Genomic DNA, 72,089 nt, shown 5'->3' with positions numbered 1-72,089 from the left:
GCATTCAAGTCCTTTATTGATGATGCTGACTTCTCCAAATACAATCTTTCCAACATGATTGCTATGGATGAAACTTCAGTGTTTATGGGCCAATCATCTCAAACAACAATTGAATAGCGGGGTGCCTCCTTAGCATACATTCCCTCCACTGCTTACAAAAGTGCACGTGTTTCCTGAATTTTGGCAATTTGTCTGGATGGCACTAAAATCCCAACTTTAATCATTTCTAAGGGCAAGAAGGAAAAGATTGAACGTGTTTTGGGCGTTTTTATTCCTGAAACTTAAAAAGCCTGGGCCACACAAGCAGTTATAAGAAAGTGGGTCGATTTAATGCTGCTGCTTGTTATGCGAGGGAGCCAAAGAGGTCTGCTAGTCTGGGATGCAGCCAGCACTCACTGCGCTAAAGACATGAAGACATTTCTTCACAAAAGAAAAATAGATCAGATAATGATTCCAGCAGGAATGACGGCCTATCTCCAGACTCTTGATATTGCAATAAACAAGCCATTCAAAGACAATTTGCGCATGGAAATTAATGACTACATTGAAAATAGAGTGGAGAGAAATCAGCGTGGAAACTTTGTGAAACCTAAACTGCAAGAAGTTGTGACTTGGGTGAAGAATTCTTGGGAGAAAATTACTGACAGTTGCATTGCAAATGCACTGCGAGTAGGCTACCTTGACAAGAAGTACTCATTTAAAGACAGTGCTATTGCTAAACATGAGAGATTTGGTCCACTGATTCTGAAAGAAATGGAGTCACAAGAAATTCACCAGGAAATTCAGGAATTGGATTGTTATGATGATGTTCCAGAAGTTGATGACATGATTGTCATTGAATAATCGAGTAAATTCTTGATACTGTAGGATTCACAGTTTGTCTGGTTTGTGTTGACAACTACCATACTACCGTACTGTATACAGGTAATAAATTTCCTTTATTTTCATTTAACAATAAATGTGTACTGTATTCTTCTTCATGGAAAAATAAGACATCCCCTGAAAATAAGACCTAGCGTGTCTTTGGGGGCAAAAATTAATATAAGACACTGTCTTATTTTCGGGGAAACACGGTAGTTCACACAAACACTCCATCCATGCTTTTGTTCCCACCCTCCGGTCCAGTTTAAGAACCCATTGTGGCCCTCGAGTCAAAAAGTTTGCCCACCCCTGGTTTAGACAATTCTCTATGAAAAATTACAAAGGAAGCTAATATTTCCTGTGGTTTTAGAATCCATTACTTTAACATAAGGAAAGAGACATTATCATAATGATTTGAATTACTGTGTGACTGTAATTTGATATCTATCCAGAATTGATACAATAGTGAGTTGGCAGAATACTCAGTGAGTTTAGATGTCCTAGACAACCAAACCAATAATTTATCTAAAATCCTACTTGCTCTCAATTTCTTTAATTCATACAAAGCATATGGAATTGTGTGTATGTGTGTGTGTGTTTATGCATTCATCTGAATTCTCTTGATATTCTCAGAGGTTTGCAAGTCAGCCTCAAGGCTGTGATCCAGGTCTTAATCATTATGTCAGCAACAAGAAAAAATATGAACAAGTGCCCCGGCCCGCGGGGCAGCAACGAGGGCACGCAGGAACCACCTAAGAGAATGAAACAAACAAGGAACGCGAAGAACGGAGGCAAGACAAGGTTCTGATCAAGCCTTGTTTTTTTATTCGAGTGTTGCGGTATATAAGCACTCAAGAGGGGAGGGGTAGGATAAGGAGTTGCCATGGGATGATTGGTTGGGGACTGGGTATCTGTCCTAGCTGATCGGTTATTCTGATATGGGGGGTTCTTCTGGCCCTTGGGCGCGCTGGCTTTCTTTGTCCTTGCTCTTTGTCCTTGCTCAATCAGGAAGTAGGGCTGACCAGGAAGTAAGACCAAATTCCTCTTTTATGGCTCCCGGCAAACAAGTAGTCAGGTGGGAGGTAGGGAGCCATCTATGGCCAAAGCCAGGAGTCACTGAGTACTCAGAGCTGAAGTCTACCATACAACCTAAGAGACAGTGGGCTAAGAAGGTCCAAGGTCAGCTCAGCACAGCAATGCAGAAGATTGATGCCTATTTCTTTGTGAAAATTTAGGAGTATAACCAATCTTGGGGTGATGAAAAAGTGGTCAAAAGATGAGATGAATTATGTCTAGTAATGAAACCTTATTAGTTGATGCTTATTTTTGTGGTTATAGTTTTTAATTGTTCAACAAAAACAAAAACTTTTTATTTCTTTTTGTGTTATTCATTGAATTTTTAAGCCTAAGGCATTATCCAAGTAAAAATCAAAGATTGGCTTCTCCACCTTAACAGTGGGCTTAGAAAGAAGTAAAAATGAGCTAGAAAGATCCATATACCTTAATTCAAAGGCAAAAGATGGCTGTCTGTCACAACTTTAAGTAAACAGCTGTGTACTGCTTTGGGCTATTGCTGCTCCCTGGTGCTGGGTTTATGCAATTCAATCACCTACAAATGCTTTATACATTTCCCTCCAAGTTTTGTTTTGTTTTTTATAGATTTTCACAAATGCAGCACCTTAAGCATACATGGATTTTGCACATATTCATAGAAGGTCTGTTTCTATGCATTACTATAAAGAATAAGAAGGTTTTAGTACTTGCTCATTGATGAGTCCTTGGCAGACTGATCAATTGACTGACCTTTAAATAAGAGGATGGAGGTCCAAGAAGTCAAACTATTTTGTCCATTTTTTGTGAGCAATGGCCTCCTTATTTCAGGGAAGAAATGACCCGTCACATCCCCAATGAGTCAGGCAATGGCCGAGGGATGCAAAGATTATTTGGGTATTGGATAAACTGTTTTTTAAATGCTGGGGATAGCTTCCTGATTTGAGGAATCATGACCTCTGAGGAGAAGCTATAGACTATAATGTCTAATGTTGTGTGAATAAGACTGCTAAATAATAGCTAATATTTTTGAACACTTGTATTATTTAAATTGATCTTTGCAATATAGATTATTATTGTTTCCATTTTTCAAGCTAAGAAACTGAACCTTCAAATTTTTAAATAACATGTTCCCTTACAGAGACATTTAGTAACAAAGCCAGGTTTGTCAATTTGAGTTTGTACAACTCCAAATCCAGCATTATTACGTATTACACTGAAGTTATTCTTATGCACCACAAGAAGAATAAGGCCAAAGTTACCCTGATGTTTTAGAGGCGAGTTAGTTACCCTTCCATGGCTTTCTGGCATGCGTTGGTGGTTGGATAAAGCATGGGAAACAAATTTGGCAAAGACTTTCACACCAAGAACAAAGGGCTGTACCTTCAATGAGATTATTGCACCCTGAGTATTGCATGTGAATCTATTTGCTAAGCTATTGCTTATGTCCTGAACAGCAATGACTACTGGGAACTTTTTTTTTTTTTTTCACAATCTTCAGTATGTGGCTGTGCTGATGAATTAGTGTTGATGTATTTCCAAAAACTATCTGTGATAGACTTATGCAACTTTTTTTGTAGGCAGCCAGTATCTAATCAATCAGTGTTGAATCATGAAACACATTTGTTGACAAAATCTTGTGTTCAGTGCCAATCAATTCAACTGTGCCACCACTGTTCCAATTGCCAACCATGAAACGTTACTCTGAAACATGTAATTTATTGTTGGAAAGAGCCACTATCAATCTATTCTGCTGCCTTTCAGTAGGTGCATCTTGCTATTTAGCAAGCATATCCAAATATAGTGATTCCAACTGTATATCCATCTTAGCCCTAAACTCATTTATACTGCTTACTCTGACTGTGTATGTACAATGCTGTTCCCAGTTCCAATATCTTTCTTAGAGAAGGAAACTTTTCTAAATTGAAATATAACCTTTACTTCTCTTTTCATGACACCCAGACCTATCCTTTTCATATATTTATTTTTTAAAAAGAATATAAACTCAGGTTCAGGTACTAGATCTTTTTGTCAATTTAAACTTTGTAAAGGGAGAGATTTTAGCTAAAAGCATAAAAACATCATATGCTCAAAAAAAAGAACTCTTAATATAAGAACTATTTGAACTCAGGGCTTTGATGACAATAATTAAATTGAGAAAGAACTAATCAATTGTATATTTTCAACTGAACCAAATAAATGTTTTTCAAAAATAGTTGATTAGCCCTAACTGATTTGGCTCACTGGATAGAGCGTCGGCCTGCAGACTGAAGGGTCCCAGGTTTGATTCCGGTCAAGGGCATTTACCTTGGTTGTGGGCACATCCCCAGTGGGAGGTGTGCAGGAGGCAGCTGATCGATGTTTCTCTCTCATTGATGTTTCTGCTCTCTGTCCTTCTCCTTTCCTCTCTGTAAAAAACATCAATAAAATAGTTAAAAAAAAATAGTCGAGCCGAAACCGGTTTGGCTCAGTGGATAGAGCGTCGGCCTGCGGACTGAAGGGTCCCAGGTTCGATTCCGGTCAAGGGCATGTACCTTGGTTGCGGGCACATCCCCAGTAGGGGGTGTGCAGGAGGCAGCTGATCGATGTTTCTCTCTCATCGATGTTTCTGCTCTCTGTCCTTCTCCTTTCCTCTCTGTAAAAAACATCAATAAAATAGTTAAAAAAAAATAGTCGAGCCGAAACCGGTTTGGCTCAGTGGATAGAGCGTCGGCCTGCGGACTGAAGGGTCCCAGGTTCGATTCCGGTCAAGGGCATGTACCTTGGTTGCGGGCACATCCCCAGTAGGGGGTGTGCAGGAGGCAGCTGATCGATGTTTCTCTCTCATCGATGTTTCTAGCTCTCTATCCCTCTCCCTTCCTCTCTGTAAAAAATCAATAAAATATATATTTAAAAAAAAATAGTTGATTAGCTAGGAAAGTAAAAATATTACCCTGTATGTGAGAAAACTCATTGTGATTTTGCCTCCTTTGTAAAATATTAGTTCAATTAATAGTCATATCTGACATGGAGAGGAAGTGGATCAACCATTGGTGCTCTATAACTAAGAATATTTGAGTGCAATTTCAAGTGATAAAATGATGCTATCTAATAAAGAGGGAATATGCTAATTGACCCTCACACTGTCGCAAAGATGACAGTGCCCACAGCCAATAAGGAGAGAATATGATAACTGACTGCCCCATCCTCAAAGATGGTAGCGCCCACAGCCAATAAGGGGGGAATATGCTAATTAACTGCCCTGCCCTCAAAGATGGTGGCACCCACAGTCAATAAGGAGGGAATATGCTAATTGACAACCCTGCCATCAAAGATGGCGGCGCCCACAGCCAATAAGGAGGGAATATGCTAATTGACTGCCATGTCCTCAAAGATGGCGGCGCCCACAACCACAAGATGGCAGCACCCAGTTCCCCTCAGCCCCACCGTGGTGGCAGGCACGCCTGCCTCCAGAGTTCCCCAGTCCCCTCAGCCCCACAGCCACCCAGGGCTGGCCCGAGGTGCAGGCAAGCCTTGGATGGCGGCTGCCCAGCTGCCCAGGGCCCGCCCAAGGTGCAGGCAAGCCTTGGATGGCAGCTGCCCAGCCACCCAGGATTGGCCTGAGTTGCAGGCAAGCCTCGGATGGTGGCTGCCCAGCTACCCAGGGCCGCCGGAGGTGCAGATAACCAGGGCCAGCCGAGGCTTGCGCTGCCAGCAGTGGAAGCAGCAGAGGTGTGATGGGGGCATCACCTTCCCCTGATTGCCAGGTCACCTCCTGCCCCTGAGGGCTCCCGGAATGTGAGGGGGGCAGGCCGGGCTGAGGGACCCCCCCTCCAGTGCATGAATTTTCATGCACCAGGCCTCTAGTATCATATATAAGATTCATGAATATAACTCTCAGAATGGAACTATAAAGGAGTGCACAGAATGGAAATAGTGCTAATAATAATTTCATGTTTTTGTAGAAGCTGCAGAAAGCATGAAAGATCTTATAGTGACTCTGGAGCATTATTTTTCACTCCACTAATTATTGTGGCAGATAATTGAGAAGGTTTTAAAATCATTTTGATTCTGCTTTGCAGTTAATTTCACTAATTTTTGCTGACACTTTGTTTACAAAACCAATCCAGCATTACAATACGTAAAATACTTGATGAGTTAGTTTCCTTGAGACTCACAAGGGCAGAGACATTAATTTTTATGTTATCTGTCTCTCTTAGAGCTGTAGTGGATTGGTCCCGGAGACACAGCTTTGCCACACAGACTTACCTATTGATGAGAAATATTATTTTACATTACAAAATCAGCTTTGAGTGTTTTACAACTGGAGATAATATAAATAGCACGCAAATATTAGAGATGCAACTAAAGTGCTCCTTTTTAGCTATAATAATGTCAACAATAAAAGTGAAGTAAAAACAATTAAGTGCTCCTTTGTTGAAGTCATAAGTTTAACAAATATTAGTGAAATAATTTGGTGAATTGAAATAGCTGATTTGGTACACAAAGAGCATGAAGAGTTATTTATATGTGATTATATTTACACAACTTCCAAATCCAGACTTGATTGTCCACCTATGCTTCTTTACTGTATTTTCAGTTTTGAACAGAATTTTGCCATCACTTGAAATAAAGAAGACCCTACTAGGAGCCCATTCTTGTTTCCCAAGCAGCACCTATTAAAAATGTGCTAGTTCTGTCCTGGCAGGTGTGGCTCAGTTGGTTGAGCATTGTCCTGTGCACCAAAATGTCCCTGGTTCGATTCCTGGTTTAGGCACAGGCTTAGGTTTCAGGTTCAGTACCTAGTCAGGGTGCCTGTGGGAGGCAACCAATTCATGTCTCTCTCTCACATCGATGTTTCTCTATCCCTCTTCCTTTCCCTTCCTCTCACTCTGAAATCAATACAAATATATGTTTTAAATGTGCTAGTTCTGCTGATTACACAAATATCATGATCTTCTAGGTCAGTGGTCGGCAAACTGCGGCTCGCAAGCCACATGCGGCTCAAGAGCCGCGGTTTGCCGCTCTGTTGACTAATGAGTTTTCCGACCACTGACCTAGACTCTCAATTCCAATAATTACAGGCTGTTGTTGTTCCTTGTAATTAAGCCCCTATCCCAGTGGTCAGCAAACTCATTAGTCAACAGAGCGCCAAACCGCAGCTCGCGAGCCACAGTTTGCCGACCACTGTACTAGGTTGAAAATCTTGGAGTCATCATTTAACATTCAACTTTATTGTCCATTTCTATTCGCTGAGCCCACCTACCACTCCTCAACATGTATCCTATTCTATCCTTATTTGACAACTGAATCCCTAAATATTCTTCATTGCTCAGCTCAAACTTTACTTATCCTGAGCTTTTTTTGATGTTCTCCATGCCCATCTCTGTATGATGACTCTTCTTTGCCCTCCCATAGTACCTTCAGCATACCTGGATCATAGTACTGTAGTCACTCTGGTATCCCAGCAATGGGTCTGTTAAAAAAATTTGCTCAGAAGTGCTTGTTAAATGATGAAATGTGTTAGCCTTTGACATTTTATTACATTACTAGTGACCCGGTGCATGTAATTTGTGCACATTAAAAGGGAATTAAGTAGAGAAAATATTTTAATATTGTTATTTGCCCTTTCTCTATAACAGAAGTGTCAGAGATGAAAAAAAATTAGTAAAATGTATATGAAAATCTTCTTTCAGAGTCTGGGGCACACCACAGGAACCAGAGTCAAGTCCCTGCCCACCCACATGAGCCTCGAAATCACGCGAGACCCAGACCCGGCCAGCCCCACCCCCATTAAGTCCCGCTGGGCCTCACATCACTTGGCCTGGTGCCAGGGTGGGGGTGCAGCCTGAGGTCCCCAGACCTGGGCCAGGGGGCACAACTTGAGGTCTCCTGGCCCAGGCCAGGGGGGCATGGCCTGAGGCCTCCCGTCAAGCCCTGCCAGGAGGGGGTGCAGCCTCAGGTCCCCCGGCCCAGCCCAGGAGTGGGGGACGTGGCCTGAGGTCCCCCAGCCCGGGGCAAGGGTCATGCTTTGAGGTCCCTCGTCAACGCCCACAGGCGGGGGGAATGGCCTGAAGTCCCCCATCAAGCCCCACATAGTGGGGCGTGAAGTCTCAGTTCCCCTGGCCCTGTGCTGGGATGGGCGGTGCGCCCTGAGGTCCCCTGACAAGCCCTGTGTGCGGGGGGTGTGGCCTGAGGTCCCCTGTCAAGCCCTGCATGGCGGGGTGCGTGGACTCCAGCACACTCCCTGATGGTCAGGGGAGTGAACCCACAACCCAGGTAAATGCCCTTGACCAGGAATTTAACCCGCGACTCTTCTGTGCACTGGCAGACACTGACTCTTGAGTCACATCAGCCAGGGCTGTGGTGACATTTTTAACAGATAGTGCATAGAATGCCAGAAGGCAATTCATCCTGCATACCTTTAAACATCTGGCAATGTGTATATCCATTGAATCACGCTTAAGAATACTGTGGATAAAAATTTTCAGTTCATTGTCAGTATTATGGCTTTTGCACAACAGCTCTGTATATATTTTTCATCATTCAATCAAAGCCAATGAACATCTCAGATATTTTCAATCTTAGAACAAATGTGCTTGGTGTTGTCCAATACAGGATGGTTCTACATGACATTTTGTTTCCATTGCTTGTGAAGAAAGTGAATATCCATGCTATGTTTATTAAACTGACATTGATGGTATCCAGTCTAAACAAAGCAGTGAACCACTAGAAAGACCTTGTTAGGTTTATTAAGATAGTCTGACATGGCAGCCCAGAGGCTTATTATTGAATAAGTACCATAAAACAGGTCAATTTAATGATGTATGCTGTATTCCTTTATGTGAAAGGAAGTATTCAGGATAAAGTGATAAAAAGAAGTTATATTCGGTATCTCATAGTGGACATTGGTGAACTTCATAAACAATGGATTAGCAAATGGTCATGAAATGAAATATTTCCCTACCTGTTCTACCAATAGGAAAATATTCCTTTTAACCTAAACAAAAACAAATGCAATGAAGGAATTAGCTTCTTCTGGCTCCTAAGAGGAATCACAGCCTTATCATTTATTGTTGTGACATGGAATTAATGTGTTAAGCTTGCACATTTTTATAAGGCAAAGGCTACCTCAATAAATTGTACATGTTTCTTAAGCCTAAGTGCATGGGGACAGGATGGCTTTTATAATTCTAACTAGAGGCCCGGTGCACAAAATTCATGCACGGGGGTGTGTGTCCCTCAGCCCAGCCTGCACCCTCTCCAATCTGGGACCCCTCGAGGGATGTCCGACTGCCCGGTGGGATCGGGCCTAAACGGGCAGTCGGACATCCCTCTCACAATCCAGGACTGCTGGTTCCCAACTGCTTGCCTGCCTTCCTGATTGCCCCTAACCACTTCTGCCTGCCAGCCTGATCACCCCCTAACCACTCCCCTGCCAGCCTCATTGATGCCTAACTGCTCCTCTGCCAGCCTGTTTTCCCCTAACTACCCTCCCCGGCAGGCCTGGTCACCCCTAACTGCCCTCCCCTGCAGGTCTGGTTCCCCCTAACTGCCCTCCCCTGCAGGCCTGGCCCCTCCCAACCACCCTCCCCTGCAGGCCTGATCACCCACAACTGCCCTCCCTTTCAGGCCTGGTCCTTCCCAACTGCCCTGCCTTGCTGGCCATCTTGTGGCAGCCGTCTTGTTTCCACATGGGGGCAGGATCTTTGACCACATGGGGGCAGCCATCTTGTGTGTTGGAGTGATGGTCAATCTGCATATTAGTCTTTTATTAGATAGGATAGAGGCCTGGTGCACGGGTGTGGGCCAGCTGGTTTGCCCTGAAGGGTGTCCCGGATCAGGGTGGGGGTTCCCTTGTGGCGTGGGGCAGCCTGGGCGAGGGGCCTGTGGTGGTTTGCAGGCCGGCCACGCCCCCCGGTGACCCAAGGGGAGGCCCTGGTATCTGGGGTTTATTTAACTTCTACAATTGAAACTTTGTAGCCTGGAGCGGAGCCAAGCCTTCTGCTTGCTCCGTGGCGGCAGCCATTTTGGGGGGGATTTATGTATCTTCTATAATTGAAACTTTGTAGCCTTAAGCGGAGGCCTGGGCCAGCCAGGGTGTGCGGAAAGCTTGGCTTCCTCCATCGCCGGGGGCAACCCTAGCCTCCTGCTCTTTCCAGCTCCGTGGCTGCTGCCATTTCTGTTTGGTTTTATGTATCTTCTATCATTGAAACTTTGTAGCCTTGAGTGGAGGCCTAAGCCGGCAAGGGCAGGCGGAAAGCTTGGCTTCCTCCATTGCCGGGGAAACCCAAGCCTCCCTCCTGCTCTCTGTGGCAGTAGCCATCTTGGTTGGGTTTATTTGCATATTTGCTCCTGATTGGCTGGTTGGGCATGGCTTGTCGGTGTAGCGGAGTGATGGTTAATTTGCATATTACTCTTTTATTAGATAGGATGGTGGCATCACTTATTAGAACAATTACAGAGTTTTAACAGACACATTTCTCCAGTCCCAGTTATATGAATTTTGCCTTTAAAGACACACATTGGTGCACAAGTGTTTGTGTATACACACTCACATTATATGTGTTCTAAAGGGAGAAATATCTGGAAACTAACTTATGAAGACCCATTGCCTTGTGCAGGGACTTCAGTGTTGCATGTATCCTCCCACAAACACAAATGTACTGCATCACAGGGTACACAATGAATATAATAACAATGCATTTTGCAATGAAAATGGTACATATATGGGCACCTTCAATTATGAATAAATTTGATGCTATGAAGAATGGTTCCACTTTCACATTTTTCTCAGAAGTATAGTCCAATAAAATATAGTTTAGAACACTTTCTGGGTAAATAAAACTTTACATCAGGACACCATGTCCAGATCTGTGGAAAAAAGGTTAGTCTATAGCAGCCGTGGGCAAACTACGGCCCGCGGGCCAAATCCGGCCCGTTCGGCTGTTCTATCCAGCCCGCGGAGCCGAAAGAGCGGAGGGTTCTCTTGCTCTCCCCTCCGCTCCTTTACTTTGAATTTATATTAGTTCACACAAACACTCCATCCATGATTTTGTTCTGGCCCTCCGGTCCAGTTTAAGAACCCATTGTGGCCCTCGAGTCAAAAAGTTTGCCCACCCCTGGTCTATAGTGTGAATACTGTCCTTGTTCTAAATTATCATAGTTTTGATACATAGAACAATGATTATACACCAGTTTCTATGCTAGGTGCTTAATATGTGATATATAATTCAGTTCTTACCACACCCTGGTATTAGGAATGATTACTTCATTTCACATATGAATAAACTGTGCAAAATGTCAGGCTTTTAACTATTACACTATACTTCCCATTTTTTAGAAAATATATTGGAATAATTTCTATTTCTGTGTGTGTTTTTTTTTTGTTTTTAAATATATTTTTATTGATTTCAGAGAGAAAGGGGGAGGAAGAGAGAGATAGAGCCATCAATGATGAGGGAGGATTATTGATTGGCTTTCTCCTGCATGCCCCCCACTAGGGATCCAGCTCACAACCCAGGCATGTGCCCTGACCAGGAATTGAACCGTGACCTCCTGGTTCATAGGTCGAGCCATGCCGTCTGGGCAATTTCTATGTTCTGATATGTTCCCATCTTAAGTAACCATTTTCAAATTATTGAAAAAAACAACAACTAGGACTTTAATTTTTTCTTACTTCACTCTACTTTTATCCTATTTCTAAAGCCATGGTTTCTAGAGCCTGTATTTTCATGTACTCTCATAATAGGCTAATGCCACTGCCACTGTTGATAAATGAGTTGACCTTGTTGATGTTCTTTCCTGTTGCAAGGAATTGAAAGCCCAGCTGAGAGCAATTACAAGCAATATTACTACCTTGGCAGGAGCCATCAAGACTCACATTCCTGGTTGGATGCAGGATAAGTGTATGCTGAATGATAATCACAGAAACAGGACATTTCAGATCATTTTTAGAAATGAAAGGCATGAAATTCTAAAAGCTTTTGTTTTCATGAAATCTACACAGTGCAAATAAAATGTTTGTGTATGCATGTATATATGTATGTGTCTGTATATGTGTATAATCTTCCTAAATCCCTGAATAATGCTATCCTTAAGCTCCAAGAAAATATAATAGATCCATTAATTCTAAGCTTAATATAATAAAATTCCATTTATCCAGAATCTGAAATACCAAAATAATAAAATAGCCTGAATTTAGTTTATAAGCATGTTGATGAGTTTCTGCTATTTATGATATATTTTAGATATTCAGATACATTCTAAAATAAAACAACTATGCTCATTTTAGTTTTAGTGATAAGTATATTTTGTAATATTAAAATTATTATGTTTATATATTTCCTATGAATAAATGGTATTTTTAAAACTTGGTTAAACAAGAGACTTAACCACATTTGACCTTTCAACAATGCATTTGAATTTCACATTTCCACTTATATTCAGATGTTTTTCAATAAGTATACTCCCTATTTCTCTCTGAGTTATACATCCATGGATTCTACCAACCATGAATTGAAAACATTATTTTTGTTCCACAGTAGAGAATCTGTGGGTGAGGAGGGCTGACTGTACGCATTGTTCTATACCATTTTATATGCAGGTGCTTGAGCATCTATGGAATTTAGTATCCATGGGGGGCCTGAAACCAATCCTCCTCAGATACTGAGGGATGACTATAGTTAAGTTTTGAGGGAGTCAAAAATCATACTTGAAATTTTCAATTGTGCCCTTAACCCCCATGTTGTTCAAGGGTCAACTGTAATTATAATACCATATTAGTCCTTATTTTCTATAAATTCCATTTGTTGATTCCAAAGCAATAGATTTGCTTGATTTCTTTGAAACTGGCTTGGGTAATAAATCTCCAGAAAAAGAAGTGAATTTTTGGCAATTGTCTGGTGAATTAGAATTCTCTAGTGAATGAACAAATATAATAATGGCAATTAAAGCAAAATGAATGTTTTATTTTTATATAAGTATATCACAGACTGCAAAGTCAAATTTATCACCAAAAATAAGATGAAAGTACCTGAGAGTTTAGTGTTTTAGTCTGTGTGGTAAGCTTGGGTCACCAGGACAATCTGTTGGGAGTTGCAGGTAGACTAATAGTTTCAGGTAGGCTAATATAAAAGTATGAGTTACTTGAGTCCTTATTCCCAATTAGGAAGTGGGGATATGTAAGTCTTTCCAAAGAGGTGCTTGAGCTATTTCCTGATGGGATTTTCCTGTGAAGGGGCTATACTGCATGACCATAGCACATCTTTCAGACATATCATTGTGTGACCATTATGATGTAGAGGATGCATGGTAACCTCAACAACTTTGGGAAAGGATATAAGTAGAAGTGAGTCACATTGTATAAATCTAATTATAAAACAAAAATAATAATATAAAATTGTTTCCTCTAGAGCAGGGGTGGGCAAACTTTTTGACTCGAGGGCCACAATGGGTTCTTAAGCTGGACCGGAGGGCCGGAACAAAAGCATGGATGGAGTGTTTGTGTGAACTAATATAAATTCAAAGTAAAGGAGCGGAGGGGAGAGCAAGAGAACCCTCTGCTCTTTCGGCTCCACAGGCCGGATAGAACAGCCGAACGGGCCGGATCCGGCCTGCAGGCCGTAGTTTGCCCATGGCTGCTCTAGAGTCACATTTTTATTGCTGCTTCAGGAACATTGGTATTGCCCTCACCATAGAAGATACTTCTCACTTTCTTTTAAATGTCAGTAGACATCATACTCCTTGCCCAGTTAACTCTTCTCTTTTATAGGGTAAATGACCATATTTTCTTTCACAAGTCCTAATTTCTTTATTTTTAAACATCTACTTGGACTTCCTCTGGATTTTTTTAATAAATGGATGTTCAGATTTGTTCACAATTCTAATATATGATTTGATCAGATTATTGTAAACTGCATCACTTGATCCATAAACTATATGTTTGCCCAAATAAACAGGATATTTTATTAGCTATCTGGCCTCTATTAGTCTGTGGCTGGTTCAAAGGGGAAAACTTAACAGAGATTGTTTTAATCCCAATATTACAGCAACCTCTCTAGTTTCCATAAAAATTTACTCTGTCCAATCACCTAATAAAAAGGTAAAGGAAAGATTATCCACTCACTTGTTTCTTCCTTTAACGTTCCATGGTTTACAGCAACATAAAAGATAACAGATCTGGCAGTTAAAGATTACTAAAAATGTACCTGTTTTCAAACTAGGTCCTTATCTAACTGAAACAAAAAAAATAGCATAAATCTTCTTAATTAAATAATTGCATTAAAAAAGAAAAAATGGGAAACATTTTATGCAGATATTTAAGCAATCAACGGTATTCCACCTTGGAGTTAAATAGATCTCTGGTTTTCAACCCTATGTACATAGTAGAACCATCTGAGAAGCTGTGATAAATTAATGTAGAGGGAAGGGGACTGGGGGCTAGGGGCTGGGTGACAGTGGGCACAGGGTAGGAAAACAGGGGACATCTGTAATAGTATCAACAAGAAAAAATATACCTTTGTAAACTACAAAAAATAATGACTGTACTCTTTTAGAAATAATTAACAGCTTTATTGAGATGTAATTGGCATACAATAAATTACACGTTTAAAATATACAATTTGCCAGTCTTAACATATATTTACAATGGTGAAACCATCACCAAAATCAACATAAAGAATATATCTAACTTCCCCCCAAATTTTCCTAGTACCCCTTTGTAATCCTTACCCCCCAACCTTCACAGGCACCCACTGACCTGCTTTCTGCCATTGCAGAATGTTTTGCATTTTCTAGTTTTAAATAAGTGGAATCATTTAATATTTACTTTTTCTCACTTTTTTCACTAATCATAATTACTTGGAGATTCATCTATTTTGTAACCTGCATTGACATGTATATATCTAGAGGCCCAGTGCATGAAATTTGTGTACCAGTTGGGGTTCCTCGGCCTGGATTGCATCCTCTGGCAATCCAGGACCCCTGGAGGATGTAGCAGTGCCGAAGCGGCAGGCTGCCAGGGAGGAGCCAGAGCCAGGCTTGGCACTCGATGCTTGGTGCTCAGCACTGCTAACCACTTGCAGCTCCTAACCACTTGCTCCTTACTGCTCACTCCTTACCACTCCTTACTGCTCGCTCCTTAGCCCTGCTGCAAAGGCTGGAGAGGCTCCCACTGCCACTGCTCTCGCCAGCCATGAGCCCGGCTTCTGATTGAGCGGTGCTCCCGCTGAGGGATCACACTGACCTCCAGGGGGGGGGGGGGCAGCTCCTGTGTTGAGTGTCTGCCCCCTGGTGGTCAGTGTGCATCATAGCGACTGGTTGTTCTGCCATAATGGCTGCTTAGGCATATCTATATCTATATCTATATCTATATCTATATCTATCTATCTATCTATCTATCTATCTATCTATCTATCTATCTTCCATAGTTTGTTTACCCACTCACTGCACACCTGAGTTTTTTCTAGTTTTGGGGTTACAGATAAAGATATTTGAATTTTTGTGTACAAGTCTTTATGTGAACACATGATTTTATTACTCTTGGATAAAAACCTAGGAGTGGAGCCCAGGCTATATGCTTGGTTGGTTGCAGTGTCGTCCCATGCACTGAAAGGTTGCTGGTTCAATTCCCGGTCAAGGCAAATGTCTGAGTTGGGGATTTCATCCCTAGTTGGGGAGTGTATAGAGAAGCAACTGGTTTGAGTTTCTCTCTCACATCAATCTTTCTCTCTCCCTTCTTCTCACTCTAATATCAATAAAAATATCCTCAGGTGAGGATTAAAACAAAAGCAAGAACTTAGGAGTATAATGTCTGCATCATATAAATATTTAATTTTTAAGCTATGCATAGCTACTTAGTCCTGCACCATTTACTGAAAAAAGATTCTTTCTCCACTGAGTTGAGAAAGAGTGTCAAAATTAATTTGAGTGGGGTGGAGGTAGAGGAGGGTATATAAAAATCAATTATATATGAGAGAGAGAGAGAGAGAGAGAGAGAGAGAGAGAGAGAGAGAGAGAGATTTTATATCTAGACTCTGTATTCTGTTATTAGGTATATAGATGTTTAGAATTTTTATGTTCTCTTTATGGATTGATGACTTCAACATTATGAAATTACCACCTTTATGTTTAGTAATATCCTTTTCTCTGAAATCTAGTTTGGCTGATTTTAATGTAGCCACTTCAGTTTTCTTTTTATTATTGTTAGCATGGTATATCTACACTGAGTGGCCAGATTATTATGATCTCTGAACCCATAATAATCTGGCCACTCAGTGTATATCCTATATAATAAAAGGCTAATATTCAAATTGTCCCCTCAACCAGGAGTTCGACCAGCAGGCAGGCCAGCCAACTGCCCATGTCCCTTCCCTCTGGCCAGGCTGGCTGGACCCTGCCGGGGGCCATAAAAGAAGAATTTGGTCTTACTTCCTGGTCAGCCCTACTTCCTGATTGAGCAAGGACAAAGCAAGGACAAGGAAAGCCCGTGCGCCCAAGGGCCAGAAGAACCCCCCATATCAGAATAACCGATCAGCTAGGACAGATACCCAGTCCCCAACCAATCATCCCATGGCAACTCCCTATCCTACCCCTCCCCTCTTGAGTGCTTATATACTGCAACACTCGAATAAAAAAACGAGGCTTGATCAGGAACCTTGTCTTGCCTCCGTTCTTCGCGTTCCTTGTTTGTTTCATTCTCTTAGGTGGTTCCTGCGTGCCCTCGTTGCTGCCCCGCGGGCCGGGGCATCTGGCGCCCAACGTGGGGCAACCTGGGGACCCCCGACGAGAACGTCTACCGGAGAAGCCCTGGCCAGGCACGCCCCCAGAGTCGCCGCAAGGACCCGCGAGTGAAGACTCAGCATTAGATCGCCACGGTCCCACCCGCCGTGAGACAGATCAGAGGAAGGTAGGTAGACGATTTTTCAAACAAGATTTCAGAACATTTCACCCCTTTTTGCTCGACTGCTATTATTGGCTCTCTTGGTCTATTCTTTCCTGCCCACTAATAAGCACTCACTTGCCGATTTGGGGAAGAGTGAAGGGTACCCATCTCCGGCTGTGAGAACTCTGATTCACTTGAATTAGTACCGTCGCCCGGCTTTCTTGTCGCGAATTCTCTCCAATTAGATCTACTCTTAAAACCTTGAGCTTGCTTTGAACAAAAGGTCGTTCACCTCACAGACTCAACAAAGGGAATTCCTACTCCCTGAAAAGGGCAAAAGGGGTCTTCCCATCTGTGTGGATCCGTGTAGGCAGATTATACCTACCGACGGTTTCACGCAAGTGTTATGCCCAGATTTCGTGATTCCCAAAGACCACGAGGGAGCCGAGTCCGATGCAAAAGCAAAGAGCCTTTTAATCGAGCTAGCTCGAGCTCAGTCCCACACACACACACACCGGCGCAGCGGCGAGGTGGAGAGAGAGAGAGAGTCAGCCCCCAAACGCGCTGATTTATAGGGGGCCTGGGAGAGGTAGGAGGGGTGAGGTAGTGTGGTCTCTGCTGATTGGTCGGGATCAGGTTGCACATGGGGCAGGGTGCGGCTTACCTTCCCCTTGCATTTCTATTGGCTAATCCAAAAGTGTGGGTTGGGCTCTTGAAGAGGTTCTAGGGCAGGAACCTGACTCCACGAGGTGGAGGACATAGAACAAAAGGAACATGGAGTCTCCCCGCCCTTTCATTCCCCCCTTGTCTTGAAACTTACAGGTCCAATCATGGGTCGGTTTGTATTTCTACTGGACAACATTCCTGGGTCACGAGGGTACACCACCCCAAATTCCCTGTACTGATAAAATCGGAGTCCCCAAGTCTTCCTTCCCCCTCCAGCATCAGGCAGGTCGAGCACGCTGTAGCTTGAGCTTGAGCGGGTTGCATTGATCTCGATCGATGCTCCATTTGGTGACGAAGTCTTCCTGGATCACAGATGGGTCCGCTGACCGGACGTGAGTGTGATGGACCCAGGTTGCGACGCCGTCTACCTTGAGAGCGGTGGGGGTCGTCAGCACCACGACATAGGGACCCTTCCATCGTGGCTCAAGGGTCTCCCGGCGGTGTCTCTTGACATAGACCCAGTCCCCGGGCTTATGCTGATGAGGAGTCGGGGCTGGGCCGGTCTCGTAGATAGCGCGGAGGCGTGGCCAAATGTCTTCGTGCGCCCTCTGGAGCCCTCTCAAGGAAAGAAACAGTTCTTGACTTTCAAATTCTGTAAGAAATTCGGCTTTAAGGTTAGGGATAATAGGGGGTGGCCGACCAAACATGATCTCATAAGGAGTAAAACCCAGGGTGTAGGGAGAGTTCCTAACCCGGTAAAGGGCATATGGAAGGAGAGCCACCCAGTCCCCGCCAGTCTCCATGGTCAATTTGGTAAGGGTCTCTTTTAGAGTTCTATTCATCCTTTCTACTTGCCCTGAGCTTTGGGGCCTATAAGCACAATGCAATTTCCAATTTGCCCCAATGGCCTTGGCCACTGCCTGCGTTACCTGCGAGACAAAAGCTGGTCCATTGTCTGACCCTATCTCAGCGGGAAAACCATACCTGGGCAAGATGTCTTCTAGCAGCTTCTTAGCTACCGTCTGAGCTGTTTCATGCTTAGTTGGATATGCTTCTACCCATCCGGAGAAGGTATCTACAAATACTAAAAGATATTTATAGCCATACTTTCCTGGTTTAACCTCAGTGAAGTCGACCTCCCATTGTGCCCCAGGCTTGGTTCCTCGAACCCTGGTTCCTTTTTCACTCGGCCGGATTCTCGCATTTGTGAGTTGACAGGTCTTGCAAGCAGATACAACCTGCTCTATTTTAACGTCCTGCTGGTGGATCTTAATTCTGGCGTGTCAGATTAAGTCCTTTAATTTACGTGCCCCCAGGTGAGTGGACCGGTGCATGTGTTTTATCATGGAGACTCCAAGCTGGTCTGGCAGTATGAGCTCCCCTTGTGGTGTATACCACCACCCCTTCTCCTCCTTTGCTTGGGGAAGCTTCCTAATACGCTGTAACTCCTCCAGGGAATATCCTGGATGAACTGGCAGAACTGGGTCTCCTGGGTCTGGGAGCTGTAAGGCCATGGTGGGGATCGGAGAAATGGCTACTGCCTTGGCCTCCTGGTCAGCCCTGTGGTTTCCTCTTGCCACTGGGTTGTCAGCCTTCTGGTGTCCTTGGCAGTGTATGATGGCCAGTTTGGCAGGGAGCCATAAGGCTGAGAGTAAGTCGAGTATCTCCTGTTTATTCTTTATAGTCCGCCCCTCTGCTGTTAGTAGCCCTCTCTCTTGGTAGATTGCCCCATGAACATGAGCAGTGGCGAATGCATACCGGCTGTCTGTGTGGATGTTGAGCCGCTTTCCAGCTCCCGGTGTCAGGGCCTTGGTGAGGGCCACAAGCTCTGCTCTCTGGGCTGACGTCCCGGGGGGTAGAGCCTCTGCCCATACAGTGTCCGTTTCAGTGACTACAGCCGCACCCGCATACCTGCTCCCGTCCCGTACGAAGCTGCTTCCATCGGTGAACCAGGTGACGTCTGCATCTGGAAGGGGCTGGTCAGTCAGGTCCTTCTGGAGCCCATGCACTTGCTCTAGGATTCCTGCACAATCATGTAGGGGAGCATCTAGGTCTGGGTCGGGCAGCAAGGTGGCAGGGTTGAGGGCCGCACTGGGATGAAACCGTACTCTGGGAGGGTTGAGAAGGAGACTCCTTTCTTTGCATATCTGAGCCTTCTTTGCAGAAGCCCGGTATCCAAGGGCCCCCAAGGAGGCCAGCAGGTCTCTTGTCCCCTCCTTGCAGTCCTCAGCTGTGTCTGCTGCAATCAGGATATCGTCCACATACTGAAGGAGAGTGAGGTTGGGGTGTGCTCTCCGGTACTCACCCAGGTCCTCATGCAGGGCCTCATCGAAGATGGTGGGCGAGTTCTTGAACCCCTGAGGCAACCGAGTCCACATCAGTTGTCCACTGTAACCCTCTTCCGGGTCATGCCATTCGAAAGCAAACAGGAATTGACTACGGGGAGCGAGCGGCAAACTGAAAAAGGCATCCTTCAAATCTAACACAGTATACCAGACACGGGAGGGTGCCAGAGAGCTTAAGAGAGTGTATGGGTTGGGGACCGTTGGATGTATGTCCATAACTCTTTTATTTACTTCTCGGAGGTCCTGTACCGGCCGGTAGTCATTCGTGTGGGGCTTCTTGACTGGCAGGAGGGGGGTGTTCCAGGCAGACTGGCAGGGGACCAGCACCCCTAGGCCCCTCAGTCTCCGAATGTGTGGCTGAATTCCCTTCCGGGCTTCCTGAGGCATGGGGTACTGTTTGATTCTCACAGGGCCTTCCCCTGGTTTTAACTCTACCAGGATTGGGGCCCTGTGGGCGGCGAGCCCCACTCCCCCTGTCTCCGCCCAAGCCGTGGGGAACTCCTGCAGCCATTCGTGTGTGCTGCCCTCTATTGGAGAGGCTTTTTGGTGAAGCCGGTACTCATCCTCCAGCCTTATGGTCAGGACCTGAATGGGGTGTACCTTGCCATCAGTAACCTGAGGCCCCCCTTGTCTGAAAGTTATCTGAGCTCCAATCTTAGTGAGCAAGTCTCATCCTAACAGTGGGTAGGGGCATTCTGGAATTACCATAAAAGAGTGGGATACCCAGCCCGTCCCTAAATCCACCGTTCTTCGGGTAGTCCATGAATACTGGCTCATACCAGTTGCCCCTTGTACCCAAGACTTCTTATTTGTTAATTTTCCTTGAGGCGTACAGAGGACCGAGTGTTGCGCTCCGGTGTCAACAAGGAAGTCAATGGGGGTCCCCTCCACTTTAAGAGTTACCCTGGGCTCGGGGAGGGGATCCGAACCCCGACTCCCCTAGTCACTCAGTTCATCTAGCTCCAGGACCTTCACTCGATCTGCTTCGCCTCCCTTTTTGCTGGCCCTTCTCGGGCACTCTTGTTTCCAGTGCCCTATCTCCCTACAGTAAGCACACTGATCTTTCTGCAGCTTCCGCCTCCCGCCCCGGGCGGTCCCCTTACCGTCCTCCTGGTTGCCGGCGAGTTGGCGGAGACGGCGGTTCCGTTCCTCGGAAGAGTCCGCGGTGGTGGCGAGCAGGATCTTAGCTAGGTCTCGGGTTTGTTTGCTGCTCGCAGCCGCCGCAGCGTGAGCCTGCCTTTCTTCCGGGGGCTCCCTGTTATTATACACCTTCTCGGCTACCTCCAGTAGGTCCTTTAAACTCTTCTCCCCCAGCCTATCTACTTTTTGCAGTTTCTTTTTAATATCCGCAGCCGATTGGTTTACAAAGCTTATGATCATGTAAGGCCGTGAAGACCCCCGGGAGGTCCTTTGGCAGAGCGACGACCCCAAATCAAACGCAGAACACGAGTCTCGATGCAAAAGCAAGAGGTTTCTTTATTCAAGCGCGGCGCAGGGACTCACAGGCAACAGTTCAAACTGCTGACTGGAGCCCCGAGCTAGGGTGGGCTACAGACTTTTAAAGGCAAAAATCACACGCAGGTGGGGGGCAAGATAGGTTATTTACACAAGATAGTTACAGAAACCTTGACAGGGGCTATAACTTTAACAAAAACCAGAAGTTAGGAGGTTGTTTACTGATAAGTGCAGGGCGGGAAGGTCAGCATGCTCTTTCCTGGGAAGGGGCTGTTTGCTTACTCTTATCTATTCCTTACTCCCAGAACAGTCTCCGTGGCACCTGCTCTGGGAGTGCATTCTTTCATTCCCCCCTTTTCGTTTTTGGGGAGTTCCAATCCTGGGACTACAGACCCTCATTTTGAGAAAGCGGTTGGTATCTCTGTTGGAGTACCATTACCTGGACTGCACTTATTCTGTCCCGGATAAAAGCCACTAACCTGTTAAGGATGTAGGGGCCAAAAGTCAGGAGCATCAAAAGGATTATTAGGGGCCCCATCAAGGTAGATATCAGGGTGATGAACCAGGGGGAACGATTATACCAGCCTTCGAACCATCCCTGGTTAGTTTCCCGTTCTTGTCGCCGGGTCTCAAGTCTCTCTCTAAGTTTGGACATTGAGTCTTTTACAATCCCAGAATGGTCTGCATAGAAACAACACTGTTCCCTCAAAGCGGCACGGAGTCCCCCCTCCTGCAGGCGTCGAGTCTTCTCCTGGCCTGTGTGGAGCCCAGGCTAGGGATCTTATGGGTGAGGCTGCTGGTTGCCAGGATCCAGGCTGTTTCCTGCTGCAGGAGCTGGGAGTGGTGTAGCCAGGTCTGGATGCCGTCTACTGTAACAGCCGTGGGCATGCTCAGGATAACAGTGTAGCATCCCTTTCAGGTTGGGGTGAGTCCTTGGGCAGTGAACTTCTTTATCTACACCGAGTCCCCGGGCTGGAAGGGATGTACAGGGTCCGCGGTGAGCACTGGCAGTGCGTTTCAAACAAGCTTATGGGTGGCTCTCTGGGTATACTGCAGAGCCTGTAAGGACTTGAGCAAGGAATGGTTATGAATTCTAGTTTTTAGTTTCTCCCTGACCCTGGGAAGGATGCGGGGAGGTCTACTATACATGATTTCAAAAAGGGGGAGGAAACCCTTTCCAGTAGGGGGTACACCTGGCCCATAAGAGGGCGAAGGGCAGGAGGTTGGTCCAGTTTTCACCGGTTCCTAGGACAAATTTAATTCCTATGGCTTGCTTAGTGGGGTATGCTTCAACCCAACCCGAGAAGGTGTCTATAAGAACTACCAGGTACTTGTACCCTGACGCTGGTGGCTTAATTTCTGTGAAATCCACCTCCCAATGCTCTCCTAGGGAATTTCCCCCAGGCCTGAATTCCCAGGGGGACCCTCTTACCTTGCTTAGTATTTACCTGTGCACAGACAGTACTTCTAGTGATTATGCTTTTAATTATCTTATCTAAGCTTGGTATATAGTACCTGCCTCGCAGAAGTCCAGAAGTCTTGGTGTCGCCTAGGTGGGTAGCCTGGTGTAACTGGGCAACTAATGTCTGACCTAGAGCCTCTGGGACCAATAGTCTGTCATCTGGTAAGGTCCACCAACCATGTGGTCCTTTGATGGCTTGCTTCTGTTTTGCCAATTCCTCCTCTTGTTTGGTGTAGGATGGGTCTGCCGTAGGTCAAGGTCTGGCAGGGTTACTAAGACTTGTAAAGGCCCCACTGGTTTTAGGGCGGCTTCCTTGGCAGTTAGGTCTGCGGCTCTATTTCCTCTGGCTTCAATTGCCTCCCCTTTCTGATGTCCTGTGCAGTGCACTATTGCAACTGCCCTTGGGAGCCAGATGGCCTTTAATAAGGCTAAAATCTCTTCCCTATTTTTAATGTCCTTTCCGGCTGAAGTTGGTAACCCTCTTTCCCGGTGGATGACACTGTGTCCCCATCAAAGGGCCTGGATTAAGGCCAAAAGTTTAGCTTTTTGTACTGATGTCCCCTATTCAGGGACTGCACCCAAATGGTGCGGTCCAGGGTGACTACTGCTGCCCCTGCATATCAGATCCCATCTGAACATAACTGCTCCCATCCGTGAACAGTACCTCGTCTGGTGATGATAGAGGGACATCTGTCAGGTCTGGGCAAGCTGTTTGTACTGCGTCTGTTACCTCTGTGCAGTCATGAATTGTTTCCTCTGGATCATAATCTGGAAGCAGGCTGGCAGGGTTGATGGCCAGTGTCTTTTGGAACTGGATACAGGGCTGGTCCAGGAGAAGAGCTTGGCACTGGGTGATCCTGGTGTTTGACATCCATCTCTCCGGAGCAGCTCGAAGGAGGGCCTCCACAGCATGGAGTGTTGCCAGGGCTAGTTCCTGGCCCAGAGTCAGCTTATCTGCCTCCTTTACCAGCAATGCTGTGGCAGCCACTGCCCAGAGGCACGCTGGCCACCCTGCTGCTACGGGGTCTAGTCTCTTAGATAGGCCACAGGTCTCTTCCAGGGACCTAGAGTCTGAGTGAGAACCCCTTTGGCAATGCCCCTTACCTCACTCACGTAGAGGTGGAAGGGCTTCGTGACGTCTGGCAAGGCTAGGGCAGGTGCTTAGACGAGAGCCTTCTTTAGTTCCTCAAAGGCCCGTTGTTCTACTTCGGTCCAGTTTAGCGGTTGTGTTCCCCAGTACCCGGGCTGGAGTGGCGGTGGCTTGCAATTGGACTACTACAGGAGCTTGATGACTTGCCAACCCCGGGGGGGTTGTTTTCTGCCCAGACCATGGGATAGAGACGTTGTAACTCCTCCAGGTAGGTAGTGGGCTTATGCTTTTCCCCTGGTGTCGCTTTTTCCGTATCCTGCAAGATATATTCCTCTGACAGAGGACAGGTTAAAAGAATACAGGCGGGGGAGGATGTAACCGGACCTGGGTTCCTTGGATCCACGGTGAGGTGTGCTCTGTCCCCCTCAAAGGATATGGTGGCTTGTCACGTCCAAGCAGGGGGTATGGGCATTCTGGCATGACCAGAAATGAATGCATTACCGTGTTCCTTCTGAGGTCCACAGTCCTTTTTGATGTCCAAGGAAAACAGGCAGGCTCCCTGGACTGATGTCTTCTTAGAGGTAACGGGTCCCATCGGCTCTGTCAAGACTGAATAGACTGCCCCAGTGTCCACCAGGAAACTAACAGTTTTGCCCCCCACTTGTAAGGTTACCCTGGGCTCCTGGGGGCTTAATGGAAAGGAGCCCTGGCCCCGACAGTCCTCTTCCTCTAAGTTAAAGATCCTTGGAGTCTGAGTCTCCCCTTTTGCTTCCCTGGCTAACCTGCCAGGACATTCTCTCTTTCAGTGCCCCTGCTTCCTGCAATAGGCATACTAATTCCTTCCTATTTGCTACTGGCCTCTTTTTATATATATATATATATATATATATATATATATATATATATATATATATATATATATATATTTCCTTCTCACTACATACACAAACCTTCACAGATCTCACAATCTCAAATTAGCCTTTAAATCTTTTTTCTATGTCCTTCAAAAATGTATAACCATGCCTCAAACCTTCTATTCTTTTAAAATATTTAGAAAAGGTAGAGGGAGGAGGGAACAGGCCCAGCATGCGGTTCCCAGGCCTCCAGCCGCTTGAAATTCAAATGGCCACATTCTTCCTAAAGATAAAAGATCTCAGTTTCTGATAAGCCTGAAAAGGGGAATGGGGGAATTTCTAGCTGCCCTCTTTAAGCCCCCTAACAGAACACGGTGAAAAGTGTCCAAGGAGTCTCCGGGGGTTCTTGGGTCTCATTGGGGCGCAGGGGGTCACAAGGGAATTTCCCTCTTCGCCACCGCCTCCAGCTACTCAAAACAACCCCTGCAGGGGACGGGCGCCGGGTGGGCGGAGGCAGGGAGCGCGGCTCGGGTCCCAGGTGGCGAATGGAGGTGCTCCCACCGAGGCGTTTTCATCTGGCAGACCTCTCTCTGTTCCCACTGGGAAAAGCGCTTGCCTCCTGCCCGCGAAGGCAGCGTGTGAGGAACCGGTGACCCTTACACTGCAATCAGACTTTCTGACCTCTCTGAAAAGCCCCTCTGCTTGAGTGTGTTTCCATTAAAAAGTACTGATTTTAGAGCCAATAACTTGAGAGTTGCCACACACAAAAGGACCAAGTGGCCCACAAAATATTTTCCTTTTCTTCTAAAGGTTTTACAATGTAGTGTAATCATTAACTATATTAAACTCAAATGGCCAATTGCGACAAACAGTTCTGAGACCGTTCCTCCACCACTGATTAAGACCGGGTGGCGGCAGGTGTCTGAAATAAGATTCATTTAGTTTTTGAGCTTTCTGGGCAGACTTGGTGACTTTGCCAGCTCCGGCTTCCTTCTTATAAATAGTTAACTTTAGAATTTGGTCCCTGCTTTAAACCTCTTCGGACCACAACTGTTACAACTTCATACCTTCAGATTAATAAACATAGACAGAAATGTTATTAGTTAGGTGGGCCGATTCCCCCTCTGACAGAGAGCAAGCACCCCTGGGAAAAAGGAATCCCAGTGGCCACTCGGGGCGGTTTGCTATGTGTCAGAGCACTCAGCCTTAAATAAATTAAATGTTCTTTTTTTTTTTTTTTTTTTTCTCACAGACTTTCACACTTACATGAACAAATAATTATACCCAGGCAGACAAACAAAATATCAAACAAACATCTGTACTTATACCCTTTCAGTGAACAAGTACTCTTACAGTCTTAGGGTCTGAGCAGATAACAGGAACACTGCCCAAATCCCCTGATGGGGGCCTAACAAGAACAGACGTGGGGGCCTCCCTTTCCCACATCCCAGGACAGGATTCTCCACCCATGTTTCAGCAAAACAGAAATGGCACTCATGTTGGACAAGACTAACAGACGCAACAAGCAGATAAATGCCCCATCCTGCAACCTAGGGAGTTTCTCAGGAGCTCTTTCTGTCTCCCATAATGAGGGTGGGACCAGGAGGGAGGGGCGGCACAGGAAGACTGAGGGCTCAGGAAGCGAACACCCTGAAGGGGGGGAGGGTGTGCAAATGCCGCTGCCGCTTTTTCTGGCTCCGCTGCCACCGCCTCAGGCCAGTGGGCGGGACCAGTGTGTGTGGAGGAAAAAAAAAAGGTTAAAACCACTCCCAGAGTCTGCCAGGGACTGTGAGGGGAAAGTCATCCTGCACTCCGGCGTTGACCTGGAAAAAAAGAGTGCTTAGTCGGGAGAGACAGGGTACACATAGAGGGTCATTTCAGGAGAGGTAAAATCCTGCAAGGAACCTTGATAAAAAGATCAGTAATCCAGTCACACAGTCAAAGGTTAAACAGGAAGGGAAGAACCACTCAATGTCCTCCAAGAGGATTTCAACAACCTGACAAAACCTTTACAAATCAAAACTCAACAATTATTACACACAGGGCCCAGACACGAGACAAAGAAGCAAAACAAAACAAGAAGCCGACAAACAACACTTCCCTGTCCCATTCCGTCCGTGTCAGGATGAAAAGAGAGAAGCAAACAAAAAGAGACAACAATGAACAAGACACTTAGACAAAGGGCCCAACGAGACTGAAACAATAACCTGATATAACCAGATGGACGGACACCCGTCCTACAGATTGCCCGGCCGGACTTTGACTCGCCCGTCGCCTGACACCCGACGACGACCAATTTTACTTGGTCATCTCCTGAATCTGGGGCGTCCCCCAGTTTGACAGTTTTTCTGACCGAACCCTAATCGGCCAGAGGAGCCCTCTCCTCACGGAGAGAACAACCTGTCTTTACCAGAACCAGAAACCAGAACCAGAAATCCTGAAACAGTTAACAGACGAACCAGACAACAGACAACAAGACGAAATCTTTTCGGGGGCCCCCCTTACCTCCAAGGTCGGTTCTGACGCTTGAGGGGGGGTCGCTCCTTCCCGGCCAATGCACCAAATGTAAGGCCGTGAAGACCCCCGGGAGGTCCTTTGGCAGAGCGACGACCCCAAATCAAACGCAGAACACGAGTCTCGATGCAAAAGCAAGAGGTTTCTTTATTCAAGCGCGGCGCAGGGACTCACAGGCAACAGTTCAAACTGCTGACTGGAGCCCCGAGCTAGGGTGGGCTACAGACTTTTAAAGGCAAAAATCACACGCAGGTGGGGGGCAAGATAGGTTATTTACACAAGATAGTTACAGAAACCTTGACAGGGGCTATAACTTTAACAAAAACCAGAAGTTAGGAGGTTGTTTACTGATAAGTGCAGGGCGGGAAGGTCAGCATGCTCTTTCCTGGGAAGGGGCTGTTTGCTTACTCTTATCTATTCCTTACTCCCAGAACAGTCTCCGTGGCACCTGCTCTGGGAGTGCATTCTTTCAATCACAGCTGCCTTGTTTTCAGGAGCTTCTGGATTCATGGGGGTGTAGGTGCGGTATGCCTCCATGATCCGTTCTAAAAAGACAGCTGGAGACTCATCCCTTTCCTGCTGAACACTCCCTACCTTGGCCAAATTAGTTGGCTTTCTAGCAGCCATTCGGAGACCCCCCATTAGAGTCTGGCGGTAGACCCGGAGCCTCTCCTTACCTTCTGCCGTGTTGAAATCCCATTCAGGCCTAGTTAAGGGAAAAGAGACATCTATCTGGACCGGGTTGGTTGTTGGGTTCCCGTCCACGCCTGGAACCACTTTCCGGGCCTCATTGAGGATTCTTTCCCTCTCCTCAGTTGTGAACAGGACCTGTAAAAGCTGTTGGCAGTCATCCCACGTGGGCTGGTGGGTGAAAAGGACAGAATCTAACAGATCAATAAGCCCTGCTGGCTTCTCAGAGAACTTAGGATTCTGAGCCTTCCAGTTGTAAAGGTCACTAGTGGCAAAAGGCCAATAGTGATGGAGTTGATTGCCATCCGCATCTGGGGGCCCCGCGGCTCGTAAAGGTAGGGCTTTAATAGTGGAGTCAGGGGCTGTGACAGACAGTTCCCTCTGAGCCCTTTGTCTAGTAAGAGGCGGGCTTCCCACTGGAACCGCAGCTGCTCCCGGAACTCCGCCCCCAGACGCTCCCGGAACTCCGCCCCCAGACGCTCCCGGAACTCCGCCCCCAGACGCTCCCGGAACTCCGCCCCCAGACGCTCCCGGAACTCCGCCCCCAGACGCTCCCCTTTGCTTGGGAGCATCGCCCCCCTGTGAACTTCTAGGGGGCTGATCTGAGGGAGGAAAGATTAGTTCCTCTTCAGTTCCCCCCTGAAAGACAGGGTAGAGGGGAGCTGAAGGCGGGATGAGGTCCTTCTTCTTCACCTTCTCCGTTTCCTGCAAAGCAAGTATGGGTTTCAGCTCCAGGGAGCGCGGGGACAGAAAGGGCTTAAGCCAGGAGGGTGGATCTTCCACGAGGTCCTGCCAAGTAATAATGTAAGGGAGTTGATCAGGATGTCCCTTCTTGGGCTGAGAGATGATGTCCCTCACCCGGTGGATGGTGGGGAGGTCGAAGGTCCCCTCCGGCGGCCACCCAACACTAAAAGTCGGCCATTCCCTAGAACAAAAAGTTTGCCACCGGCCCTTCCGGACCTCTACACTGAGGTTGCTAGCTCTTCCCTTAACCTCTTTGAAATGATCAACCATAATGCTTAAAGGAGTGGTTTGAGTCTGTCCCATGATGTCCGTCAACAGAGTCCACAAAACAAAACAGAAAAACACAGACACAGACAAACAAAGGGCCCTTTAGACAAGCTTTCCAATGCGAATCGTTGGAACAAAAACTGACAAAACCGAAAGTGCGGACGACGGCCTCACGCCGATCGGTGGGAGCGACCCACCTCGTCCCAGAGGTTTGAGGGGAATACTCGTCCCTCCTGAAGGAGGATCAGGACGTCTCCCGATTCCTCCCGCCCGTGGTCCTCCGGTGCGTCCACCTAGACTGCTTCGGGCACTACCAGAGATTCAGAAATGAGCTCACACAAAAAAGAGACAAGGAACAGACAGACACCTACCGTGGCCAGTCAGACTCTCCAGATCGGGGGTCCCTTGAGGTTCTTGGGGATCCCGGGCGAGCCCCCAAATGTTATGCCCAGATTTCGTGATTCCCAAAGACCACGAGGGAGCCGAGTCCGATGCAAAAGCAAAGAGCCTTTTAATCGAGCTAGCTCGAGCTCAGTCCCACACACACACACACCAGCGCAGCGGCGAGGTGGAGAGAGAGAGAGAGTCAGCCCCCAAACGCGCTGATTTATAGGGGGCCTGGGAGAGGTAGGAGGGGTGAGGTAGTGTGGTCTCTGCTGATTGGTCGGGATCAGGTTGCACATGGGGCAGGGTGCGGCTTACCTTCCCCTTGCATTTCTATTGGCTAATCCAAAAGTGTGGGTTGGGCTCTTGAAGAGGTTCTAGGGCAGGAACCTGACTCCACGAGGTGGAGGACATAGAACAAAAGGAACATGGAGTCTCCCCGCCCTTTCAACACATGCAGCTATTTTTTCAGTGAAAAAATGCCCTTGCAAAAGTGGTGTTTTCAAGGTTGTTTTTTCCCAGATGTACCTAGGAAGAAAAAAGATCTATGCAAATCCATACTTGATGCTGCTGGAAAGTTTGTTGGAACAAAACTGATTGAGAACTGTGTCAGGAATGGTTCATCCTTACATAAAAATTCACCTTCTTCTGTTGCCAAAAATCACCCAGACATTTTGTTATCTGCCAAGAAAGTGCTCAGAGGCATCTTTAATTTGCATACCTGTTTCCAGCTCTAATTCTGAATTGACATTTGTTTTTTAATTGCCATAGATCTCTTCAGAACCCCATTTGCTTTGAAAGTTTCTTGGATATGTAACCTTTTTTTTTTTTTTTCAAAGTGAGGTTACTTTGTTATTACCTCAGCAAAAGCACACCCAAACTGCAACAGTCTTCTGTTATTGGTGGAGAGCTCTCCTCGTCCCCACCTGTTGCCAGTGCAATGTCATGAGAAAAGAAATTTTCTGAGACTCACATGGGAGGATGAGATATTTTAGAAAGCTTTATTTCTGTGGAATTAAACCACAGAGTTTTCAGGGTCCTATTTCTTGTCCCACCAAAGAAGAAGTCCCATTTTTCTTTAAGCAGAGCTAAGATTAAAGCAGTTGCTCAGAGTTTTGGTTCCAAATTGGGGCAGAGTTCAATTCAGTTTCAACCTAGCTTAGTTTGTGTTTCACACTGTAGTCCATCAGTCCATTGTGTGTGGGATCTGCAGGGTCACATGGCTGTGGAAGGAACATGGGTGAATGCAAGGGAACCACAAGAGAGCCAAGAGTGCCAAGAACCAAGAGAGAGACAATTCCTTCATTTTGGGATTATATATCCCCAAATTTTCATGGGGTTGCAATGGCCTTGCCCCTTCTGGCTAATGATCTCTGTTTCCAAATTTGACTGACAGGCATCTTCCCTACGTTACCCCAACTTTAATGTGCATGCATCCATCTTCTCTTTGTCTAGTCCCTTCCCCCAGTGACCTGCAGGAATAGATTGGTTCCCTGAGGAGTATAAAGTTGCAGTTACCTGGTGAAGCTGTTCAGATAACCTGCCTATAATGTCTGACCTTCCTTTTGCTCCTTTCCTATTATCAATAACTAGCTAATTACAATGGTATCACTTCCATGGCACAGAAATTATCTGAAAACTAGAGGCCCAGTGCACGAATTTGTACACAGGTGGGGTTTGGCCAGCCCACCCTGATGGGGGCCCATTGGGCCAGGCCAGTGGGACAGGAAGGGCTGTGGGTGGTTGGGCTGCCGGCCCTACCACTGATCTGGGTATTGGAGGTCAATCAGGGGCCAGGCCAGCTGGGGGCCGGGGGGACCAATTGGCTTGGATCAGGCAGGTTGGCTGCCACAGTGCACATCATAGCCACTGGTTGTTCTGGTCGTTTTGGTCGTTCTGCTGTTCCAGTCGCTGGGCTTTTATATGTATAGATACATTGCTAGGGATGCCCAAAGGGAAGAAGAAAGGGGGTGCAGAAAGCTCTAGAACAAGTGACACTTTGTGCCTCATCCTCCTTCCTGATTTTGGCCAACATTTTTAGGCAGATGAAATGAAGTCACCCTGAATGTTAAGAATAGTCTAAGGAAGATGAGGATACCAGTCATGGGGGAAAGGAGAAAGGGAAAGAGAAAAGAAAGAAGAATGAGAAAAATCATGCCTTTGTTGAAAAAGAGCCATATTTAAGCTCAAAATGGAGTCATTTGTGTTAAGCTCATGTCATCAAACCCAGACTTAATACTTAACCTCAGAGCAGTCTCAACCTTTCCCAGAAATGTACTTTTAACTAGTCAACTTGGAACTTCCTGGTCAGCACTAGTGAGGTAATCTTCCTGAGAGACTCTAGTCTTGCCCTAAGGGAAGATGATCTTGCCTGAAATAATCCTTTCTTTGTTAGTCCCTCTCCCATTTTTGTGTAGAAAAGTCTTCCATTTTGTTTAGCTCCTCAGAGCTCCTTACTAGCTTCTTTCACAGATAGGATGCTGCTTGATTCAAGAACCAGAGGATAAAGCCAATTAGATCTTCAAATTTAATCAGTTGAATTTGAAAGGAGTTTTTAGGGGTAAAACAGGCAGGTTTATGGAGTTTTAGGAATTAAGGGGTTCATGGGGGAGAACTGCAGGGCTGCAAAGTTAGGGGGCTGGGAGTTGCCAGAAGGCATACATTCACAGAATAAGGGGGCTGGGAGCTGCCAAAAGGTATACATTTACAGAATAAAGGGAGAGGAAGACAATCATTCACAGAATAAAGGGAGAGGAAGACAATCATTCACAGAATAAAGGGAGAAGAAGACTCTCATTCACAGAATAAAGGGAGAGGAATACACTCATTCACAAAATAAAGGGGGAAACCATAAGGAGTAGAAAAACAAAAGGGAGAAAAGGAAGGGGAACCCACGTTGGGTTTGAGCTCTGAAGCTGCTATAGTGACCAATCAGAGGGGGTATCAGGACACAAAGAAATGCAGCCTTTATAAACCTTAGAAAGAGGGACTTGATGGGTCTTTCTCCCCCACCCCACATTGGAGTCTGTGCTTGTTTCCCAAGAAATTTCCACCTTTGCCTATACCACCTTTTGTCTGTGGCTTCATTCTTCAAATTCACCTGAATAAGGACCTGGGAAATCACCTTTGCATCCTGTCCAGAGGAAAACATGTTTCAGTCTAATTTCCCCATTTCAAATGCAGTACAGGTTCACTCACCACCACATACAATTCAGGTCCTAGAGCAGGGGTGGGCAAACTTTTTGACTCGAGGGCCACAATGGGTTCTTAACCTGGACCGGAGGGCCGGAACAAAAGCATGGATGGAGTGTTTGTGTGAACTAATATAAATTCAAAGTAAAGGAGCGGAGGGGAGAGCAAGAGAACCCTCCGCTCTTTCGGCTCCGGGGGCCGGATAGAACAGCCGAACGGGCCGGATCCAGCCCGCGGGCCGTAGTTTGCCCACTGCTGTCCTAGAGAGAAGTGACTCCATTTTCTATACTTTGAAAATAGCTCTTGGCACATTTAAAATAAATGGGTAACTTTTAAAATAAAAGGTATTCCATAGATCACTCAATTCATCTTATGTACCACCTCCCCTTGTGAAACTTTTACACAGTTGAAACGCTATCAAGAGTTGAAATCAGACAAGTTTGATTTAGACAACTGGCTCTGTCCCTTCATAGGTGATTTTGGCAAGTTACCAATGCCTAGAACATAAGCTCTCAAGAGATTAATTGAGAAAATGTATGTTTAGGATTGGCACTCAATAAATGTTGGTTTTCCTAGGTACCTCAATTTTTATATCCATGAAAGCTTCCAAAGTATAAATGGAAGGAACATGGGCCTTGGAGCCTGCCCTATTGGATTAAAACCCCAAATCTAGTTACTTAACCTTTTTGAGCCCCAATTTTCTCTTTTGTAACTGGAGAATTAGTAACTAAATTGCATGGAGTTGTCATCAGGATCCTAGATAATATATGTAAAATTCTTAAAACATGAAGCATTGTATAAATGGTAACCATCAATATTATAAATACTAGAGGCCCAGTGTACAAATTCATGCATGGAGGGGTCCCTCAGCCTGGCTGGCAATCGAGGTCTATCGGGGAGCCAGCCAGCAAGTGGGAGGGAATGCGAGAGGTTGGCTGTGGGAGCACACTGACCACCATGGGGAGGCTCCTGTGTTGAGCGTCTGCCCCCTGGTGGTCAGTGTGCATCATAGTGACTGGTTGACCAGTTGTTCTGGTCATTCCGGTTGTTCAGTCATAATGGTCACTTAAGCTTTTATATATATAAATCGTCCTCATTAGTGCCTTATATACATCACAAGCAAAGTAGAGGTTGACAGGCCAGCAGAGGACATTTTACTAAGGCAGACTAGAAAGTCCCAAGCGAGAAAGTGACCCCAGCCTTTTTTTGTGGAACAGCCTGCCGTCACCCTCAACAGGAGGCAGCCACACCGTGGGCAACATAGCAGGCCAATGATAACAATGGCCACTTATAGCCTGCAGCCTCAACAGCCAGCACTAATCAGGTTGAAGGACAACAAACTCCATCTAATCAGACTAGAACACTTACATCCCCCGGCCTCTGCCCCTTGTGGTTTTTGCACATAACCTTCCCCGGTTGGTTCCATCCCCCCATTCCCTCTAATAAACTCCCCTCTTACTTGCTCACTGCATCTGCCTAATTCCTTGAGCAACTCCAGTCTTAGAGAGGTAGGTATTATTCATTGAACAACTAGAAAACACCCCTATTATTTTCTATCTTATATTCTGCTTCTCTTCTTTATGTACCTGATAATGTCCTTAGTAAACAAGGATCTATCACAGAAGTTATTGCTGGAACCACAGAGTGTCGGTACCATAATGAGAATGAGATGCTGTCAGGCAGGGTTGTTCAAAATAAGGCACAATGGTGAATATCTGTAAAGTGCTAAGAATAAAATCTGACAGAGCATGCACTTTGTAAGTGTTAAATGCACTATCTAAGGACTAAATAAACTAACCAAAAAAGAACTGTAGAAACATGAATGATAAAAAGAGAAAAATTATACAAGCAAAACCAAATTAAAATGAAATGGGGCCTCGCAAGGGGCTGTCTCTTCCTTCTCTGATGTGGGAGTGCAAGAACTCAGAGAGCTACAATAGATATAGTGATGAGCAGTAATGTCACCCTTTAATTGCTAAATCTTAGTAGCAGGCATTGATGGAAAAAAGCATTCTTTCTTTTTTCCTGAACCAGACATCTTCCTATTATGAGTTACTTCCTTTTTTGTCCAGTGTAATGTCAGTAGGCTTACTATAAAGAAATGATGAAAGCAAGTCTAGATAATTAAAGAGAATCTTCCAACCAAACTTAAATTAGAAAAGTATTTTCATTAATAATGAACTGATTCACTGTGTGATATAGGACAGCTTATTTGTGTAGGAAATTTTTCAAAAATTCATAAAAATATTTGTTTTGAGGTAAAAAAATACTTAAAAGGAATATCCTTTTGATTTTAGTGAGAAAATGTAGACATTATAAAATCATTAGTGAAAAAACATACTAATTAAAGTGTAGCTTCATGAAGAAATGAGTGAGTAGGCAGAAAATAGTTTACAGTAGTCTTTCAGAGTGCAAAATTACAATACTTTTGAGAAACAATTTGTATGAGGTCGTCATCACTAATCCTCACACATCAAATGGAATTTTGTTCCATTTGATGGAACAAAAATTTTGTTTAAGAAACAAATACTTCAAATATTATTTGGCAATAATGAGCTACCTAAATAATTATGCTAAAATGTTTGGTTTATTTCTCTGTTTTATGTCTTCCTTTTTCTGCTGTTATTTTTTTTTTTTATCTTATTGGCTCCCTACAAATTCTCTTTTCAGCTTTCTTTTAATTTTCCTCATTTAAAATCGACCACGTATGTTTTGGTTCCTTTCTGCTTGCTTCCTGATTTATAACTGCACCTGCACTTCCTCCACCTGTTTATATTCCCTACTCCTTCATTGAATGAAAGAGCAATACAATAAAGAAGGTATAAAACAAAGCTCAAACATCCAATTGGTCCATTCCAATTCTGTAACTTGCCCTGCGGGATAATATTGAAGCACAAAGCTGTAGGACAAACCCTAGAAAATCGGTTTAAAAATTAAAAGCTCCAATATAGCCCTGGCTGGGTGGCTCAGTTGGTTGGATAATCATCTCATACACTCAAAGGTTCTGGGTTTGATTCCTGGTCAGGTCACATACCTAGGTTGCAGGTTCAAACCCCAACCCAGAAGTGTAGAAGAGGCAACCAACCAATCTCTCTCTCTCTCTCTCTCTCTCTCTCTCTCTCTCTCTCTCTCTCTCTCCCCCTCTCCATATCCCTTCCTCTCTGAAAATCAGTAAAACTATATCATTAGGTGTGGATTAAAAACAAGCTTCAATATAATTAGACCATTGCCCTACAGATATGGATTTATAATACAAGCTTTGTTACACTGGTGGAATTTCTCAGATGCTAGTGGGAGTAGGGTTCTTATGATATCTAGAGAAAAATAATTTTCTAAGACTCGCATGGGAGAATGAGTGATTTTTATTTGCATGAATGTATTATCCCCCAGTTTCTAAAGTCCCATTTCCTTTAAACCAGTCCAGCAAAACGTGCAGCTGGAGCTTCAGTAGAGTTGGAAGCAAGGCCAGTGTTCAAAGTTTCTGTTTCATGGTGCAGTTGAGTCTGGCACAGATTCCGACTAGTTCCAGTCCATCAGTCCATTGTGTGTGGGGTACACATGGCTGTGGGCCATGTGGGTGAGTGCAGAGTGTGAGAGCCCCACAAACCAGGTGTCAGGCATGAGCAGCAAGAGAAAAGGCCAAGAGAGAGAACTCCCTTTATTCAGGAGCTTATAGATCTAAGATTTCAAGCCCTTGCAGTAGCCACACCTATTCTGGCCAATGACCTGCTCCCTGGTGTGACCATAGGTAATCACCTTTCCTTCATCATTCAGATCTTACTGGTCATGTGTCTATTCATTCTTTGTCCAGTCCTTTCCTCTCAGGATCTTCAGGGAACAGACAAGATGAGTGTTAAACCGCAGCTTCCTGACACAAATGGCATTTCTATAATCTCTGGCCTTCTCTTTGCGTCTTTCCTGTTAATGAATTAATAACTTGGTTCATTACAATGGTATCAGCTTCACAAAATAAATCTACACAATTAAAATAACAGGAATTTGTGAAAATTATTGTAGCAATGCCAGACAAAAATTTTGTCACCTCCTACTCCTTTTAACTGAAATTCTTCCCAAAGTCACTCTACCTAAGATTAGATATTAAATCACTAATATTTGAAAGCTTCAAACACTCATATTAAAGTGAGAATCAGCAAATAAAATTTTGCATGTTGTCTCATATACTTCAGTCTTTAATAAGATGAACATAAGTAATTTATATACATTATGTTGTAAAACTTTATGAAGCACTTGTCCATCATTTTATTTCAACAAGGTGTGGGAGAACCATGAGTTAAGCAGTAGCAATACCAATTCAACTTTTTTTCTAGATGAAATAAAAGCCCTGTGAAGACACATTATAAATAACACAGTGTTCATGATTCAATGAGCTCATACATGAAAATATATACTTATAGTTATAGTATAAATATATAAACATGCTTATGATATCTATCTATATAAAAGGCTAATACGCAAAGTGATTCTCTTACCGTCTGACTGGTTGCTATGATGCACACTGACCACCAGGGGCAGACACTCAATGCAGGAGCTGCCAAGCTGCAGTGACTTGGCAGCAGCGGTTCTCAGGTGATGCATCCCGAAACCAGAGAGGAGGGAGCCCATTTTCTCTTGGGGCCACGCGATTTCACCTTCGGCCGTGGGTTATGTTGTTGCTGGGACACTGTGGTCCCTGAATCTGGTTTACTGCACACTTGCGTTTACCTTCCACACCCTGTACCACAGCTAATTTGTAGAGTGCCCCCTCACACTCTGGGACCCCTCAGGGGATGTCAGAGAGCCAGTTTCGGCACAATCCCCACAGGCCAGGCTGAGGGACCCCACCTGGTGGAAGGACCCCACTCACTCTGCAGATGCTGGGGAGGGACAAAGGGAGGTTGGCTCCAGGGCATGTCAAGCCCGTCTTGCCCAGTCTCGCCCCGCCGGCCACCTTTTAATTAATTTCCTTTCAATGTGCATGAATGCATGCACCAGGTCACTAATATAAAGATAATGCCTGTCATTTACATATTGTGTGAGATTCTTAAACACAACCTTTTTTTTTTTTTTTTTTACCACAATTGTAACTTATTCAAATATCTGAAAGGTTTCAAGGAAGTTAAGATACCATACAACTATAGCTACACTACATTTGAAGATGATTATGTACAGGAGAAAATAATGGGAAATACTAATTGTGTTACAATTATAATTTATCTCTATTTTAAATTTTTATTTTTAATTTGTTTCATACAGTCTGTGAAGTGGTTAGATTCCATTTATAAATAATAAAGTGCATATCAAATGTTTGAATAATAGCATCTTGGCTACTACATAGTTATTTTACTCCTTGAAGTTTTAGAATTGTTCGATAAGTGGAACTAGTATAACTTAGGAGAAAAATTAATGATGAACAATTCACTCTAAACCTATTTGACCATCTGAACTGCTCCAAAAGGCACATGGCTTTTGTGACAATGAAAACTCATATGTTCCCAAAAGAAAAACATTTACTTTGAAAAATACTTTTTGAACCTAAAGGTTATAAATCTGAAATTTATAACAAATATTTTATTTAGAAAATTATTTTACTCTGTTGTACAACCTGTATTTATTTGTTTGAATATTTAGTTTATCTTAAAATAATGTATTTTAACTAGAGGTCTGATGCACGAAATTTGTGCAAGGGGCTTGGCCCCTGCCACTGCAGTGGCTGCCTCAGCCCCCGCCACTGCGGCTTCGTCTAGAGCAGTGGTTCTCAACCTTTCTAATGCCGCGACCCTTTAATACAGTTCCTCATGTTGTGGTGACCCCCCAACCATAAAATTATTTTCGTTGCTACTTCATAACTGTCATTTTGCTACTGTTATGGATCATAATGTAAATATCTGTGTTTTCCGATGGTCTTAGGCGACCCTGCTAGCGGTTCTCAAGTTGAGAAAGGCTGCTGTAGAGCCTAAGAAAATAGGAAAACACAGATATTTACATTACGATCCATAACAGTAGCAAAATGACAGTTATGAAGTAGCAACGAAAATAATTTTATGGTTGGGGGGTCACCACAACATGAGGAACTGTATTAAAGGGTCACGGCATTAGAAAGGTTGAGAACCACTGATCTAGAAGTTCATCCAGAAGTTCGTCTGGAAGGACTCTGGAAGGACGTCTGATCTAATTAGCATATTATGCTTTTATTATTATAGATTTCTTTATAATGTTTGTATTACCTAAACTAAGTCTACTTGAATTTACTAGAACAAGTACTATGCAAAAACTAAAGATAAGGCCACTGTGCCTTACAAATGTTAAATATGCTAAGAGATCAAGAGTTGCATACTCACCAGTTAGGCAAAATAAGTCTGACAATACAAAGTGTTGATGAGGTCTTAACCAGTTTGGCTCAGTGGATAGAGCGTCAGCCTGCGGATTGAAAGATCCCAGGTTCAATCCGGGTCAAGGGCATGTACCTTGGTTACAGGCACATCCCCAGAAGGGGATGTGCAGGAGGCAGCTGATTGATGTTTCTCTCTCATCGATGTTTCCAACTCTCTATCCCTCTCCCTTACTCTCTGTAAAAAATCAGTAAAAATATATTTAAACAAACAAACAAAAACAAACCAAGAAGTGTTGATGAGAATGTGAGCAATGAAACTCACATATACTGTGGGTGGGTGGGAACCTTCATTCACTGAAATTGGGAGGGTAAATGGATACAAACAGGAAAGCCGTTTCTGAGGTTAAAGATCTACATAGTTCAGCCCATCCGCCGTTCCTCTCCTAAGGGTATACAATTGTGTATCAAAGGATATGTGAAACATCCATAGTAACATCATTTACAATAGTCCCCAACTGAAAACAGCCCAATTTTCAAACAGCAGTAAAATGGGTAAAATAAAAATGTCTATTTATATAATGGAATACTGTTCAGTAATAATATGAAAAACTATAGTCATTTGTGAATGAATCTCACAAAAATAAAATAAGTAAACCAAGAAGATGGAGGTGGGAGAGGAGAAGGGGAAGAAAGAATACATTATATATGTTTTCATTTATCTAATATTCAGAAACAGGCAAAAATACGTAATCTTATTTAGGAACACATACATAGGTGAAAAGCTGTAAAGATAATCAAGGAAATGTTTACCACAACTGTCTAGAAAGGAGTGAGGAATTATTATCTAAGAGGGGCAGAAGGAGGCATCTGGGGTGTTGTCTTGACCTGAATGGTGGTTATGCAAGCCTTTGTTTTAAATTCTTCTTTAAACCAGGGATCAGCAAACTATGACCAATGGACCAAATCTAGTCCAAAGCCTGTTTTTATAAATAAATCTTTATTGGAACAAACACACACAAAAGAGTTGTTCATAAGAAATGGAGAAAAAAAAAGATAAAAGTACATGTTTCTATAAGACATTATAATTTAAAGAACCCAGTGAGTTACGCATTTTCAAAAGCTTTCCTCTTATTCTCCATAGATGAATGAGTATCTGAAAGTCAGAGAAATTAAATAACTTGTCAAGATCATATCGAGAGCCAAAAGCAGAATCACAAATTGAATGCACATTTTCTGGTTTCTATTTTTCTCTTGAATCTATACAAGATATCCTTTGTAGGAAGCAAGAACATACAATAGAATCAAGAAGGTCTCTTCATTAAATGGTGTTGGGAAAATTGGACAGATACATGCAAAAAAAAATGAAACTAGACCACCAAGTTACACCATACACAAAAATAAACTCAAAATGGATAAAGGACTTAAACATAAGATGGGAAACCATAAAAATACTAGAGGAATCCACAGGCAGCAAAATCTCATACATATGCCAAAGCAATTTCTTCACTGATATTGCTCCTAGGGAAATGGAAACTAAAGAGAAAATAAACAAATGGGACTACATCAAAAAAAAAGCTTTTGCATAGCAAAGGAAACCATCAACAAAACAACAAGAAAGCCCACTGCATGGGAAAACATATTTGCCAATATTATCACTGATAAGGGTTTAATCTCCAACATTTACAGGGAACTCGTGCAGCTTAACAAAAAGAAGATAAACAACCCAACAAAAAAATGGGCAACTGATCTAAATAGACACTTTTTAAAAGAAGGCAGAAGGAAGGCCAAGAGGCATATGAAAACATGCTCAAAGTCACTAATCATCCGAGAGATGCAAATCAAAACAACAATGCGGTACCATCTCACAGCTGTCAGAATGGCTATCATCAACAAATCAACAAACAACAAGTGCTGGGGAGGATGCGGAGAAAAAGGAACCCTTCTTCACTGCTGGTGGGAATGCAGACTGGTGCAGCCACTGTGGAGAACAGTATGGAATTTCCTCAAAAAAATAAAAATGGAACTCCCATTTGACCCAGTGATCCCACTTCTAGGAATATATCCCAAGAAACTAGAAACACCAATCATAAAGGATATATGCACCCCTATGTTCATAGTGGCACAATTTACCATAGCTAAGATTTGGAAACAGCCTAAGTGCCCATCAGCAGATGAGTGAATTAAAAAACTGTGGTACAGAGAGACAAAATGGCAGCGGAATAGACAGATGTGTCCTGAGCCTTGCCCCGGAGCAAATAGAGGGAGCAGCTGAAACGAGTGGAATCCGGTCCGTATTGGTGAAGGAGGCGCAGCTGGTGAGACAGTTTGCAGCTGGGAAGGGCAGAGATCCCTCCGATAAAGGTAAAATCAAAGATCTAGGCAGTAGAATCAGCCAGACCTCTGTTCCCAGAAGGTTGGTGGGGGAGAAACTACATGGCGCCAAGCCGCGTCCCTGAGGACAGGCAAAGCGTCTGACTGGGAAAAAAAAAAAAGGGGGGGTCCACGGGACTGCGGGAGGTAGGGGATTGTAGACCTTGGAGTCTGGATTTGGGATCTGAGCTCAAAGGCAGCCCTGAAGAGCTGCCGGACCGCACAGTGCTTGCAAGAGAGGAACTTGCAGAGATGCGGTCCCTCCTCGCACTGGGGCCTGCGCCTTTCTACACTGAACCTAGTTCGTAGAATCTTTAGGATAAAGACACTTACCTGTGGCAGAGGTGCAGAAGAAGGGGTGAGCTTGTGGAATCTGGGGAGTGTAGGCAGCAGACAGTCCAGGAGAGGTGGAAGCGAGTCTGGTGCTGAGTCATATCTAAGCCCCTGTCGCCATTTTCTCCTGAGAGATAGCCCCTCCCTCCAGTCTCTAGGCAACCAATATAGCCACACCCAGATCCCACCCTGAATAACACCATGGAATCTGAATACTCCCTGAGGTTATAGGATCTGCCCTAAAGAGAAATCTTTAGAAGCTAGGAACCTCAATTACAAGGCTACACCACCAGGGCCCTTCAGAGTGCTTCAGTGTGCCTCGCTGGTGAACTTACTGTGGGTGCTCCTGTGAGCCGCCACTGGGAGTAAGCGCCTATCCACCACAGGTGCAGCAGCGAAAGCTGAGTCTACCCACCCCATAACTACAGAACTCTGGGCATCACAGTCACACCTGTCCAGAGGGCAGGCCCCCTGAGCCACATCACCCCAACAGACAGTTCCTTGGTGCCACTGTGAGTCCCCACTGGGCACACGTGATTTCAATTAAGGTTGCAAGACAGCAAAAATTGGGATACTCCCCTCCACGGCTGCTGACTTCTAGACACGGCAGTTGTGCCTCTCAAGCTTGCAGGCCTATATCAAGAGAACCCAAATAGCTCAAGTAGGGAGCTACGCTAGATTACCAAGCCCAGGAGAACTGAGAGATTACACCAGTAGCACCATCACCAAAAGAACCTGGGTAGCAAAGCAATTGGATCTACAATTAAAACATTACAGGAAAACATGGGGAGACACAAAAGCAACTCCCAAAGGAAAGAAAAAGAGGAATCACCAGAAAGGGAGTTAAATGAAATTGAAGCTAGCAGCTTAACAGAGAAAGAATTCAGAGTAATGGTTATAAGGATGTTTAAACGGATGGATGACAAATACACACAACTCAATGACAAATACACACAACTCAATGAGAACTATAAGAAGCTGAATGAGAATGTCACCAACATGAAAAGAAACCAAGAGGAGATGAAGAACGACATAGCTGCAATAAAGAACACATTAGAAGGCTTAAACAGTAGACTAGAAGAGGCTGAGGACCGCATCAGTGAATTAGAAGACAAGGTAGGAAAAAACACACAAACACAGCAGCAACTGGAAAGAAGACTTAAAAAGCAAGAGGAGAGCCTAAGGGAGCTGTGGGACAACACAAAACGAAACAATATTAGAATAATAGGGATACCAGAAGGAGAAGAAGAGAAGCAAGGAATAGAAAACCTGTTTGAAGAAATAATGACAGAAAACTTCCCTGATATTGGCAAGAAAAAAACTATGCAAGTCCAAGAAGTACATAGAGTCCCAAACAAGTTGAACCCCAAAAGACCGACACCAAGACACATCATAATTAAATTGGCGAACACCAATGACAAAGTAAGAATCTTAAAGGCTGCCAGAGAGAGACAGAAAGTTACCTACAAGGGATCTCCTATTAGAATATCAACTGATTTCTCAACAGAAACACACCAGGCCAGAAGGGAATGGAATGAAATATACAAAGTGATGCAAAGCAAGGGTCTGAATCCAAGAATACTATACCCAGCAAGGCTATCATTCAAAATTGAAGGTGGAATCAGGAGCTTCACAGACAAAAAAGGGCTAAGAGAGTTTATCACTACCAAGCCAGCAATGCAAGAAATGCTAAAGGGACTGCTGTAAAAAGAAGAAAGAGAAAGGCAAAAAGAAACACAAACACTAAGGAAAAATATGACAACAAACATGTACTTGTCAATAATAACATTAAACGTAAATGGATTAAATGCACCAATCAAAAGACATAGGGTAGCTGAATGGATAAGAAAACATGACCCATACATTTGCTGTCTACAAGAGACCCACCTCAGAGCAAAGGATTCACACAGACTGAGAGTGAAGGGATGGAAAAACATTTTTCAGGCAAATGGAAATGAGAAAAAAGCTGGGGTTGCGATACTTATATCTGATAAAATAGACCTCAAAGTAAAGGCCATAACAAGAGATAAGGAAGGCCACTACATAATACTAAAGGGAGCAATTCAACAAGAAGATATAACTCTGGTAAACATATATGCACCCAATGCAGGAGCATATATACATAAATACATAAAAAAACTCCTGGAAGGCATCAAGGGAGAGATTGACAACAATACAATCATAGTAGGAGACTTTAATACACCACTGACATCACTGGATAAATCCTCTAGACAAAAAATCAGCAAAGAAACAACAATTCTAAATGATGCACTAGATCAAATGGACCTAATTGACATCTTCAGAGCATTTCACCCCAAAGCCATGGAATATACGTTCTTCTCAAGTGCTCATGGGACATTTTCAAAAATAGACCACATACTGGGTCACAAGCAAAGTCTCCCCAAATTTAAAAATATTGAAATCATATCAAGCATTTTCTCAGACCACAATGGCATACTATTAGAAATAAACTATAATAAAAACATTCCAAAAAATTCAAACACTTGGAAGCTGAATAGCATGCTATTAAACAATGACTGGGTGAGCAACGAGATCAAAGAAGAAATTAAAAACATCTTGGAGACTAATGACAATAAAAACACAACAATGCAATTGCTACGGGACACAATGAAAGCAGTCCTGAGAGGGAAGTTTATAGCTCTACAGGCCTACCTCAAAAAACAAGAAAAAATGCTAATGAATGATCTAACTCAACGACTCAAAGAATTAGAAAGAGAACAACAAGAAAAGCCCACAGTGAGCAGAAGGAAGGACATAATAAAGATCAGAGCAGAAATGAATGACATAGAGACCAAAAAAACAATACAAAAGATCAATAAAACCAGGAGCTGGTTCTTCGAAAGGATAAACAAGATTGATGAACCTCTAGCCAGGCTTACCAAAAGAGAGAGGACCCAAATAAACAAAATCAGAAATGAAAGAGGTGAAATAACAACAGACCCCACAGAAATACAAAGGATTGTTAAAAAGTACTATGAACAACTCTATTCTAACAAACTAGACAACCTGGAGGAAATGGACACATTCCTAGAAAAATACAACCTTCCAACCTCACTCAGGAAGATTCTAAAAATCTCAATAGGCTGATAACTATGGAAGAAATTGAAGCAGTCATCAAAAAGCTCCCAGCAAACAAAAGCCCAGGGCCAGATGGCTTCACAGGGGAGTTTTACCAAACATTCAAGGAAGAACTAAAACCTATCCTCCTCAGACTATTTCAGAAAATTCACGAGGAAGGAACACTTCCAAGCTCCTTCTATGAAGCCAGTATCACCCTAATACCAAAACCAGATAAAGATAACACAATGAAAGAGAATTACAGGCCAATTTTCCTCATGAATATAGATGCCAAAATCCTCAACAACATTCTAGCAAATTGAATCCAACAGTACATCAGAAAGATCATACACCATGACCAAGTAGGATTTATCCCAGGGATGCAAGGATGGTACAATATTCGCAAATCAATAAACGTGATACATCACATAAACAAATTGAGAGATAAAAACCACATAGTCATATCAACTGATGCAGAAAAAGCATTTGACAAAATCCAACACCCTTTCTTGATAAAAACTCTCAGCAAGGTGGGAATAGAAGGATCATACCTGAACATAATAAAAGCCATATATGACAAACCCACAGACAACATCATACTCAATGGGAAAAAACTAAAACCATTTTCCCTAAGAACAGGAACAAGACAGGGATGCCCACTCTCATCACTCCTGTTCAATATAGTGCTGGAAGTACTAGCCATTGCAATCAGACAAGAAGAAGAAATAAAAGGCATCCAAATTGGAAAAGAAGAAGTAAAACTGTCCTTATTCGCAGATGACATGATACTGTACATAGAAAACCCTAAAGACTCCATCAAAAAATTACTAGATTTAATAAATGAATTCGGCAATGTAGCAGGATACAAAATTAACGCCAAGAAATCTATGGCATTTCTATATACCAATAATGATCTTACAGAAAGAGAGACTAAAAAAGCAATCCCCTTTACCATTGCACCAAAAAAATTAAGATACCTAGGAATAAACTTAACTAAGGAGGTAAAAGACCTATATGTGGAAAACTACAGGACACTGAAAAAAGAGATAGAGGAAGACATAAACAGATGGAAGAACATACCATGTTCATGGATTGGTAGAATCAACATCATCAAAATGTCCATACTACCCAAAGCAATCTATAAATTCAATGCACTGCCCATTAAAATACCAAAGACATATTTCACAGACCTAGAACGAACTTTCCAAAAATGTATCTGGAATAAAAAAAGGCCCCGAATAGCTGCAGCAATCCTGAGAAAGAAGAACATAGTAGGTGGGATCTCAACACCAGATATCAAGCTGTATTACAAAGCCACTGTTCTTAAAACAGCCTGGTACTGGCACAAGAACAGACATATAGATCAATGGAATAGAATAGAGAACCCAGAAATTGACCCAAATCACTATGCTCAATTAATATTTGACAAAGGAGGCATGAACATACAATGGAGTGAAGACAGTCTCTTCAACAAATGGTGTTGGGAAAATTGGACAGACACATGCAAAAAAATGAAGCTAGATCACCAACTTACACCATACACAAAAATAAACTCAAAATGGATAAAGGACTTAAACATAAGACGGGAAACCATAAAAATACTAGAGGAATCCACAGGCAGAAAAATCTCAGACATATGCCGAAGGAACTTCTTCACTGATACTGCTCCTAGGGCAATGGAAGCCAAAGAGAAAATAAACAAATGGACTACATCAAAATAAAAAGCTTTTGCACAGCAAAGGAAACCATCAATAAAACAACAAGAAAGCCCACTGCATGGGAGAACATATTTGTCAATGATATCAACGATAAGGGTTTAATCTCCAACATTTACAGGGAACTCATGCAACTCAGCAAAAAGAAGATAAACAACCCAATCAAAAATGGGCAACTGATCTAAATAGACACTTTTCGAAAGAAGACAGAAGGAAGGCCAAGAGACATATGAAAACCTGCTCAAAGTCGCTAATCATCAGAGAGATGCAAATCAAAACAACAATGCGGTACCATCTCACACCTGTCAGATTGGCTATTATCAACAAATCAACAAATGACAAGTGCTGGCGTGGATGTGGAGAAAAAGGAACCCTTGTGCACTGCTGGTGGGAATGCAGACTGGTGCAGCCACTGTGGAGAACAGTTTGGAGTTTCCTCAAAAAACTAAAAATGGAACTCCCTTTTGACCCAGTGATCCCACTTCTAGGAATATATCCCAAGAAACTAGAAACACGAATCAGAAAGGATATATGCACCCCTATGTTCATAGCAGCACAATTCACCATAGCAAAGATTTGGAAACAGCCTAAATGCCCATCAGCAGATGAGTGGATTAAAAAACTGTGGTATATCTACACAATGGAATACTACGCTGCGGTAAAAAAGCAGGAGTTCCTACCATTTGCAACAACATGGATGGAGATGGAGAGTATTATGTTAAGTGAAATAAGCCAGGCAGAGAAAGATAGGTATCACATGATCTCACTCATTTGTGGAATATAATGAACGGCATAGACTGATGAACAAGAACAGATCCAGAGACTGAGAAACGTCGAACAGCACGTCATACCACAGGGAAGGTAGGGGAGGGTGGGGGTAAGGGGGAGAGATCAACCAAAGGACTTGTGTGCATGCATATGAGCCTAATCAGTGGACACAGACAACAAGGGGGTGGGACATAAGTAGGGGGTGGGGGGTTATGGGGGAATAATTTGTGGTTTTGCCTTCCTGACAAAATTTATATAAGGTTACAGAAAGAAATTGACAGCCAGTTTGAAATTTAATAGCCATGGCCTAGAGCAAAGAATATCCTTACATGATATTATTCTACAATGTTATTAAAATTTTAGATATTTTACAACAGCATATTGTACAATTATCCCAAATAAACTTACAAACTAATTCTTGGAATGTTTGGCAGCAATTTAAAAAAAAAAAAAAAGGACATGAAAGGATATAATCCCTTTCAGAAGGAATTAAGGCGTTGGGAAGGCACTTGAGCATTCTATATTGGCCCCTCTTGCCTTTTGTGCCAAGAGGGACCCTCTTCTCACAATCCAATTGCCCACAGCTGTTGCCTGAGCTTTCTGTTCATGCTGAGCATGAAGCCTCGTGGTGGCTGGTACCATGGATCTGTCTCTCGCCCAATCGTGTGAGCTGGGCCCTCCCTGGAGAAGAAACCTGAGTTCCCCGAGATATGTGATCAGTTCCCCCAGTAGGCCAGGGGATCCCAAGGCAGGTGCTGGGCGTGGAGTCTACGGGGGCATAGGCTACCAAGGAGACAGAACTGAACCTCACATCACCCTGCTTGGCCCCGGAGGATGACTGGTTAGCCAGAGACGGGTAAGATTCCTTAGGGAAGGAACAACCTAAGACAGGCACAGTCGCAGAGGGGCCATCAGGAGAGAACTTGGGGATCACCAGAGGTGGGGCACAGACCCTCACCCCCCCCCCAACCTTGCAGGGGCCTGAACCCTCACCCCGTCTGAGGGAGGTCTCCTGCCCCCATGGCTGCTTTGCTTCCCACGCCCAGCTCAGATCGGGACACAGGTGACAGACAGTGACTTGGCCCAGCTCAGATTGGGACCCAGGTAACAGACAGAGACTTGGCTGACAGCAGCTGCCCAATATCTAAATCCAACCTAGCACCAGGAATGCTCAGAGCCTACTCAAGAATGCAAATAATCCTTTCCACTAATATTTACAGGGTAAATTAAGATTGTTGGTAGAGTATTAAATTTGACAGCAAAATAATAATCAAGTTTTCAGATTAATTTAAATAGGCTAATTGAAATAAGTGAATATTCAAGAAAATTTAATTGTACTGGACAAAAAGCTGTTCCTAATGTGGTAACTAAAATTTCTATTGGTAGTTCATCTCATGGTAAAATTCCTGAACATGCAATGAAACTAAAGCAGTCATATTTTTGTCAAAAAATTAAAATTTAAAGTTATCAAGACTGCATTATAAAAGTTACAAAAGCCTCCATTAATCAAAAAAGGGGGGATAGAAGGGTAATATCATGTAAGGAAAAATATCCTATATGTAAATTACATCTAGAAAACTTTTACTTTACAAAATTAGTTTTCATTTGTAATGCTAACAGCAAGACACCCATGAAAAACACACATGGTGTCTAAATAAGACAAAGGAAAATCGTTTGGGCAAAAATAAAAAGGATCCCAAATCAATTATATAGAAAAGATTCTTTTATTAACTTTTGGTTGAGAATATGTTTGTATATTTTCAGAAAACAATTCCAAGACCATGTGGATTCCTGCAACAGAAAGGAATTGACTGGTCTGCTCCAACCACGAAGACAAGAGGAGAAACAGTCCAGAGATGGAAGACGCTGATGACGCCTTGCCAGGATAGCACTCAGCAGCTGTGCGACACAGCAAGTTGCCTAGGACCAAACCAGAGAGGGTTGGACCTGCATTGCCACCATGTGCCCACCATCCAGATATCATTGCTGACATGTACACATAAGGAACGGTTTGACATTGAAATGGGGACTCAGAACTGTTGGACATGGAAATTGGGACTCAAACATTTTTTGTTATTATATGTTTATTTCTAGTCTGCAGAGGCAAGATTTTTTAAAGGAATGAAATGGGGAAAAAATAGATACAGAGGCAAAGAAGCATTGAACAGACTGTCAAACTACAGTGGGAAGGCAGAGGAGGTTGCGGAGGGGAGGGGGACTGTAAGAGATCAACCGAAGGACTTGTACGCATGCATATAAGCATAACCAATGGATAAAAAAAACTGGGGGGAGGGGGCAGGTAAAGGCATGTACTGGGGGGAAGGGGAGGCTGGGGGAAGGTCAATGGGGAAGGGAAAAAAAAGGAGACATATGTACTACTATTTGTAATACTTCAAACAATTAAAAAATAAAAATAAAAATAAAATTTAAAAAAATAAAAAAAATAAAAAACTGTGGTACATCTACAAAATGGAATACTACACTGCAGTAAAAAGAATTCTTACCATTTGCAACAGCATGGATGGAACTGGAGAGCATTATGCTAAGCAAAATAAGCCAGTATTAGAAAGATAAATATCACATGATCACACTCATTTATGGAATATAATGAACAACATAAACTGATGAACAAAAACAGATCCAGAGACAAAGAAGCATCGATCAGACCGTCAAACCTCAGAGGGAAGGTAGAGATCAACCAAAGGACTTGTATGCATGCATATAAGCCTAACCAAAGGACACAGACACCAGCGGGGTGAGGGCATGAGTGGGGGTGGGGGTGGGGGAGGCAATGGGAAGATAAGGACACATATGTAATACCTTAATCAATAAAGAAAAAAAATTAAAAAAGATATATTTTGTACAAGTTTCCAAAAGAGAACATTTCATTTAGTGTAAATTGTATGGAATAGTATATATTGTAGTTAAGATTAAACTAAAATTTATGGGACACCTAGTAAATAAACAACTCAGTGTCTATAAATTCTAAATGACTTCAGAATCTCATGAACTTTACTACTTCATTTAATCAGAGACATTGGTGAAACAAAGTCTTAAGTAAAAAAAAAAAATGTAACTTGAAATGGGTCTGGGAGTGTTTCACAACTGGTGTGGGAAATTTTACTTTTCATTTAGTTTTGGATGGACAGACCAGTAGAATTAGACAAAGAAAAAGAAACACAGTGTCTCTGGATGGAAAGACTAAAAATTTTTTATTTTTATATTTTTTTCTTTATTGATTAAGGGAAGACTAAATTTTTATAAAGATGAGAATTCATCCTAGGCTTATTCATATATGTAATGCAGCTGCAATCAAAATGCCAAAAACATATTAGTACTATAATGTTAGAAAGAATAGTACTAAGGGTGCATTTGCTTTACAAGAGATATAACAAATTAAAGTAGTATGGATATGACAAGAAGCAGACAAAAATTTAAAAGAAGAGAAATGTCAAGAAAAGACCCATACTTTATTTTAAATTCATATATAACAAAATTGGCATTTCAAATCAGTGTTAGGAGGATTGATATTTCAATGAATAATCAGGAAAATTAGCTGTCCGTTGAAAAAGGATGTACAATTAATCTCTCTAATTCATAAATTTGAGTTGTTAAAAATTAAACTGAAATAAATATAAGACAATGAATGAATATATATATACAGGATGTCCCCAAAATATATATATACACACTTTAACAGCTGATATTGGTTAAACGAAAAGAAAATGTATTTTAATAAATACTGTCTTTATAATTGTTAAAAAAATATGTGTATACATTTTTGGGGATACCATATATCTATAATTTTGGAATGGGGAAGGCAATTCTAAGCATAGCATCAAACACAGAATCCATAAAGGAAATGCAATAGCTATGGTTACATAAAAGGCAACTACAAACCTGGAAAAACTGCAACATATATGTCACAGGTTCAATAACCTAAATCTATAAACAGCTCCTACAAGTCAGTGAAATGAATAATATAAAAAATAAATGAAAAGGTGATGCAAAAATGAAGTGATACACAAAATAACATGAGGCAACATATATTTAATCCTCATGCTACACCAAGTGTTGTGCTCAAAACTTTGCAATAATTTTCTCATTTGGTCCTCAAAACAATCATATAAAGATATATTATAATTATATATATTTCACATATGAGTCTCAGAAAGGTTAACTGAACTTGTCTGGATCATAGAGTCCTAGTACTTGAGCTAGATCTCTCTTATTCCTGAGCTGTAGTTTTTAATCACAGCAATATGCTATTGCATTTCCAGTTGAAGAATAAAATTATGTCCAAATTCATTAGTAATCAGGTAAATGTAAAACCTAGTAGCACCACTCATCTACCTAATAGGATATATATATAGCAGTGGGAGGAAAGGGACAACCTTTTTCCAAGGTGGTTCAATAACATGTGTTATAAGTAATAACAATGTAGGAAACAGTAGGAGTTCAATATGACCTAGACTAAGCAAAGAAATGTGAAAAGAAAAAGAAAATCCATGTCCTTGTGCATGTGTGGGACATTGTTGTATGGAAGGCAGGTTTAAAGGCAGAGGAGCAGTAACTTCCTTTTGTGTTCTCAATAACTGGAGGTGAGAGGCTAACTGCAGTAATTGTCACCTTTCACAGTGGACAGTCAGCATAGGATGTCTTAAACTGATGTACTGAGAAATAGAAACCAAGGTATATTGTTTAAATGAATAATGGTTACCATTAGTAGAACTAAAATACAGAAACTTTAAAAGTAACTCTAGGGAGTGGAAAAGTGTGAAGAGTTTTACTTTTAGGTTAATTAGTATGCTTTGAGTTTCTGTTTATCCTATCTAATAAAAAGGGAATATGCTAATTGACCCTCACACCATTGCAAAGATGGTAGCGCCCATAGTCAATAAGGAGGGAATATGCTAATTGCTGCCCCGCCCTCAACGATGGCAGCACCCATAGCCACAAGATGGAGGCACCTAGTCCCCTCAGCCCAGCTGGGGTGGCAGGCGTGTGGCCTTGCTGCACGCCTGCCTCCAGAGTCCCCCAGTCCCCTCAGCCCCACAACTGCCCAGGGCTGGCCCGAGGTGCAGGCAAGCCTCGGATGGTGGCTGCCCAGCCACCCAGGGCCGCCCGAGGCTTGTGCTGCCAGCAGTGGCAGCAGCAGAGGTGTGATGGGGGTGTTGCCTTTCCCTGATAGCCAGGTCACCTCCTGCCCCTGAAGTCTCCCGGAATGTGAGAGGGGGCAGGCCAGGCTGAGGGACTCTCCCCATCCAGTTCATGAATTTTCATGCACTGGGCCTCTAGGTTTTAATAATGTGCAGGCATTAGTTTCAAAAATCTAGTTTAAAACAAAGAAAAAGCCATCCACCTCAGTAAAAGATTCATTACATAAATTTAGTAAACCTACACAATGGAACACTATGATGTCATTGGAAAGAATGAGATAAGCTCCTTTGTAATTACGTGAAAATAACAATAACAACAATGAAATATAGATAAAACTTTTATTGAGCACTTACTAAAATATTTATTGAGCACTTATTGAGTGACTGTTCTAAGATTTCTATGTGTATTCTAATTTAGTCATCTCTCAACTACTCTATAAAAAATCTCAGATGAGAGGCTAAATAAATTGCCCAAGTTCACACAGGTAGCAAATGGCAAAGTCTTGATTGAAAACAAGAGAGTGTAGCTCCACAGCCCACACTTTAAGTGCTACACTCTACTGTTTTAATAGCAAGTAAAAAAGTAATTGCATAACCCTGTTTTTAAAACCGAGTGTGTGTGTGTACATGAACGTTCATACACCTGTGTGTAGAGGATTTGTGGCATGTGGAGGGTGTGTATAGCATGCACAAAGTGTGAAGTGATCTGTGTTTGTATGTATTTGCATGTATGTGTATGCATACATACGTGTGTACAAATGGCTGTGCATATAGAATTTGAAAGTCTTTAAACCAAAATATGGATAGCAGGAGGGAAAATATTTCCCTCTTACTTTCTCCATTTATGTGGTGTTTCATTTTTCTTTCTGACCTTATATTATTTTGTAGCAAAATAATTAATGGCATCTTTAAAGATGACCCAAATGTTAAACCAAGCATTCCATGTATAGAAACTGATTCTGAGGGGTAAAATATCAAATATATGACCAAATGTATATGTACAAAAATTAATCACTTTCTCCATCCCTTCAGTTTGGGCTGTGAAGAGTGGATTTCTTCCAAAGAGTAGAATATGGAAAGGGAGAAAAAGGAATAATTTTACCTGCAAATATTACCTCAGCCAGATGACCAAGGGCAACATTAATAGTCACAAATCATGTGGATAATATGTACCTATGACCTGGCAATTCTACTTTTAGTTATCCAAAAGAAAATGCAAACATATGCCCACAGAAAGACTTTTAAGTGAATGATATTTACAGCAACATTATTCATAATAGCAAAAATCTGGAAATAATGATATGTTCATTAATAGGAAAATAGAAGCATAAATTGTGGCACAGCCATGTAATGGCATACTATTCAGGAATTAAATTAAATAAACCATGAATATGTACAGCAGCATGAAAGATGCTCACAATTATGCTGAGTGATAGAAGTCAGATGCCAGGGTACAAACTATATGATTCCCATTTTTATTGTAATCTAGAAGAGGTTAAACTGTGCTAGAATGATAGAAAGCAGATAAATTGTTGCCTTGGGCAGGAGATGGAGGATTGACTGTGTTATGCCCAGATTTCGTGATCACCAAAAACCACCAGGGAGCCGAGTCCGATGAAAAAGCAAAGAGCCTTTAATCGAGCTAGCTCGAGCTTCTTGTCCACCACACTTGCCAACGCAGCGGCAGGAGGCAGAGAGAGAGCTCCAGGCCCCAAAAGCGCTGATTTATAGGGGGCCTGGGAAAGGTAGGAGGGGTGAGGTAGTGTGGCCTCCGCTGATTGGTCGGGGTCAGGTTGCACATGGGGGCAGGGCACGGCTTACTTTCCTCTTGCATTTCTATTGGCTAATTCAAAAGTGTGGGTTGGGCTCTTGGAGAGGTTCTAGGGTGGGAACCTGACTCCACCAGGTGGAGGACATGAAACAAAGGGAACATGGAGTTGGTCTTTCCCCGCCCTTTCATTCCTGCCTTGTCTTGAAACTTAAAGGCCCAATCATGGGTCGGTTTGTATTTTTACTGAACAACATTCCTGGGTCACGAGGGTACACCATCCCAAATTCCCTGCACTGATAAAATCGGAGTCCCCAAGTCTTCCCGGTGTCCCATCTGGTAGCCTTCCTTTCCTCTCCCGTGAAGGAAATGCTCACGGGGTGACAGTGGCTACGGCCTCTAGGGGGACAAGGTGGGGCAGGCGGCCATCCAACAGTGATCAGGTCACCCTTCCTCGGGGCCTCCAACCAAATGTGTCCAGTTGAGACGCATGACCAGGAAGCACAGAAATAGTCTCCAGTGCCTCCACAAGGGTTCTTTTCCCAGGGCCGAGTTCGCAAGTGCTCGGGGCAGACGTAGAAATAGGTGGTCCTTAATGGTTTTGAGTCCTTAATCCCTGCGCCTATCGCAGCAGATGTACAGTACGGTGGGGGGTAGATTCTGGGAAAGAGAGTCTGGAGGTTCACCTGCAGCTCAGGGAACCAAGTGCCTTTGGGATGGGCTTGAGAAGTCTGATTGAGAATCACCCCTGAGTTGGTGTCTATAATTTGCCAGATAACATTATAGGGAGTGTGGGGGCTCCCGGTAGCAGGAGTGATCGCAAGTAACGTTACCAGCATCAGGCAGGTTGAGCACGCCGTAGCTTGAGCTTGAGCGGGTTGCGTTGATCTCTATCGACGCTCCATTTGGTGACAAAGTCTTCCCGGATCACAGATGGGTCCTCTGACCAGACGTGAGTGTGATGGACCCAGGTCGCGATGCCATCTACCTTGAGAGCGGTGGGGGTCGTCAGCACCACGACGTAGGGACCCTTCCAACGTGGCTCAAGGGTCTCCCGGCGGTGTCTCTTGATGTAGACCCAGTCCCCGGGCTTATGCTGATGAGGAGTCAGGGCTGGGCCGGTCTCATAGATAGCGCGGAGGTACGGCCAAATGTCCTCGTGCGCCCTCTGGAGCCCTCTCAAGGAAAGAAACAGTTCTTGACTTTCAAATTCTGTAAGAAATTCGGCTTTAAGGTTAGGGATAATAGGGGGTGGCCGGCCAAACATGATCTCATAAGGAGTAAAACCCAGGGTGTAGGGAGAGTTCCTAACCCGGTAAAGGGCATATGGAAGGAGAGCCACCCAGTCCCCGCCAGTCTCCATGGTCAATTTGGTAAGGGTCTCTTTTAGAGTTCTATTCATCCTCTCTACTTGCCCTGAGCTTTGGGGCCTATAAATGCAATGCAATTTCCAATTTGCCCCAATGGCCTTGGCCACTGCCTGGGTTACCTGCGAGACAAAAGCTGGTCCATTGTCTGACCCTATCTCTGCGGGAAAACCGTACCTGGGAAAGATGTTTTCCAGAATATACCATCACCCCTTCTCCTCCTTTGCTTGGGGAAGCTTCCTAATGCGCTGTAACTCCTCCAGGGAATATCCTGGCTGAACTGGCAGAACTGGGTCTCCTGGAGCTGGGAGCTGTAGGGCCATGGTGGGGATCGGAGAAAGGGCTACTGCCTTGGCTGCCTGGTAAGCCCTGCAGTTTCCTCTTGCCACTGGGTGGTCAGCCTTCTGGTGTCCTTGGCAGTGTATGATGGCCAATTTGGCAGGGAGCCATAAGGCTGAGAGTAAGTCGAGTATCTCCTGTTTATTCTTTATAGTCCGCCCCACTGCTGTTAGTAACCCTCTCTCTTGGTAGATTGCCCCATGAACATGAGTGGTGGCGAACGCATACCAGCTGTCTGTGTAGATGTTGAGCCGCTTTCCAGCTCCCGGTGTCAGGGCCTTGGTGAGGGCCACAAGCTCTGCTCTCTGGGCTGACATCCCGGAGGGCAGAGCCTCTGCCCATACAGTGTCCGTTTCAGTGACTACAGCTACACCCGCATACCTGCTCCCATCCCATACAAAGCTGCTTCCATCCGTGAACCAGGTGACGTCTGCATCTGGAAGGGGCTGGTCAGTCAGGTTCTTCCAGAGCCCATGCACTTGCTCTAGGATTCCCAGGTCCTCGTGCAGGGCCTCGTCAAAGATGGTGGGTGAGTTCTTGAACCCCTGAGGCAACCGAGTCCACGTCAGTTGTCCGCTGTAGCCCTCTTCTGGGTCATGCCACTCGAAGGTGAACAGGGGTTGACTGCGGAGTGCCAGCGGAAAACTGAAAAAGGCATACTTCAAATCTAACACAGTATACCAGACACGGGAGGGCACCAGAGAGCTTAAGAGAGTGTATGGGTTGGGGACCGTTGGATGTATGTCCATAACTCTTTTATTTACTTCCCGGAGGTCCTGTACCGGCCAGTAGTCATTCTTGTGGGGCTTCTTGACTGGCAGGAGGGAGGTGTTCCAGGCAGACTGGCAGGGGACCAGCACCCCTAGGCCCCTCAGTCTCTGAATGTGTGGCTGAATTCCCTTCCAGGCTTCCTGAGGCATGGGGTACTGTTTGATTCTCACCGGGCCTTCCCCTGGTTTTAACTCTACCAGGACTGGGGCCCTGTGGGCGGTGAGCCCCACTCCCCCTGTCTCAGCCCAAGCCGTGGGGAACTCCTGCAGCCATTCGTCCGTGCTGCCCTCTATTGGAGAGGCTTTTTGGTGAAGCCAGTACTCATCCTCCAGCCTTATGGTCAGGACCTGAGTGGGGTGGCCCTTGCCATCAGTAACCTGAGGCCCCCCTTGTCTCAAAGTTATCTGAGCTCCGATCTTAGTGAGAAAGTCTCATCCTAACAGTGGGTAGGGGCATTCCGGAATGACCATAAAAGAGTGGGATACCCGGCCCAACCCTAAATCCACCGTTCTTTGGGTAGTCCATGAATACTGGCTCATACCAGTTGCCCCTTGTACCCAACACTTCTTATTTGTTAATTTTCCTTGAGGAGTACAGAGGACCTAGAGTTGCACTCCGGTGTCGACAAGGAAGTCAATGGGGGTCCCCTCCACTCTAAAAGTTACCCTGGGCTTGGGGAGAGGGTCCGAACCCCGACTCCCCTAATCACTCAGTTCATCTAGCTCCAGGACCTTCACTCGATCCGCTTCGCCTCCCATTTTGCTGGCCCTTTTTGGACACTCTTGTTTCCAGTGCCCTATCTCCCTACAGTAAGCACACTGATCTTTCCGCAGCTTCCGCCTCCCACCCCGGGTGGTCCCCTTACTGTCCTCCTGGTTGCCGGTGAGTCGGTGGAGATGGCGGTTCCGTTCCTCGGAAGAGTCCGCGGTGGTGGCGAGCAGAATCTTAGCTAGGTCTCAGGTTTGTTTGCTGCCAGCAGCCACCGCAGCATGAACCTGCCTTTCTTCCGGGGGCTCCCTGTTATTATACACCTTCTCGGCTACCTCCAGTAGGTCCTTTAAACTCTTCTCCCCAACCTATCTACTTTTTGCAGTTTCTTTTTAATATCCCCAGCCGATTGGTTTACAAAGCTTATGATCACAGCTGCCTTGTTTTCAGGAGCTTCTGGATTCATTGGGGTGTAGGTGCGGTATGCCTCCATGATCCATTCTAAAAAGACAGCTGGAGACTCATCCCTTTCCTGCTGAACATTCCCTACCTTGGCCAAATTAGTTGGCTTTCTAGCAGCCATTCGGAGACCCCCCATTAGAGTCTGGCGGTAGACCCGGAGCCTCTCCTTACCTTCTGCCGTGTTGAAATCCCATTCAGGCCTAGTTATGGGAAAAGAGACATCTATCTGGACCGGGTTGGTGGTTGGGTTCCCGTCCATGCCTGGAACAACTTTCCGGGCCTCATTGAGGATTCTTTCCCTCTCCTCAGTTGTGAACAGGACCTGTAAAAGCTGTTGGCAGTCATCCCACGTGGGCTGGTGGGTGAAAAGGACAGAATCTAACAGATCAATAAGCCCTGCTGGCTTCTCAGAGAACTTAGGATTCTGAGACTTCCAGTTGTAAAGGTCACTAGTGGCGAAAGGCCAATAGTGATGGGGTTGATTGCCATCCGCATCTGGGGGCCCTGTGGCTCGTAAAGGTAGGGTTTTAATAGTGGAGTTGGGGGCTGTGACAGACAGTTCCTTCTGAGCCTTTTGTCTAGTAAGAGGCGGGCTTCCCACCAGAACCGCAGCTGCTCCCGGAACTCCGCTCCCCGTGGCGTCCGCTTCCCCTCGTGTGGGAGGATCGTCCCCCTGTGGACTCCTAGGGGGCTGATATGAGGGAGGAAAGATTAGTTTCTCTTCAGTTCCGCCCTGAAAGATAGGGTAGAGGGGAGCTGATGGTGGGGTGGGGTGAGGTCCTTCTTCTCCTTCACCTTCTCTGTTTCCTGCAAAGCAAGTATGGGTTTCGGCTCCGGGGGGCGCGGGGACAGAAAGGGCTTAAGCCAGGAGGGTGGATCTTCCACGAGGTCCTGCCAAGAAATAATGTAAAGGAGTTGATCATGATGTCCCTTCTTGGGCTGAGAGACGATGTCCCTCACCTGCTGGATGGTGGGGAGGTCGAAGGTCCCCTCTGGTGGCCACCCGACACTAAAAGTCGGCCACTCCCTAGAACAAAAAGTTTGCCACCGGCCCTTCCGGACCTCTACACTGAGGTTGCTAGCTCTTCCCTTAACCTCTTTGAAATGATCAACCATAATGCTTAAAGGAGTGGTTTGAATCTGTCCCATGATGTCTTTCAAGAGAGTCCACAAAACAAAACAGAAAAAAACAGACACAGACAAACAAAGGGCCCTTGAGACAAGCTTTCCAACATGAGTCCATTGGAACAAAACTGACAAAACTGAAAGTGCAGATGACGGCCTCACGCCGTTCGGTGGGAGCGATCCACCTCGTCCCAGAGGTTCGAGGGGAATACACGTCCCTCGTGAGGGGAATACGCATCCCTCCTGAAGGAGGATCGGGACGTCTCCTGATTCCTCCTGCCTGTGGTCCTCCAGTCCGTCCACCTAGACCGCTTAGGGCACTGCCAGAGATCCAGAAATGAGCTCACACAAAAGAGACAAGGAACAGACAGACACCTACCGTGGCCAGTCAGACTCTCTGGATTGGGGGTCCCTTGAGGATCTTGGGGATCCCGGATGAGCCCCCAAATGTTATGCCCAGATTTCGTGATCCCCAAAAACCACCAGGGAGCCGAGTCCGATGCAAAAGCAAAGAGCCTTTAATCGAGCTAGCTCGAGCTCCCCGTCCACCACACTCACCAACGCAGCGGCAGGAGGCAGAGAGAGAGAGCCCCAGGCCCCAAACACGCTGATTTATAGGGGGCCTGGGAGAGGTAGGAGGGGTGAGGTAGTGTGGCCTCCGCTGATTGGTCGGGGTCAGGTTGCACATGGGGGCAGGGCACGGCTTACTTTCCTCTTGCATTTCTATTGGCTAATTCAAAAGTGTGGGTTGGGCTCTTGGAGAGGTTCTAGGGCGGGAACCTGACTCCAGGAGGTGGAGGACATGGAACAAAGGGAACATGGAGTTGGTCTTTCCCCGCCCTTTCAACTGCAGGGGATCTTGTGGGAAGTTTGAGAGGTGATGGAAATGTTCTATATTATGGCTGGTATGGTAGTTAACATGGGTGCATTATTTTGTCAAAGCACATTAAACTGTACCATGAAAATTGGTGCCCTTTATTGAATGTAAATTATACTGCAATAAAGTCGATATTTAAATTAATGGATATTTATCTTTTGTTGGGATTATGAAAACTGATACGGAATTTTTGGACTGGAACCCAAATTCTTTGTTCGCCGGAATCGAAGAATGAATCCACGGACAGAAAGTGGTATAGCAAAGGTGGTGATTTATTGAAGAATAAGTACAGACTCCCACTTGGGGAGCAGAAATGGGTCCCACAAAGTGGACTCCCAAGTAGAGAGGGGGAAAAGGGTCCCACTGAGTTTTTTTTCCCCTATGGCTTATAAAGGCTGCAGATCCCGGTGCCTTGATAACCCCTCTGATTGGTCACTATTCCCTTAGACTGGTTACTATAGTAACTCCTGGGCTCAAAGGTCAAACCTCACATGGGACAGGTGGAGTTCTCCCCCCCTCCTTCCTTATTGTTTTCCTATTCCCTTTGGGCTTCCTTCTTCTCCCTCTGAATGAAGGGCTTTCTTCTCTTTATTCTGTAAATATAGACCTTCTGCTGTTCCCAGCTCCCCCATTCTATGGAAATATTCTGCTGTTCTGCAGCCAGGTGCTTTCCTCCATGATCCCCTTAGTTTCCAAAATTTCTAAAATTTCCTAAACCTGTCCTATTTCACCCCCAAAATTTCTGTTTCAGTCCCCCCTCTGATTAGGAAACCCCAACTGCCATTGGGGACAATGGACATCAACCCATCTGGCTGCTTCCTGCTGACAAAGGGGTCGTCATTTGGGGGCGGCAGTCAAGGTCCCATCAGAAGTGGGTGGTCTAAGGGTCCACGGATCATGTATGTAGCAGCCTTCATCTGCGGTTTCATGCAGAGGACCATTTGGAGCTTCAGGGCTTCTAAATGGGAGGATATGAAACATAACAAGCAATGGTTAAAGATGAGCAATAATGAAACAGTATAAACCTAGGCCTGAGGAAGTGGTTTTGGTTGCTGGTAGTGGTAGCATAGGTTGTCCTAGAGACCAAGATTTAACACATATTACTCTGAATTGGGCTGCTTATAACATACTTAGTAGTTAGGGGTTTGGGGAGCCAGTATGGCTCGAGAAATTTACTCTACCAGGGTTACAGAGAGGGGCTATAAGTAGGAGTATCTTGTGGTGTTTCTGGGTCCCACTAAGGACAGACAAGGTCTCCTCCAGGTACCAGCCTAGGGTTTAGATGACACTTATAAAAAGGCAGAATAAGAATTGTTAAAAAGATGAAAATACTGATTATTTATAAATACTAGAGTATGTTACTTATCTGGCACTCATTGTCCTCCAAGGATCCCTTTGAAAGAGAAGTTTCAGGTCTTCTCAAGGATCACATGAGTAGAAGTTTGATGATCTAGCTGATGGCAATGCAGCTTCATCCTCCTCCTGTGTTGGCATTCAAGGCTCACTGTGTTGTATCGCAAATCAGCGAGCTGGACAAGACGCTTTAATGAGCCAATTAGTTAGGAGTCATATTATTGCACACAGGTTCAGAGCAGATTACCTCTGTCGAGTTCTGAACAAACACAGGAGGGAGTATTTCCTTTTTATATCCTTCTGGTTCTTTGTGTAAGTTATTTTTGTAGACAGCTTGTAACCTTGAGTACATATCATATCTATCAAACACCTGTTATATCTATACAGACAACTTGTAACCTCGAGTATCATATCATATCTATACAGACACCTATAACCTTGAGTATCATATCTGTACAGGCACCTGGCATCAATATCAGCATATCAGTCCCTTATGTTAGATGGCTAGCTTGCAAGGTCAGACAATTAAGTTTATCTTTTCTAGTCAAGCAAAAAACAAAGTTATTTTACAGTCTAAAAATAACAGAGGGACTAGCAAAAATAGCAGAATTCTAAAACAGCAGTTTCAAATAACAGTTTTTCCAAAGGAGGGATTATTATTATGCTTCAACTGGAGACAGACGAATTTAGGAGTTGACACTGCTGACCTGTGGGGAGACTCAAAGACGGTGACTGTAAAAGAGCCTTTTGAGTACTAAATAAATGAGTACTATTCCCGAAAGCTCAGGGGCAGTATTGTCCATGTTAGCTGATGGCTTTGATTATTGGGATCTTTTAAAGACAAACAGGGACTGTGATTTAGGAGACAGGAGTATATAGAAAAAGGCATCCTTGAGATTTAGTACTATAAACCATTTTGTGTTTTCTGGAATTTGGGCAAGTAAAGCATTAAGAGTTAGGGACACTTAGCTGGATAGGAATCACTGCCTTATTTACTAGTTACTAGTCCTTCCTCTCTATTAGGCTCTTGTACCCTAAGATGGGGTATTGTGAGGACTATGTCAAGGTTTCAATAAGCCTCGGGCTTCTGAAATAGATGGCCTATTAGAATATTGAGTCCTTCTAGAGCAGGGGTGGGCAAACTTTTTGACTCGAGGGCCACAATGGGTTCTTAAACTGGACCGGAGGGCCGGAACAAAAGCATGGATGGAGTGTTTGTGTGAACTAATATAAATTCAAAGTAAAGGAGCGGAGGGGAGAGCAAGAGAACAGGATAGAACAGTAGTTTGCCCAAGGCTGTTCTAGAGCCTCAGGGTTGAGAGGATAGTTTTTCTGATGTGAATGTGAGGCTTTTTTGCAAGGTCAGGAAAGCATGGGAAAAGAACAACTTACCCCAGCTGCGCCCTAAAGGCTGAGAAAAAGATCTCTTTCTTGGTTTCCCAGATATGCCTGTGATGGCTACAGCTTCTGAGGATGGTTTACCAGAGTTTGGGAGTACAGAGAAGGTGGCTCCAGCATTGAGCAGGAAATTAATTTCCTTGCCCTTCTCCACTGTCAGGCTTACCCAGGGCTCCTGGGTGGAGGTGGCAGTCCTCTGATGAGCCGGATTGAGAGACCCCAGGCCCCATCAGTCCTGTTGGGCCAACTGGTTGCTAACCCCGCCCCAAGGGACCTCAGTCTCCAGGGGCAGTCCGACTTCCAGTGGTTTTCTTGACAGGTAGAACAGGGCTTCAGGAGTCCACCACAACGCTTGGGGCAACTCTGGTGCATAAGTCCAACCTGTCTACAGTTGTATCAGGTGACCGGGACTGACCATTCGCCTCCGGGCTCTGACTGGGGGCCCTTGCCTTGCCAAAGCGTGGCACTAAGAGCCTTGGCTTTGGCCTGCCTTCCCCTATTTCTCCCTTTTCCTCATTCTAGTCTCTATTATAGAACACAGAGGTGGTAATTTTCAGGAGATTTTTAAAGTACTCTTGGGACTAATAGCCAATTCTTGTAACCTCCTGATATCTGGGATAGCCTGAGTGATAAATTTGTCCTTTAAAATTAGTTGTCCCAATTCTGAATCTGGGGTAATGTTGGTCTGCTTAACCAAAAGTCTCCTTGAACCTTCCAAAAAGGCCAAGGGGTTTTTGTTATCCCCTTGATTAATGGTGGTTAATTTAGAGTAGTTAACAGGCTTTGTTTTACCAAGTCTGAGGCCTTCTATAATACAAAACTGGCAGTGCTTTATCTTCCAGTATACTAGAGGCCCAGTGCATGAAATTCATGCATGGGGGGGAGGGGCGGGCAGTGTCTCTCAGTCCAGCTTGCACCCTCTCCAATCTGGGTCCCCTCAAGGGATGTCTGACTGCCCGTTTAGGCCTCTCACAATCCAGGACTGCTGGCTCCCAACTGCTTGCCTGCCTGCCTTCCTGATTGCCCCTAACCACTTCTGCCTGCCAGCCTGATCACCCCCTAACCATTCCCCTGCCAGCCTGACTGACGCCTAACTGCTATCCTGCCAGCCTGATTGCTCCTAACTGCCCTCGCCTGCTGGCCTGGTCACCCCTAACTGCCCTTCCCTGCCGGCCTGGTCACCCCCAACTGCCCTCCCCTGCTGGCCCAGTCACCCCCAACTGCCCTCCCCTGCAGGCCTGGCCCCCCCAACTGCCCTCCCCTGCAGGCCTGGTCACCCCTAACTGCCCTCCCCTGCAGGCCTGGTCACCCCTAACTGTCCTCTCCTGCAGGCATGGTTGCCCCCAACTGCCCTCCCCTGCTGGCCCAGTCACCCCTAACTGCCCTCCCTTGCAGGCCTGGTCATCCCCAACAACTGCCCTCCCCTGCAGGCTTGGTCCCTCCAAGTTGCCCTCCCCTGCTGGCCTGATTGCCCACAACTGCCCTCCCCTGCCGGCCATCTTGTGGAGGCCATCTTGTGTTCACATGGGGGCAGCCATGTTGTGTGTTGGAGTGACAGTCAATTTACATATTACTCTTTTATTAGATAGGATTTTGCTTTTCAGTGGCTGAGAGGGTCAGGTTTAATATGAGCATGATGTCTCTATATGAGAGATCAAATACTTGAATGAGGTTTTGGAATACCTCAATATATTTGCCAGGGTCTTCTGAGAACTTTTTTAGATCACTTTTAATTTGTATCATGTCCTGAGGTAAGAACGGAATCAGGGCTAAAGTATGGACAGATCCTTCATCTGTTTTGGGGCAAGCTAAGGTTGGCTCAGCCCGAGGCAGGGGTGTGGCCTCTGCCCTTAGTGGACTTGGGTTGTTATTGCCAGGAGCAAAGGATTAAATTTATAGTTTCCCACCTGCCTTTGGCTTGTCCCCTAGAGTAAAGAAAGCCTGGATATATGGGACTTCCAACTACTTCCCATTTTCCTACAGAAAAGATTAAAACTTCCTTATGGGGCTAGTTTTCACTATTTTCTAGTTGGCATTTGAAGCTAAACTTGAGGGCAGAGAGAGATCAGGCGTTATTTCTTTAATGTTTGGGGGTCAAACTTATCCCCATTCTTGAGGATACATCATAATGGACTGTATTTTTGTAGTGTAGAGAACACGCTTCCCATCTTGAAGGAAAAAAGAAAAAGACGTGCACAAGGATGTTTAAAAGGGCCTGAGTGAACAGTCCAGGTCCTGTATCCAAAAGGGCCTGAGTGAATAGTCCAGGCTTAGAAAAGACATCCTTGCCTGTGAGGTGTTCCCTACCTGGCGAAGGCTGAAGGGAGTCCCCACTCTGAAATTAGGAGTGAGGGGTTCCTTGCCCACTTACGACCGCAAACAAGGTTGCCGGTTGGACTAGCCATACTGACCACCGCGGTGATGATCCAAGCTCACGCAGAAGCCATCCACTTGCCTCCCATGAAAGCGTGTATACTCCATGTTACGGTCCAGGTCCTTTGTCTGTAATTTAAAAGGACCTGAGTGACTGTCATGTTTGAATTACCCACTAAACTGGATGGGTTGGAGTGCCTGCTGACCTGAATTTCCGAGGGGTCTACTCTAGGATGAGGACTTACGAGAGTTCATACAGTACCCGGAACCCTGGTTTGGCCAATATCCAGTGATCCGGTGCCCACCCCTTGTATGCCCTAGTTACTAAAGGATTCATCCTCTCTGCCTGATTTGGGGAAAAGGATGGAATTTCTTTTCTAGTCAAATATAGTACCTTAAATTTTCTGCTCACTGAGTTAATTTTTAGTTTTTACTGAACCTTAATTTCTGATGTTTTACCTTAAAAAATGTCACCTTTTAAACTGGGCAACCAACTTGTTTGCTTCACCTGAAAAAATGACTGAGAGAGGGACATGCTAGTTGACTTTTACAAGGAATTGTGTAGGTAAAAATCACACCTTCTTAGTTTTTATTAATGGTGTATATTGGTGGAAGAGGTGTTTTTAAACTTTAAGCTTATTTTATTCAGGTATGCTAAGAAAGGGGTGCCATGAAGTTTTACAAACACGTTTTGGTTCAAACATGACCTGCTTAGAAGCCTGCAATTTAGAGTAAGTCAGAGTCCTGTCTATGGGTTTTTCTAAAGACTTAAATGCACCAAAGTAAGGCAGTGGCTGTCCAATGACAAAATCCAAAAGTGTCATGGTTCTAGATTTGTTTAAAATGCAATTGATAAAACCTTTGCTTCATAATATTCTGAGACAACAACCTTCTAGTGCAACAAACACATTGTATATAACCTGTGGCACATGGCTTATTATAGACAGCGCATTAAAGCATTGAAAACAATTTATAAATTCTAATAAATGAAACCTAAAACTCCAGAATGTCACTGGCAGACAGAGAATTATCACGCTTGCTCTTTTTCCCTGGCTGAAAGTTTCCTGTTTGAACTTGGCTTTGAATCTGCATAACTTTTTCCTGAAGTAGACTAAAACCTTTATGACATTCAAAGTATATGTATTTTGAATGGAACATTGCTATTAATTTTTATTTGGCAGAGTTTCCTCATGAAATTTCAAGTATATTGCATTGGTCTAATTTGGTTCAAAGATATTTCTTTAGGGAGAGAGAATAAATCTTTCGCATCACCCCAGGACCCTCAGGGTGTCACAAAAAGCTCTCTTTCAGTTAAATTCTTGAAATATTACGTTCAGAAAAGCTGCCAAATATACCCAATGTAAATATTGTTAAAACTTAAACCAGTTTTTAACATTAAAGATTTGGTCTTGACCACAGAATTAATTATTTTCAATCAGGCCATTAAAATTTTATATGATATACTTTGAATGTCAGATAAAATGCTGGGAGATCACGCCTACCACCCATCCATTTAGAAGTCACAAAGCTGTGGTCAACCTTAGTTCCCGCTTCTGCAGGGCCTGCGTGGGTTTGTGACATCACAGGCAGGCGTGGACCACCTAGTTCCCATTACCTAAGCTGCCTACAGGATGTTTAATGGATGTGCTGCTGGGCGGAGCTTTGCCAATTTTCCCCACTCTTCCCCTTTTCTAAGGGCCTGCACAGGTTCCACCTCTTATTCTGCCTCCAAAAGCAACTTGTCTGAGTACAAGGGCTTTTTTTTCTTCCTTCAGCTTCCCCCCTGGCGGGGAAGACAATGGCTACAACTTTAGCTAGTGATCTTTGTTTAAACTTCCCTGGGTTAACATATATGCAACCTTCACAAATTTACACTTTCAAATTAGCCTTAGAATCTTAAGATTTTAACCTAGCAGAACAACCTTTGGTTCTGAGTGACACAAAGCCTACACGGAGCAGAGACAGAGGGCTTTCTATGTTCATAAAGACGGCGAAGAGCAAACCAAGCTAGCAATCAGTAACCAAGGTACATGGCAGCAGACAAAGAGACTCTCATCAGTGGTTCTCAACCTTTCTAATGCTGCGACCCTTTAATACAGTTCCTCATGTTTTGGTGACCCCCAACCATAACATTATTTTCGTTGCTACTTCATAACTGTAATTTTGCTACTGTTATGAATCATAATGTAAATATCTGTGTTTTCCAATGGTCTTAGGTGAACCGCTCTACAGCAGCAGTTCTCAACCTGTGGGTCGCGACCCACAGGTTGAGAACCACTAGCAGGGTCGCCCAAGACCATTGGAAAACACAGATATTTACATTACAATTCATAGCAGTAGCAAAATTACAGTTATGAAGTAGCAACGAAAATAATTTTATGGTTGGGGTCACCACAACATGAGGAACTGTATTAAAGGGTCGCCGCATTAGAAAGGTTGAGAACCACTGCTCAAGATTCAAACCCTGCCACATGTTCCTCCTGTCCACAAGCACCTGAGCCCCAGCAAATTGGGACGTTCCTTATTTTTAAACAGACTGATTCAAGCATCAACATGAAACATTAACAGAAGCACTCTCATACACAATATTTACAAGTGAGCACAATCCACAGACACTCCACAAAGCACTCCATCAAAAAGTAATGTCTCTCATCCCAGGGTTGAGACTGGCTCTCCCCAGAACCTTAGCATTTTTCCAATGGACTATTTTGGCCATATGGCTTCTTGCCTCATTGCCTTGAATTCCCCTTGTGTCATTTTCACCATTTTCCAAAGAAAACAGTCTCAGGGCTATTCTATAGTATCCACGAAGAGGTGGGGCTCCGGCCAAGGGTCACCCAAAGTTGGGTGGGATGCCTCCCCTTGAACTAGCCTTTCCCTTTACACGGGTACAGAAAGTCCCAGAAGCATCCCTTAATTTATGAGAAATGGCTCACCTTTCCAAATTTCAAATGAACTGGGAAATAAGACCTGGTGAAAATGAGACTTTTATGAATACTCCCAAGAGTTTGCGACCATTTTACAGAATCACAATGAAGGCGAGAGGTGAGTTAATCAGTAATTAATGGGCTAACTTAACAGCTATCTTTGGCGGTAATTCTGAATTCTCTGAAAGGCTAAAAACTTCTACAGGGGTGGGAAACAGTTAGCTGGCTCTTCCCTTCTTAACTCTTGCCTAGAAATTTTCCCTGGGACCCTTACTATAAAAGCCTGCACAAATGGAGGCTTAGGATTCTAAGCTTAGTGGGTCCTGGACCGCAGTGGCAGCAGTCTTGTGTGGATACTATTTGACCTGACTGAGGTAGAAAGCAGAAGAAAAAGGCAGATTATTCACCAATTAAAACCTGCTTGTGATCTGGGCCAGGGGAGTGGACATATGTAGTGGGTCAGAAATGTGCTGTTTTTGGAACCGTGTCTCAGTTTCTTTCTCAGCTGCCTAAGACAGCCCAGAGGATCCTGGATGCTGGGTCACCAACCCTTGTATGCATCCCCTGGATGGGTCAGAATTTAATTACATGTGTTGTTAAAACCCTATTAAGGCGGTCTACATGCCATGGAGAGATGCTCTCCCAGCACCTCCACTGTGGCTCTTACTTATGTAAGAACATCTGAGAATCCTGGACCGGCGGGACAATTGCCTCTTTGATCTTCGGAGCTGGGCAGGGACCCAAACACTCATTTAGTTGATGGCCAGGCTTTGACTTGCCACTGGCAGAAGCTTAACACTCTAACCCGACACGGCACCAGTTTATCCTTCCATGGGAGACTTTTTCTTCTAGTGGCAGTCACCCTAGTGGCATTTACTTGACTGACCCATGCCCGCTTTGGTTTTGGCCCTGGAGAATACATCCAGAAAGGAGCAGTGAAAGAGATATATATATATATATATAGAGAGAGAGAGAGAGAGAGATGCCTGCTTTTTAGACGACAGCCAAGTTTAAGTGACTGGCAGGCATCCGTCAGCCTCCAAAATCATACAAGAGACAGAAAAGAGACAGAATCTGTGGCTACTCACCATTCAATGTGAAGAGGGTTGACTGACTTATGGAGAAATTCCTGGCCAATGCACCATCTGATATGAAATTTTTGGACTGCAATCCGGATTCTTTGTCAACCGGAATCCAAGAATGAATCCAGGGACAGAAAGTGGTATAGCAAAGGTGGTGATTTATTGAAGAACTAGAGGCCTGGTGCATGAAATTCGTGCATGGAGGTGGTCCCTCAGCCTGACATGCACCCTCTCCAATCCAGGAGCCGTCAGGGGATGTTCTACTAATGGCTTAGGCCCAGTCCCCATGGTTCTCTGCTCTCTGCAGGGCCTGGCAGCTTCGCTGCCACTGTGGCAACTAAGCCCCCATGCCCCGCCGTCTGCTCTCTGTCTGCGGGGCCTGGGGGCTTTGCCGTTGCCACTGCGCAAACTAAGCCACCACACCCCACTGTCCGCTCTGAGAGGCAGGGCTAAAAGGACTGGTGGACTCCAGCGGGGCTGAGGGGACTGGGCACCGCCATCTTGTGGCTATGGGTGCTGCCACCTTTCTGAGGGTCAATTTGCATATTCAATCTTTATTAGATAGGATAAGTACAGATTCCCACTTGGGGAGAGGGAGAGTCCCACATAATGGACTCCCAAGTAGGGAGGGGGCAAAGGTTCCCACTGAGTTCTTTTTCCCTATGGCTTATAAAGGCTGCAGATCCCGGTGCCTTGATATCCCCTCTGATTGGTCACTATTCCCTTAGACTGGTTACTATAGTAACTCCTGGGCTCAAAAGGTCTAACCTCCTTCCCTATTGTTTTCCTATTCGGTTTGGGCGTTCTTCTTCTCCCTCTGAATGAAGGGCTTCCTTCTCTTTATTCTGTAAATATAGACCTTTTGCTGTTCCCAGCTTCCTCATTCTATGGAAATGTACCTGTTGTAGCTTTCCAGCTCCCTCATTCTATGGAAATAGACCTTCTGCTGCTCGGTAGCCAGGTGCTTTCCTGCATGGTCCCCTTAATTTCCAAAATTTCTAAAATTTCCTGAACCTGTCCTATTTCACCCCCAAAATTCCTGTTTCAAAACTAATTATTAAATCCAGGGATACAGGGTTATTATTCAATCCATTATTTCTAGTATATAGAAATAGCTGCCCAGGAACCCTTAATTATTGTGTGGTAACAGTTATTAAAGCAAGAGAAGAACAATATTAGAGAGAAAGATGGTATATTTTATTACTGGCACAGTCCTTTGGTACTATAGTAAATGGGTCCAAAATCCATGGCTGCAGTACCTATCTCTGGGAAAGAAGAAACAAAGGTAGGAGAAATCTACCACGTTTCCCCGAAAATAAGATATCCTCCGAAAATAAGACCTACTTACAGGTTTCCTTCTGGGTGAAATATAAGGCATCCCCAGAAAATAAGGCCCCCAGGCTCTGTCTCAGAATGAAAATTAATTTACCGTAAACTGGTCGCTAGGGCCGCCCTGACTGGCGTCTAGCAACCAGTGACGTTACATGGAGTCCTGTGTGGAGGCGGAGCGGAGGTCGGAGTGAGCGGTGAGCGCGGGGCAGGAGAAAGGAGGAGACTTTCGCAGATGCGTGTAGAAGAACAGGAGGATTAGAGCAGACGGGACGCGGCGAAGGTGGTGAGTGCTGGTCTGTCTCTGGTGACACTACCTGATGCTCGCGGCCACCTTCATGATGACTGAAGGTTCTCAGTCAGTGGCAGACTCTGCTCCAGCCCAGATCCAGGCCCCAGCAAGCCCAGTGACAGTCCCCAGGCAGGCCCCAGGGGGTAAATGTCTGATAAAGGGGTAGGGGGGATGTCTGGTGAAGGTGTTCAGTGGCACAGGGGTGGGGGAGGGGGATCACTTAAAATGACACGGGAGGATCAGAGGGGGCAATCAAAATGACACAGGAGGATAAAAAGGGGTTACTAAAATGGTAATCCCCCCTCTGATTCTCCTGTGCCATTTTGATTCCCCCCTCTGATCACCCCTGTGTCATTTTGAGTGATCTCCCTCCCCCCACCTTGATACCCCAATTCCTTTTTTTTTACCCCTAGAAATGAGTGCAAAAAGAAAAAGCTACTCCGTGGAGTACAAGAAAGGAATCGTGGAAGACTCTTGGGGCCAAAATATTACTGCTTTCTGCAAAGAGAAGATGTTGAGTATCCGATTGGTCCAAAAATGGAGAGCAGAGTATGGTAACCTCATTGAACAAGTGGACAAGGGAAATGCTAAAGAGCGCAAGTATGGATCAGGTCGGCAACCATTATTTTCCGAGCTGGAAGACCTGATCTGTGAATGGGTTGTTGACAGGAGAGCAAAGGCTTTGGTTGTGAATAGGGCTCAGGTTCAAGAATTTGCCCTTGCAATGGCACCACAGTTTGACATAGCCCCCAAAGACTTCAAAGCATCACAACACTGGCTGGATAATTTCCTTCAGCGAAGTGAACTGTCTTTAAGAAGATCTACAACATTGTTTAGGTTGGAAGATACTCAAGTTATTAAGCGAGCACTTGCATTCAAGTCCTTTATTGATGATGCTGACTTCTCCAAATACAATCTTTCCAACATGATTGCTATGGATGAAACTGCAGTGTTTATGGGCCAATCATCTCAAACAACAATTGAAAAGCGGGGTGCCTCCTTAGCGTACATTCCCTCCACTGCTTACGAAAGTGCACGTGTTTCCTGTATTTTGGCAATTCGTCTGGATGGCACTAAAATCCCACCTTTAATCATTTCTAAGGGCAAGAAGGAAAAGATTGAACGTGTTTTGGGCGTTTTTATTCCTGAAACTTAAAAAGCCTGGGCCACACAAGCAGTTATAAGAAAGTGGGTCGATTTAATGCTGCCGCTTGTTATGCGAGGGAGCCAAAGAGGTCTGCTAGTCTGGGATGCAGCCAGCACTCACTGCGCTAAAGACATGAAGACATTTCTTCACAAAAGAAAAATAGATCAGATAATGATTCCAGCAGGAATGATGGCCTATCTCCAGACTCTTGATATTGCAATAAACAAGCCATTCCAAGACAATTTGCGCATGGAAATTAATGACTACATTGAAAATAGAATGGAGGGAAATCAGCGTGGAAACTTTGTGAAACCTAAACTGCAAGAAGTTGTGACTTGGGTGAAGAATTCATGGGAGAAAATCACTGACAGTTGCATTGCAAATGCACTGCCAGCAGGCTACCTTGACAAGAAGTACTCATTTAAAGACAGTGCTATTGCTAAACATGAGAGATTTGGTCCACTGATTCTGAAAGAAATGGAGTCACAAGAAATTCACCAGGAAATTCAGGAATTGGATTGTTATGATGATGTTCCAGAAGATGATGACATGGTTGTCATTGAATAAATGAGTAAATTCT

Source organism: Plecotus auritus (assembly GCF_963455305.1).
Source record: "Plecotus auritus genome assembly, chromosome: X".
Taxonomy (NCBI): Eukaryota; Metazoa; Chordata; class Mammalia; order Chiroptera; family Vespertilionidae; genus Plecotus; species Plecotus auritus.
Note: the sequence above shows the minus strand (reverse complement) of the source record.